General features: G+C 34.4%; 8 protein-coding genes, 1 long non-coding RNA gene and 1 other non-coding gene across 11 annotated transcripts; 3 read left to right on the plus strand and 7 right to left on the minus strand.

The window, feature by feature from the left end:
- Positions 1–1312: 1312 nt before the first annotated feature.
- On the minus strand, positions 1313–1385 carry TRNAF-GAA (transfer RNA phenylalanine (anticodon GAA)). The gene has a single exon. It is a non-coding gene; the product is annotated as a tRNA-Phe (tRNA).
- A 2421-nt stretch (positions 1386–3806) lies between these two features.
- On the minus strand, positions 3807–4377 carry LOC130721865 (uncharacterized). The gene is made up of 2 exons (XR_009013673.1): positions 4258–4377; positions 3807–4102 (listed from the first exon to the last, which is right to left on the minus strand). It is a non-coding gene; the product is annotated as an uncharacterized LOC130721865 (long non-coding RNA).
- A 15353-nt stretch (positions 4378–19730) lies between these two features.
- On the minus strand, positions 19731–22080 carry LOC130723115 (60S ribosomal protein L18a-2). The gene is made up of 4 exons (XM_057574068.1): positions 21930–22080; positions 21725–21840; positions 21506–21569; positions 19731–20284 (listed from the first exon to the last, which is right to left on the minus strand). The coding sequence occupies exons 1-4, from the start codon at positions 21942–21944 to the stop codon at positions 19943–19945; spliced, it is 537 nt and encodes a 178-aa protein (XP_057430051.1). The 5' UTR covers positions 21945–22080; the 3' UTR covers positions 19731–19942.
- A 1077-nt stretch (positions 22081–23157) lies between these two features.
- On the minus strand, positions 23158–27411 carry LOC130723117 (60S ribosomal protein L18a-like protein). Its single transcript, XM_057574069.1, has 4 exons — positions 27144–27411; positions 26957–27032; positions 25250–25364; positions 23158–23508 (listed from the first exon to the last, which is right to left on the minus strand). Exons 1-4 carry the CDS (start codon positions 27343–27345, stop codon positions 23443–23445), a joined length of 459 nt encoding a protein of 152 aa, XP_057430052.1. The 5' UTR covers positions 27346–27411; the 3' UTR covers positions 23158–23442.
- A 1002-nt stretch (positions 27412–28413) lies between these two features.
- LOC130726138 (40S ribosomal protein S14) lies at positions 28414–30526 on the plus strand. Its single transcript, XM_057577368.1, has 6 exons — positions 28414–28571; positions 28757–28876; positions 28968–29013; positions 29471–29556; positions 29809–29938; positions 30255–30526. Exons 1-6 carry the CDS (start codon positions 28569–28571, stop codon positions 30320–30322), a joined length of 453 nt encoding a protein of 150 aa, XP_057433351.1. The 5' UTR covers positions 28414–28568; the 3' UTR covers positions 30323–30526.
- Positions 30527–31690: 1164 nt separating this feature from the next.
- Positions 31691–33821, plus strand: LOC130725851 (cytochrome P450 710A1-like). The gene has a single exon (XM_057577042.1). It carries the CDS (start codon positions 31905–31907, stop codon positions 33660–33662), a length of 1758 nt encoding a protein of 585 aa, XP_057433025.1. The 5' UTR covers positions 31691–31904; the 3' UTR covers positions 33663–33821.
- A 3483-nt stretch (positions 33822–37304) lies between these two features.
- LOC130724467 (cytochrome P450 710A1-like) lies at positions 37305–39579 on the plus strand. The gene has a single exon (XM_057575695.1). It carries the CDS (start codon positions 37725–37727, stop codon positions 39309–39311), a length of 1587 nt encoding a protein of 528 aa, XP_057431678.1. The 5' UTR covers positions 37305–37724; the 3' UTR covers positions 39312–39579.
- Positions 39580–43199: 3620 nt separating this feature from the next.
- Positions 43200–48734, minus strand: LOC130722057 (phospho-N-acetylmuramoyl-pentapeptide-transferase homolog). Its single transcript, XM_057572650.1, has 8 exons — positions 48089–48734; positions 47926–47991; positions 47065–47282; positions 46191–46641; positions 45737–45801; positions 45150–45337; positions 44424–44632; positions 43200–43469 (listed from the first exon to the last, which is right to left on the minus strand). The coding sequence occupies exons 1-8, from the start codon at positions 48221–48223 to the stop codon at positions 43287–43289; spliced, it is 1515 nt and encodes a 504-aa protein (XP_057428633.1). The 5' UTR covers positions 48224–48734; the 3' UTR covers positions 43200–43286.
- Positions 48735–49107: 373 nt separating this feature from the next.
- Positions 49108–54009, minus strand: LOC130722058 (la-related protein 6A). 2 transcript variants are annotated; one of them, XM_057572651.1, is made up of 11 exons: positions 53622–54008; positions 53213–53294; positions 52156–52250; positions 51990–52061; positions 51833–51912; positions 51640–51724; positions 50289–50336; positions 50132–50197; positions 49923–50060; positions 49648–49741; positions 49108–49546 (listed from the first exon to the last, which is right to left on the minus strand). In XM_057572651.1, exons 1-11 carry the CDS (start codon positions 53919–53921, stop codon positions 49419–49421), a joined length of 1188 nt encoding a protein of 395 aa, XP_057428634.1. In that variant the 5' UTR covers positions 53922–54008; the 3' UTR covers positions 49108–49418. The 2 variants fall into 2 exon arrangements, with proteins under 2 accessions (XP_057428634.1, XP_057428635.1); XM_057572652.1 differs by lacking the exon at positions 50132–50197 and having other exon boundaries at positions 53622–54009.
- Positions 54010–58766: 4757 nt separating this feature from the next.
- Positions 58767–63540, minus strand: LOC130723095 (protein DUF642 L-GALACTONO-1,4-LACTONE-RESPONSIVE GENE 2). Its single transcript, XM_057574028.1, has 3 exons — positions 63381–63540; positions 59961–60461; positions 58767–59516 (listed from the first exon to the last, which is right to left on the minus strand). The coding sequence occupies exons 1-3, from the start codon at positions 63472–63474 to the stop codon at positions 58924–58926; spliced, it is 1188 nt and encodes a 395-aa protein (XP_057430011.1). The 5' UTR covers positions 63475–63540; the 3' UTR covers positions 58767–58923.
- Positions 63541–71087: the final 7547 nt, after the last annotated feature.

Here is a 71087-nt window from a genome sequence, read left to right on the forward strand (position 1 = left end):
ATGAAGGAGTGTGTACTTTGTGGTTTATTAATCTCTCCTTTTATAGAACTGAGTTTAGGAGTTCCATGTATGAGTGCATGAGGTTGGGTTGCATGTCATATCAGGCTGAGGTACAAAAATTGAGAGGGTATGTTCGATTTTCTAACACTTTGAGTGCAGTGTCACAGATTGAAAGGAGGACAAGGGCTTACATGTTGTGTCAACTTCTTGAGTGTCAAGTCACGACCACTTCTCGAGCAAAGAATTGTTGGCTTCAAGGATTTCTTCATTAATGAGTTGCATAGTAAAAAGAGAAAAAAAAACTCTATTAAAGAAAGATATTGTTGTTAGAAAAATAACTAATACACCATAAAATTCTAGTTAATTTATATAAAAAGGAACAAAATTTCACCCCTCATTTGGTTATTATATAAAGAAAGGAATGGGGTAATTTAAAACATAACTAAACAGAAAATCTAATCATCACATTCTTGCTCATGTCTTTCATATTGTACTCTGTCCGAGGTGCTGCCACCGACACACCATAGCTCAAGGGACACAATTATCTTGGTTGAGACTTGTCAGTCTTGCTGATGCATATAGGATATGTTTTCCATTTGGATTTTAGTCCCTAGTATTTTTTAATTTGCTGATAAATCCTACCGTCCACCACCGTGACTTGACTGCCTTTACCATCCTCTGTGTCACACTGTTAATTGTACTTTTCTTCCACCTTCCCTGTTGGCAATAGTATGGAATTCAAGTAATTAAGGCATCATTTGAGAGACACCGTTTTGAAATTATGAGACTGAAAATCATGAGACATTGAGACCGTTGTAGCCGTTGTTATTTGCTAGACATCCATAATGTAAGATGCTTTCTGAGGATCACGTTTATGTCCATTGAATTGGGTGCAAATCTTCCACTTTTGCCAGACATCTAATTGTTTGTGTTTGTTCTAATTGTGTTTACATAATTATTGAAAGCTTTGTTGTCTAAGATTGAGTAAGGTGTTTCATTGTCGACAGAGGAAGGGAAGTCAACTCAAAACTGCAAAAAACCTGGTACATACAAAAACCTTTATAGTAATTTCATGGAAACTTGAAGACATCGACCTCTTTGACTGCGAATCAGGAACATTATGAGTTGTCCAGCACAAAGATACAGTACATGCGAGCTTGTCCCCTATACTAAGGACAAGTTTGTTTTTCTTCACAGAGATTTCAGATTGGTTTTTTGTAACTTGTTTAAACATGGTTTGTTTGACTAATAATTATTACAGATACGACTACACAATAGAGATAGCTTAGAATTATTAAAATGCAAAAAGAAATGCGGTGAGCGTGGATCGAACACGCGACCTTCAGATCTTCAGTCTGACGCTCTCCCAACTGAGCTATCCCCGCAACACGTTAACTCTTTGCACATACGACATCAAAACAAAGGTAACACCGATGATCAAACTTAGCTCTTTCATATTTTATTTTGTTTACAACAGGAAGCTTAACAGCAAAACAGAAAATTAGCTAACAACATTAATGTATAACAACGCCGAAACAAAAGGTGGAGGGTCCTTCCAAATACGTTGTCGAGTTTAAGAGTTAGTGTTATTTGTGCCCTTGATTGTTTACTTGAAATGAATGCAATACATCATAATGAAGATGTCAATACACATTGGGAAAGGGACACAAACACGATTAATCGAATACGACAGCTTATTCCAAGATTCTCGAGTGTGCAGTTCACTTACGTCTCTCATGAGAAGAATAACATTTCGGATAGCTTTTTCTTACTAATGCAGTTTATGTGCTTGCTTTTCATGAAATCACACCCCACTTATATATATTTCAGGAACTTAAAAATAAAGTTAAAGTGATTCGATCCCGCTACTATACTACAAATTTATACAGGAATTCAAAGGAAACTCTAGATTAAGATGTTAAGAGGGTCCATATTAGCCAAAATTCCAAGTGCATTTATTTCTCTTTCCACAAGCAATGTACGTAGTGGCAACAACTCTTCTTACTGATTTTGACATTGTGGAATATCTTGATCACATAGGGTAGGACACATTTGAACTCAAGAAGTTCAATAAATAAATTGAAAAGATGGGGCAAGTTCTATCTCTCTTTCAAACGTGAAGGAGGGTGGTTGACATTGCTATTCCACGACCTAGACATGTTGGATTGACAAACACAGGTCAAAATCTTAATTTTGTACTAAGAAATATTTAAAAAAGGGTAATATATGTTGCTAATGTCGGTAAAAATATTCATATTTAATCTCACATCAGGATTTTTAAAATGTCTTATTTTCAGGTAGTACATTTGTCCAAAGAGAAATACTTAAGAGTATGAAACGAAACATCTGAAATGCATATGCTTTTCTTTAATTAAGCACAACCGTTATGAATAGTCATGGGTCTCTCTTATTTAACATCAGTTCGCGTGTTTTGATTCGATCAATTTAGCAAAGCTTTTGCCCAAAATACACAAGAAAGTGAAACTACTTTTTTTTTCCATAAAAAACTGGATTTCATTAAGAATTAAAAGTTAAAAAGACTAAGTGAAATATGTTGTAATTCATTTATACGGGAATGATTGTTTAAAATAGGACCGACTAATCATATTACACTTCATTTCATAAATTTTTAAATCCAAAATAAACATATCTAATTATGCTAGTTTTTAATTAAATAATTTAGATTTTTGTTCAGACTCTAATTCTAGCTTGGTATTTGCAATTTAAAAATATTATGGTTGAATTTACAATTTTAAAAATATTTTAATAGATATGCATTTTCGGTGTAAAATAGTTTTACATTAACAACCAATCACAACATGTCATATAAGAGAAATAATAACTTTCATTTTAAATTTTAATTAAAACCATAATATATTTTCTGATGTGGTGAAATTTAATTAAATTATTGTGTAAACAATGTTTACTTTAACACTGCACACCCCTTTAATTCTTTTAAAAATATAATCCTCTTGCAAGAGTGGGTGTAATAATCCAAAGGCCTTTGTACTATCTCAATAGTCTATTAGAGCCTAATAAACTCGTGGGGTTGTCCCCACCTTTTTTAATTAAATTTCAATAATATATACATTATTTGCTCTAAAAAAAATATAAAATGATTCATACAAAACAATTTGGCTATGTAATAAATAAAAAATTACTGTGAACTTGATGCTTTTTAGCAACTATTATGACTCTTTAAAAATAAGATAATACTAAATATTAAGTAAATTTCTAAATTAAAATTATACAAAAAATTTTCCTAAATAAATATTATTTTTCTGTTGGTTGTTGGGCTTTTTTTAAGTTGGGCTAGATTTTATTTTATTGTTTCATTCTAGAAGAAGATTTTAACAAATCTTACTTAATGATAATGATTTTATTACTATTGTTAATGAAGCGTATATTTATCCTTTTAATAGGTAAAGCTATAAATTAAAGCAAAAAAAGCATGCAAAATAAAATCTCAAATCTTAAGACATGGAAGTATTTGAGGAAGATATATTTGATATATGACTCTTTGAAAATAAGATGATACTAAACATTAAGTAAATTTGTAAATTAAAATTATATAAAATCTTTTGCTAAATATATATTATTTTTTGTTGGTTGTTGTGATTTTTTTAAGTAGGGCTATATTTTATTTTATTGTTTCATTCTAGAAGAAGCTTTTAACAAATCTTACCTAATGATAATGTTTTTATTACTATCATTAATGAAGCCTATATTTATCCTTTTAGTAGGTAAAGCTATAAATTAAAGCAAAAAAAGCAAAACAAAATCTCAAATCTTAAGACATGGAAGTATTTGAGGAAGTTATATTTGATATACTTAATTATCTCAACACTTCAACCTCTTATTACAATAAATAGTTTTAGAGACATTAAATTATTGTTTTGAACCATAAAATGAGCCTCATCATAACTTTATTCTGCTTAATATTTCTGTTATCAAATATGTTCTTTCTGCGGTGGAACACAAACGCATTCGCATACTCCTTGAACGCATTTTGTCGCATGACATTCAGAGGGGCACATCAAATGCCAACAATCCTTAGGGATTTTGCAGGCCATGTTCTGTGCACTGACCTGAGCCTTAAAACCTGCAAAAAGCCATTCACATTATGAAAACCTTAATATTCACTGCACATGATTTTACATAGCATGAAACCAAGCTAATTAATGTACACATACTACTTAATTTTTTAGCCAAGATGATTATTTATTTGTACAAGAAACAAGAAAGATAGAGAAATACCATGTTCGGATGTGATGAGAAATAAAATTGTGAAGCAAAGAAAGAAATATGAAACTTTAACTGTCATTTTGCGCCTGAGAATGAAGAATTTTTTTGAGAATCAATGTGTTTTGCAAGAATGCAGAACTGAGTTATACATGGTTATATTTATAATGAAAAGAAGACCCTGTTTTGTGGTCTGAATATGATAAGAGTACGATATGACAGAGAGTTTGATAGGATAAGATTAGGATAAGATCTTATCTTATCTTGTGTTTGAGGTGGATATGAGGTGGACATGAGGTGGACAAAATAATTATATGATATGATATAAACAATGAAAGTTTATATTTTTTTTCCAAATAACGACATCATTTTATTATTAAGAAAAAACTTAAGTTGAGCACATACTATTCTTTATAAATTTTTTTTCTAAATTAATAATTTTAAAAAATAATTATGATAGTATTATTTTATTAAAAAAATAGGTTACAAAAGGAAATTTTTTATTTTTATAAATGAGTCTAAATATGTATCAACTAAAAAAAAATTATTTTTCATTGAATAGTCCCTTTAATTTCATAACATATAAGTAACAATTGATTCTAAATTTGAAGTAGACAGTTATAAATATTAGGATTATTAAAAGTTCAAAATAATTATTAATATTATTTATTTTCAACTTATTTAGTATTTAAATGGTAAATTATCATGCAAGTAAAATATTTTTAAGTTGTTTTTTTTTAAACAAAAGAATATTAGTAGTATTAATTGGAATCAAAGCATGATGACAAGCCTCTCAAATAAGAAAAAACTAGTCATATTTCATATTAATAAGTCAATGTTTATATTGTTATTTAGTAATCATTTTAAAATTTTAACATCATAATATAAGTTAAAGAATTAATACTAACATATTAGTAGCAAGTGATAAGAAAAAAAAAATTATTTTTATGCGAGTAAGACCAATACCTTACATACCCATTTGTATTTGTTCATTTTTTATTCAATTTATACGAGTAACTAAGTAATTTTAGATTTATAGTACAACTATACTTGATAATCAATAAAATTAATATATTATTAAAATTAACATTTTTACATTAATAAATTAAAAATTATGAAAATATAAATATTCAAATAATATTATTTGTGGTTAGGGTACTGAAAAAGAATAGAAAATAGTTATCATATCATGTCAAGATAAGTTCGAACCTACCTCCCTCCTCATGATAAAATTTGCACATGATAGAAAAGATAGGATAAGGGACAAGATTGCATTATCATATCCAGTTAGTGCAGCAAACATCAGATTACAGCAAAATAAGATTACATTATCCTATCTTATCTCTTTCATGACCACCAAACACATCCTAACATTTAATAATATTTTTATACTGATATAAATTTGTACAATACTAGTAGCCTATGTAATAAATAAAAAATTACATTGAATTTGAAACTTTTTACCAACTACAGTATTATGTATCTTTGAAAATAAGATAATAATAAAAATTCAGAAAATTTGGATTAAATTACATAAAACAGATTCCTAAATGAATATCATTTCTTGTTGGTTTTTGGTGTTTCTTTAGTTGAGTTTGATTTTTTTTTTTCATTCTAGAAGAAGCTTTTATCATATATGAGTGAGTTGTTCTCATACCTTTATTTAGATTAATATATCTTACTTTTAAAAACCAAATGCAATGAATAATATATAGAAATAGTCTTTGAACATAATCGATTGATTTGCTTCTGTGTCATATGCATAGTAAAATTTATCATAGTAGAAAATAAATTGAGTTATTGGAGATAGATTTGATAATAATATATTTTATTTCTTATATATAATTTTTTTTAATTTATGAAACATAATTTTATCATTTATTTATTGATCTTCATTTTTTGAGTTAACGCTTTAACTTTTTGAATTTTTTCATTTCAATTTTTTTAATTAAGGAAAATGTTGGATTGTAAGAAATGAAATGCAAGAATTAAAAATATCATGAGTCGCTTGTTTTCCCCAAAATGGTATCATAATAATGGTTTGACTTTTAATTAAACTCTAGTGAATTTTAGGTACTTGTTTTTTTTTTTGGTTACAAATGAAGGGCACGACCCCAAAAGAAACAGAAACTAACGATGTGCAATCACGGGCGATTGCGACGTAGAGGAACACTTGGCCCTCTCTAGCAACCTAATGCAATCTCCAAAGGGAGCCTCAAACCAGTGAGTCCCAAACGAAAGTTCCAAGCCTACTTTCGCCAAGTAGTCTGCAACTGAATTTCCCTCCCTCGGCGTGTACTGGACAAGAAGAGAACCATGATCATCCCTCTTACGCTAAATATCGCGAGCTATGTACTCGAAGTGGTGCTCACAGACATCTCGCTGCTCAAGCAGCTCAACAACCTCCAAGGAGTCACTCTCTATGATCACTTGATGATAATCAAGGCTGATCATCACATCAATAGCAGTGGCTATGGCCAATAGCTCGGCTACAAACGCATTCTGGGTACTAAAGTTACCCAAATTTCTGCTAAACCCTCTCAGCCAGTTTCCCTCTGAGTTTCTGATTACTCCTCCACAACTTGCCATGCACTCGCTGCTCCATCACCATTAGTTAAGGAAGCACGGACACTTCAAAACAGAGGCGTGTCCGCGTGTCCGACACGCGGACGACACGGACACGCCACCGACACGTGACCGACACGTGTCGGACACGTCTGGGGCGTGTCTGAATAAAAAAATTATTATTTCTTGGCTCGGACACGGCATGGACACGGCTTGTATATTGAGCCGACACACCTTTGTGGCTAGACACACATAGGGAACACTTGTACTATTTTTTTATTATTATTTTCTGACTTAAAAAAAAGTTAAATTAAAATTAAAACAATCTTATCTAATTAAACATCAAACAAACGTAATCAAAACAGATTTAGTTCAAATTCTCCCGAATCTATACTGACTAAACAAACAAACCTGTACTAATGGTTGAATGATGTTTTAGTTCAAATTCTCCTAATCTTTGGTAAAATGTTGCCTGATATTGATAAATAGTACAATTTTCAAGCTTCTTTTGCTTCTATTAAGCTGCATTGTTACTGACTTAATTGTATATTGTATTGAATTGATACAATGTTCTCTTAATTTTGTGAACATATTATCACGTTGCTTTTTTTTAATACATACATACATACATATATATATATATATATATATATATATATATAAAAGCCGTGTTCTCGTATCCTATTTTTTGGAGTTTAGCCGTGTCGGCGTTCCCGCCCGTGTCCGTGTCCGAGTCTGTGCTTCATAGACTTTAACCCAGCCTGTATCCGGCGCGATCCAATCCTTGACCCTCTGCTGAGACCTCCGGTTGCTGAAAGTGTCACGGGGCTCTCCTTGTCAATTCTTAAGTTTCGTAACTTCTACTTTCGTACTAAACAACAGAGCTGGTGATGATGGAAAGCAAATGTGTGATGATGGTCTCCCTAGCTCTGTTTAATAGATCTGGATTACAGGCACGGATTCCTCTTTTTACTGCTTTTGGGATTGCTTTACATGTTTACTAATCTGGTATACTGGTGCAGTACATGGCATGGTTTCTGGTTTTGCCAACAGGGGCTTTTGGAGGGGGACTTAATGTATGCTTTTCCTTCATTAAGGTTGTATGGGTTGTTAGGGGATGCTGGTTTCACTGGTTTTTAGAAGAGTGGGGATTTACTAAGTTAAAAATTGGTGGGTTCCATTGGTGTCTTGTAGCGGGTTTCATGTGACAGGGGATGGGCGTCCTTTTATTTTTGATGATGTTGTGCAGGATTTGATTATGGCATGCGTGGAGATATAGCAAGATGGAACTATGGAAGTGAAGATTTATGGTGGCAAGGACAAGTTTGTTGATATATGGTTGCTGTGTCACGCATGTTTCATGGAATTGCAGTTCAAGTTTAGAATTGGGTTTTGTACTAGCGTTTTTACCCTGTGCGTTGCACGATGAATATTGATCTCATTATTTAGACACGTATTAAAAAATTAAGATATAATAAAAAATAAGCATTCAATCAAACAAAATCAATCACAATGGTATCACACAACTTGCAAAATTTGATAATTTTTTTTATATATTTAATCTAAATATTTTTAAATTATGAAAAATATACTTAAATTAGATGAAAAATTGTTTCCGAGAGTTAGCAAAAGTGGTAAAAGCTATGAGACATAAGGGTTGGAGGGGAATGAAGAGTTAGGAAAAATTATTAGTTTTTACCTGAATTATTCTTAATGTAAAATGTTTTTCCCCGTGAAAGTCTTTTACCATGTGATTTAAACATAAATATATAGTACTCATTTAAGAAAAATGTTTTAAAATCTGACCGAAAATTTGACCCCAATTACTATTATTTCGTACTCATTTTAAATTTCAAACTCAGTTTTTTTTACAATTTTTTAAAAAGGAAATGCATTAACTTAAATTGAATATTAACTCCTTAATCTATGAGGTGATTATATAAATTATATTTATTTATTTAACAATAAAAGAAACCCAATTAATTTTTGTGAGCATTTCTTACCCGTGCGTTGCACAACAAATTTTGTTATTTTTATTTAAGTATGTATGTTCATATCAAAATTGATATACTGAAATTAATATTGCCAAGATTTACATTAGGCTTAAAAAGGTGGAGGATATTGAGGCCAAAAAACGTGGATCACACCCCAAAATAAGTCTCTGCATTTAATTACTTATCTTCCAATACTTTTCAGAAAAATGTGATTAGTTTTTCCAATATGTCCGTTTGCGAAATTGAAGGCATATGTTGTAAATGCCTTGACCAATTCCCACTCTGAACAATTTTTTTGTTTCTTTTGCAATTATGACCCTTTTAATTGTTTCATCGTTGTGGGCTTTTGGTTGATCCATAGCTCCTTTATAATGGGATGTGCATGAATTCTATTTTGAAGAGACTCATGGCTCCTTTATAATGTTTTCATTTAATAGGGGACAAAGAATCAAAATTATAGGGAAATCGATTTGTATAATTAATTTGTGAAAGTCTCTATGGCTGTGACATTTGTCAGCCAGAAAGAGGGGTGTGAGAAAAATCATTATGGCAATGCCATGTGTTAATTTTTTGTGGATAAGGATTTTCTTTTAATAAGTATATAGATGTGGCTTTGCATGTGGATGAACATTTTCCACTTTGTACTAATGGTTTATTTTGACCCCTTGAGACTAGGGCACTCTTTTTCTTTACTAGGTTTTTTTTCACTGAGTTTTCCTAGTAAGATTTTAACGAGGCCCTGCTTAAAGGTCTTGGTCAATTTAGGAGAGGGTTATGTCTACATTTGAGGATGACGGACAAATGGATTGTGGGAATTGATAGGTTTTTTGGTCCTCTTAATAATATGAATTTCAGTTGTAAAAAAAAAACAGGGCTGTTAAATTAATTAATTTTTGTTACTTTCTTATATTCACTCGTAATAAAAATAATAAGCATTGTTATATTGATTTTGGTTCCTCTTAAGCAATGGTAACTTTAAATGGCCAACTAGATGAGGGATAAAATACATGCAACTAGACGTGGCTTGGATTGATTTGATGGTTGGCCATATAATAGTTTCATATATGTGGTTTGGTTTTAATATCTGCCAAAATTGATAATTAGTAATTAAATAATTTTTTATAAAAGTTAATTTACAGTATACAATAACTTAAAAAGCTTCTTGAATTTTGTTATGAAGCAATCAAAACAAACTAAATGAATTAAAAGAAACTATATTCGGTAATGAGAACGAAGACCTGAACCATATGTTCAGTTGGGGACATGCCCCCAGGCCCGAGCCTTGTGGAGACAGTTTGAAGCTATCTTACCTTGCATTGATGGAGGGCAATCGTTTTAACAGTGGCTCGCTGGGACTCTGATGCAGCGTGAAGGGATGCTGGTTGTCGCGGTAATGTGGTGGAATTGGAGATGGGGTAACTAGCAGGTGTTCGAAGAGGAGGTTTGGCATATGACCCAAATCCGGAGGAACGTGTTGTTGGACGTGGGAGCTGGAAAGGGGACGCGACTTATCTTGTGTAGATGGAAAACGTATCAAGAAGTAGCAGTGTAGGTGCGAGGTTGGCAGGTCCTTATCTCACTGTGGATGGGAGTCGGTATCCAAGTCCAACTATGAGGAGGATGGGTGGTGTTGTCGTGCTCCATGAAGCAGGTGGCTCTTGGAAATCTGCAATTTCAGAATACAGGGTGTATGGCTCAACGTTTCGAGCGGAGCTTTGGACGGTGGAATTAGGGCATGCTCATGCATGGTGCCTTGGCATTCGTTTAGTGGGTTTTGCATCTGATTGCTTAGAAGTGTTCATGTTCTTCAGGAGCCTGTGGAGATTAATTCTTATTGGGATAGAGAAGCAATCATGGGGTGAGGGAGCTGCTACGTACAGAAGGACTGGAGTTTTTCTTTCATTCATATACCTCATGAACGTAATAACGTTGCATAGTTTCTAGCTAGAAAAGCGGTGCGGGAGGGATCGTCGCATCGTGTGTGGGGGCAACCTCCATCCGTTGCTTATGCTTCCTTGTACTTAGACGCGTGTGCGTAGTTTGCTTTTGTTTATTTTCCTATTGTAACACAAAAAAATGAATTGAAATAAAGATTAAAAAATCAATACAAGTCAATTAAAAAGATTATATACTTTTTTATTCATTATTTAACTTGTCATTAATTATCCTTAAAAGACTAAATCTTCAAAATTATGATGTTTGATCTATATCCAATGTCTTCAAAATTTTCAATTCATCTACTAGAATTATACTATTTAACAGTACATTCTTGTTCCTTTCTCTCACTTCTCCCTTTCATTTCTCATAATGATGATTTTTTTCTGAAGCGTATATTTATCATTTTAGTATACAAAGCCATAAATTAAGACACCAAAAAGCAAAACAAAATCCCAATGTATTTGAGGAAGGTATATTTGTTATACATAATTATCTCAACATTTTAACCTCTTATTACAATAAATAGTTTTAGAGGCATTGAATTATTGTATTGAACCATAAAATGAGCCTCATCATAACTTTTATCAAACATGTTCTTTTTGCGGATGAGGACAATGGCAACCGCATACTCCTTGAACGCATGTCGCTAAACAATTACCGGGGCATTCCATAGGAAAACAGTCCTTATTAGTTAGGCAGTCTGGGTGGTATGCACTGACCTGGGCCTTAAAACCTGCAAAAATCCATTCACATTGTCAAAACCTTAATATTCATTGCACACGATTTTACATAGCATGAAACCAAGCTAATTAATGTACTACTTATTTTTTTTAGCGTAGATGATTGTTTATTTGTACAAAAAAACAAGAAACATAGAGAAATACCGGGTTCAAATGTGATGAGAAATAAAACTGTGAAGCAAAGAAACAAATATGAAACTTTAACTGCCATTGTGCGCCTGAGAATGAAGTATTTTTTTAGAATCAATGTTTTTTTGCAAGACTGCAGAACTGAGTTCTACAGGGCTATATTTATAATGAAAAGAAGGCTTCATTTACTAATCATCTGGTCTGATTTGTCTCCTTTTAAGCTTGGTTTTTTCAAAGCTATGATTAATACATTATTTTGCTTTTTTTTTAAAGAATCAACAATGAAAGTACATAATTTTTTTCCAAATAACGACATCGATATAATATATTCATATATATGTTTGGTTTTAATGCCAAAATTGATAATTAGTTATTAAGATTTTTTTAAAGTTAAGTTACTTTCTAATTTTTTATAATAACATAATAAGCTTCTTGATTTTTTGTAATCAAAAGTAATCAAATCAAATCAACTGAATTGAGAAAAAGATAAAAAGAAAATCAAATCAAATCAAATCAATTAAACAAATTATATAGTTTCTCATTCAGCATTTAACATTATTAATCATCCTTAAGAGAATAAATCCTCAAAATTATGAAGTTGAATCTAATATCCAATGTCTTTACAATTTTTAATTCAACTACTAGAATTATATTATTGAAGATTATCTTGCTTGTTTTTCCCACTACTCCCTTTCATCTTTCACAATGATGATTTTATTATTATTAATGATGCGTATATTTATCCTTTTAGTAGACAAAGTCATATTTTTTTTTGGTAGATAAAATATATATATATATATGTATATATATATATATATATGACTTTAGTCATATATTAAAAAACACAAAAAGCAAAACAAAACAAAAAACTCAAATATTAAGACATTAATGTTTTTGAGGTAGATATAGTTGATATACTTAATTATCTCAACATTTCAACCTCTTATTACAATAATTAATTTAAGAGGCATGAATTATTGTTTTGCACCATAAAATTAGTCTCATCATAACTTTTTTTCCTAACATTTTTTTTTCACCAAATGTGTTTATTGCGTGGAAGACAAGGGCAAACGCATGCTCCTCGAATGCACCTCGGAGAGCAGAGACCACATAGTAAAGAAATACAATCCTTATCAGTTGCGCAGTTGGTGTATGCACGAACTTGGACCTTAAAACCTGCAAAATTTATTCAAATTGTCAAAACCTTAACATAGAATGCAACCAAGGTAATTAATGTAAACATACTACCTAATTTTGAAGTGTAGATAATTGTACAAGAAACAACAAACGAAAAGAAATATCGGGCTCAGATGCTATGAGAAATAAAACACTAAAGCAAATAAACAAAAACGAAGTTTTAACTGCCATCATGCCCTTAAGAATAAAGTAAGTTTGAGAATCAATTTGTTTTTTTGCAAGAATGCAAAGTTGAATTGAACAGGGATATATTTATAATGAAAAGTACATTAAAGGCTCGTTTGTTGGTCAATTAAGGTAAGAGTAAGACATGATAAGAGCATGATAAGTTCTTATCTTATCCTGTGTTTATGATGGATAAGATAATGATATGATATAAACAATAAAAGTATATATTTTTTTTCAAATAACGACATCATTCGATTTGTAAGAAAAAACTTGAGTTGAGTACATAATATTTTTTAAAATTTAAATTTTCTAAATTAATAATTTTTAAGAGTTATAGTATTTTTTATGATTGAGTCTATATATGTTTTGTAATTAACTAAAACTCAATTATGTTTACTAAATATTCTATTTAAATTTAAAATATATAAGTAACCTACTAAATATAATTTTATAGTAGCAAGTTTTTTTTTTGAAAACAGAAAATATTATTGATAGATAATTGTACTTGAGAACAACCCTCTCATCTATATACTTTATAAAACAATAGCACTATGAGAGAGACTCTGCTGATGTGTCACTACCACATTCAATCTTCTAACGTGTCACTCAAAGATCCAGGCTCAGGAAATGCTAACGTGTCGAGCTCTCATGCATTTGAGCTTCATGGGCTCCACTTGCCTACTTCTTCTCCAATAAGCTTTTCCTTTCTCCACTACTGCATATTAATAATTAACTAGCGGAACTACCCGTGCCCTGCACGGGGCACGAGTGACTTTTGTTATTTACAATTTAAATTTCGTACAATATTATGTTTTGCATCTTTTTAGTAAATATATTTTAACAATTGTTTCAATTATATGTTCTTAATAGTCATAATTGTGTAGTAATCTAGTCATAATTAAAGATAGATTCCTAAATTAAATCCTAATATAATTAATCCTAACAATACTCCCCCCCTAAAATCAACCTTGTCCTCAAGGTTGGAAGTAGCATAGTAGATCCAATCTTCCCCTCCCGGGTCCCATTGTAGGGGGAAAACCAAGTGAAGCGCCAGAACAACAAGTGTCCAAGTGTTCATATCTGGCGGCATTGGAGGAGGTCGCTTGGACAACACATTGAGGACCCATGGTTGCATCTGCATTGAGGGTTCATCCCTCTGCATCGAGTCACTAACTTCATCCACAAAGCCCATTATTAATTGTGTACTGAATTGGTTGGAAGCCCCTACTTTAAAAAACTTTTCATTCTGAAGCGCGTTCACATTCATTGATATCGGAGCATCTTCTATAGAGTTTGTGCTTTCAAAAGACTTAATACCAGAGATGTGGGGCATAATGGCAGCACAGTTTGTGAGACCTTCCATTGGCAAAGAAGTGTCTTGCTTGGACTCATTATCAATTTCAGAAGTAAGCGCAACATGTTGATTGCTTGAGTTCTCCTTCCGTTCGCCATCGCTTGAGTCCTCCTTCACTAGGTCTTCGCTTGAGTCCTCCTTGAGTACGTCTTCTGCTGCCACCGAAATACTAACATCGATTTCTCCTTTGGTGTGAGAAGGAGGAGGACAAGAAACGACATCAGTCGGTGGTTGTCCCTAAGCAAGTTGGAATTCGACATCTCGTGCAAGCTCTATGGCGTGCGATAGATTGGTAGGGCGTAAAGAACACACCCGCCAACGAATCTGTGGCTTGAGGCCATGTAGAAAATAACCCAACAACAACTGAAGTTCCGACAAATTTGGGATTCTGGTCATCAAAGCCTCAAATTCCAGCACATAAGCGTCAACACTACCTCCTTGTCTAAGAGATTGCAGCCTCATGGAAATAGTATTAAAACGATCGTCACCAAAACGCCAAAGCAAGAGTAAGATGAATACATTCCAGGTAAGCTTGAGATTACGAAAACAGTAACTAGAAAACCAATGAGTGGCAGCTTCCTCGTCTATGCTAAGGGATGCCAATTGCAACTTATCTAGATCCCGCAAACGGTGTACCTCAAATATTTTTTGGGCTCGAGCGATCCAGGAAACCGGATCCACCCCGTCAAACTTAGGAAACTCCAGGACAATAGTCTGCCATTCCTCCATTGAAAGGACCATGATGGCAAGAACTTCTGGAAATAAAATAAAATTATCGCCCAGAACAGCAAATCAAAGCGTGAATGGACATGTGCGTGTCAGCAAAACCCAAATCGGCAGATGAATAGTGACGTGAACAATGCGCAGATGAACAGTGTCGGTGAACAGTTGTTTTTTTTTCTTTTATTTGTAGCGAAGTGACAATTGGAAGTGGCGCGTGCGGTAGAGTCAAAGAGGAATGGTAATGGTGCGTGCGGTGGCTGGTGGAATTTCGATCCGGCAGGTCGGACCAATTGTTAGGACCCGAAAATCCTAACGTGGGGAAACGATAGAGAAAATCGGACAAAAGGGAATATTTTTGGTATTTTATTATAAGAGACTGGAAAATAAAGATAGATAAGAACTAAGAGGCAACACTCATCTCCAATCTCCAATGTATCGGATAAACATAGAATCTACAATAAGTCTTTTTTATAAGGGACAAAGTTGAATTAGATTATGATAGCAAAACTACTATTCAAAGTTAATCATAAAGTTAAAAAAGCATTAGAAGAAGACCAATAACACACCTTGCATAGTTGGGAGCAATGGCATCTAAATACACAAAGTGAATCCATCTAGGAGAAGTGCGGTGAAACGCCACATTCCAAAACTGTACATGCTTAATCATGAATTTATACTAATCCTCCATGTCGTTCAATGGCCACCATGTGTACTCCTTCCAAACATCTTTCACAAATATCTGAAAATTCAAAAGCTCCCCTAATCAGCACACAAAAAAACCCATCAAGAAAAAAAAACACATTTTTGAAGAAAATAATCTAATTACTCAACAACATTTATGTCGAACACTTACACAATTATCAACTTACACAATTATCAGCACCATATAAAGCAAGTTGCATACTCGAGTGATCTTCCTCATTTTTCCTCCATGTCAATCGGTTCACAGTAGAGGCATATAGGGGAGGAGATGACTGATGCAGTATTAGTATGGAGTAATCTAGGTAAATCTTAGATAATTAAGGTAAATCTTTTAAAATTTTAATATTTTATGAAAACGTTACCCAGACTTAAAATTACCTTTAAAAAATCAGTTTCAAGATTTGTTATGGAAATAAATTTTAGGTGAAGAAAAAGTTTATTTTTAGAGTATTAATTAAATTTTTAACACAATAAAAACTCATAAAATCCTGAATTAATTAAAAATCCGAAAATTCAATAAAAATACCATAAAAATTAATTAAAACTCTAAAAATAAATCAAAAATAAATTAAGATAAAATCAAGAAATAAACAACCTAAATCCTAATCAAATCTAAAATTAAAAAAAATTATGAGAATTAACCTGAGAATGACACGTGGAATTTTTTTTATGAGAATTAACGTGAGAACGACACGTCACCAAATCAGCCTGATAGAAGTTCTTCTTTTGTAATATATATTGATTGATATTGATATTGATATTGATTGATATTGATTGATATTGATATTGATATTGATATTGATGATTGATGATTGATATTGATTTTCATGTTAAAAATAATTTTTTGGATGATTTAAGGATTTCTTTTATAATTTGAAAAAATTTAAGAGTAAATATAAGTAACAATATGATAAATTGAAATTGAGAAGAGAAAAAGTTTGATGCACCGACGGTGTAAAGTTTTTTTACACCGTCAACCAATCAGATTTTAAGGATGTGAGAAAATCTCTGTTTTTATTTAATTTCATTAATTGACATGACACATCCTTGAAATCTGATTGGTTGACGGTGTCAAAATTAAACTCAATTGAGAATATGATTTCAGTGAATATAATTGAAAAAGTTCCAACGGAAGGAATATTTTCAATGAATATAATTTCATATCAAATCTAATTTAAAAATAAACTCTAATATAGTTTTAGAATTTTTTCAAAATTTTATATAGATAAGTAAGATAATTTGTTGATGAAAATAAGTCGTGCGGAGATTAGAAGACATTAATACTTATATAATTGATATTATTTATATTTAAATTATAAGGTTAAAGCTCACATGGGGAAAAACATTTTACATGAAAATACTTTCATATAAAAATAAATAAATAATAAATTTTAATAATATTTTATTGGTTTGAAATATATTTTCATGTTAAATTTGTACTATATAACAATATAATTCTCTTGCATTTTTTTTTCCAGAAGTAACAAGGGTAAAAACTCCCACGAAAAGGAACATTTAAAAAAATTAAAGTATATTTTCATAATTTTTGAAATAATTTAAGGATTAAATTATATAAAAGTTTTGTGAAATTTTACAAGTTGTGTAATTGTAGTTTGTTTGGTTCAATGCTCATCTATGTTTTTAGTATCTTAATTCTATCAGATAAACAAATTAGCAAATAATAATTTCATTAATACGTACCTAAATAATTGAATCAAAATTCGCCGTGCAAAACACGGGTAAAAACACTAGCTTATATGTAAAATTGAAGATTTTGGTCAATTAATTCGTGTGTTTTTCGAAAAGTTTTATATTGATTAACCAGTGTATCGTACAAAACACTATAATTTATATTTTTTAAATATTTACATCTTTTTATTATGATTGTTATTTAAATCTTAATATTTTAAATTTTCTATAATTAAAATATTGATTGATGTATCAAATACAATAGTAAAGTTCATCACCATGCAACGCACGGGTAAAAACACTAGGAGGCAATTTTCAATTACTTTGTGCTTTGCAATGACTATCAATAAGAGTCAGGGTCAATCACTCTCACATGTTGGGTTATACCTTCCAATACCCGTGTTTAATCACAATCATCTTCATGTAGCATTGTCTAAAGTGAAATCTAGAAAAAAGTTTGAAATTCTAATCATAGATGAAGAAGGAAATGTTTCAAACAGAACCTGTAATGTTGTGTATAAAGAACTATTTGAAAATATTTGACAAGTGAGAGGCATGTAGTACAACAGCAGTTAATTTTCTTTTTTTAATATAACCCTAATCTGACTGTGATTGTGATCAGTTGTTGGCAGTTTGTTTCATGTCTCAGAGGTGGCTGTATTTTCCATTATCTAATTGTTTCCAAGATATATCAGTCTGTTTAAACTTGACATCAAATGAATTTATTGTTCTTTGCTGTTAAGCTGAACATAACTCATTGATCTGTTACTTTATTGCGGTGTATGAAACTAAGTTTCTGATCGCAAGTATGGAGATAGGATTTGTGGTGATCATTCTACATTGTTGGCTGTATTAGGTTGTGGGGTTGTTTTCTAAGTTTCAATTGTACTATGTACATGATATCACTTATTTTAATTAATTTGAAGTTATTTTATTAATTTAGTTCTTTTTATAAATTTAACTCGCAAGTAAATCAACTCGCCGTGCAACGCACGGGTAAAAGCACTAGTGAATAGATGAAAACAATTACCATCAAAGCTATGAATAAAGCACCCCCTCTGTGGTGAACAAACTATAAATATTTGAATTTTAAAAATATTATTTGTTCTCATGAAGTTTTACATTATTAATAAATTTTTCATCAGTTGTCAAATAAAATATTTTTAATATTATTTAATATTTAAATAATAATAATTATACAAGTAAAATAGTTTTAAGTAATCAATAGTAGATGATAAGAGAAAATTAATCTATATTTACCATTAATAAATCCATATTTATAGTGTTAGTAAATAAATAGTTTATATTTTTAACATCATAATGAAAGTAAAAAAAATAAATATTAGCAAAGTAGTAGTAAGTGATAAATGTTTACTATGAATATGATTACATTATCCTTTCATATCTCCTTACATGAAAATAACTAAATCAAACTCTAAACTATTAAATGTTAACTATGAAATACAAATAAAAATACAAAAATATGTTATGCTCCCTAGTCTTTAATTATAATGCCCTATTAAAATAATTAAGCTTGTAAACATGTAATGAAGTTAATAATGTATTAAATTTAATAAAGTTTGTATAATCTTTCACATTTACTCTTAATTGAGTAGTGTGAAAAAACATTGATTATTAGAAGTAATCAAAATTTTGAAATTACAAAAAGGTAAATAAAAAAGACAGTCTTTTGGAAAAGACGGTATACTTGAAAAAGGATAATGAATAATGTTGTGTAGACATCTTATTTTCACCTCCACCTTATGCAAATAGGAAAAGAAAAGAGAGAAATAAATCATATGGTTTGTGATTTGACCTAAAGAAATACGAAGAAAAATGCGTTGATATGAGATGAGAGTGACGTGTGAATGTATCATTACTCAAATGAATAATAGATATTTCTAAAATCTAGGTTAGATGTCTCGTATAGAATGCCATCAAAAAGGTCATCAAACATGTCTCTAACATATCATATCTAACCGTGATCTGTTTGTCCTCCATTGAGGAAGAGGATTCGAAATAGGTAGTTCAGGCGGGGAGAGTGGATGAGGCAGAATTGAGGACGGTTGGATTAAGAGTTGAGCTACTTTTTCAACAAGACCGGAGGCTTTAACTGAAGAAAAAGATTCATTTCTAGAACCTCGAGGTTTAGTCATGTCATCCATGGCTGCCAACCAGTCAGAATAATTGCCAGTCAATTTTGGGGGGCATAATAGGATGAATATGCAGTCATAAGTATGAATATAACTATAAGGCATGATGAATATAAGTACCAATTGGGCAAACAGATTGACAGTCATTATAAATTTGTCCCCCATTCTACTCAATTATCAAAAAGATTAACATAAATATCCAACAGAAACAAACACTGTAACCCAATAACGGTAGTCTAAAAATTCTCAAAACAAAATCTGGCAATAAAGAACCAACGGGAATGTTTCTACCCAAAAGGCCTGATAGAGACACATTACATCATTGTAGTAACTCAGCAACCAACCACATTACATGAACAAGTTGGGCTTCTTTGCCTTGTAGGTGGTCTTCAACTTCCTTGATGGTGGTCTGACCTTCCTGTAAACCAATGGGAACTTGATCTTTGAATTGTGGAATTGTTTGGTGCTTTCCCTTTTGCACAGTTTAGCAGGAACAGTTGCAGTCTTAATAATCTGAATGCAAGGGGATCGGACCCTGTGGCGAGAAGCCATCTCAGTGTACATTGCATCAACTGCACCATTTAGAGTGGTATCACGGTACTCCTTGTACATGTTGTGGTAGCCAGTCCTACTCTGATACCTCAACCATATCCCAAAGTTCTTAATCTTGGTTGGGTTCTTCTCAAAAATCTGCAACATAAGAAAATAAACAAGAGTGAATTTGCAAACTACTAGTACAAGCTCAACACAAAAAATACTCCACAGTTCACCAACAGAAAGCAAAACACTAGACATATTTCCAGTTCATTTTTTGTAAACATATTGCTAATTCATTTGAAATATCTGAATATCCAGAGATAACTTTGACAGATCCAGCAATGTCCATCAGTAACTATGACACAATTATAATAATGCAGACCTCAATCTTTTGTGTCCATCAACTCAGTCCACAATAATCACTGGTTGAAACTAACTTAGTAAGACTAAAACAAAGATGGAAGACTAATATGAAAGGTTAGAAATAAAGAACCATATTAGCCATTATGTTAAGTCTGAGGCTCAACTTGACGGCACTAGTAAAGGTCAGGAGAATTAAAGGATGCACATGCACTTCATTATCAATAGAACCATATCAATCATCTGTTCTAAACAATATGGATATATCATACATGCACGTGCAAAGAGAGAGTAGTGAACTAAACAGAAAGTACTTCAAAACAGTAGAACTACAAAACATATCTTCAAAGATAACTTGATATACTCAAAGGTTACCCAACTCAAAAGAGACAGTATATGTATAAGCTAAGCCCAAATGAAGAAGTCAATACTTTCTAGCTTAATAATGGTCTACTAATAATAACCCAATACATGAAATAACTAAACAGGGAGATAAAATTTTGAATAAACTTGTAGCAAAAAAATCTGCCATCAAAGGAATATATTAAACTTTAGCAGTACAAATAATTTCAGCAGCAAAATAATTTCAAAAGAAAACATTAAAAACAATGAACTTCAGTTTCTGACATTTAAATTTTCAATAATCAGTCCAAAGCAATATCATAATCTCAGAATATAAAAACAAATAAAATAAAAGTCAAATTTCAGATACTAAGTAATTCACACATAATTGACAAAGATTGATAATCATTTTATTCCAATATCATGGTAGCAACTGTCACTGGCTCGCTGCCTTATTCCCAGAGTTAAAGTTCTCTTAACCTAATTCTATCAGATTCAGCCCATGGTATTCATGCTAACAAAATGAATTGCATAAAACGATCCATACGATGCCATTGACCTATAGTAAGCAAACATTTCCCATGCAATCACAACATTCAATCATGGTTAAAAAATGAAACCCAGAGATTGAAAAAATACACAACGAAAACGGAAGACAACGAGAAATCGTACCTCATTGATAGCAAGGACTTGACCATTGCTCTTCTTAACCTTCTTCAATTTCCTCAGGAAATACCTAATCAAAAGCAACAAATCGAAAACACAAAACAAATAAGATCACTGAAACCCGAAACACAATCTAAATCGAACAAGCTACTTCATCAAAGATCTCAGGTTATCAAAAACGAATCAAACGAGCTTAAATTCAAGAGAGATCGAAGTTCTACATACCAGAACTTGGACTTGGCGCGAACCTCATTGGTGGCCCAGAGCTTCATGCGGTAAATCTTGGGGTGCTGGTCGGAATCAGTGGGGAGAGCCCTCCCGACAACCTGGTACTGATGGAACTGCAAACGGAAAACCAAACATCAACCCACGAGAAATCATTCAAGAAATGAAAACGAAATCGAAGAACAATGGTACGAGATAGACTTACCCTGAAGGTAACCATTTTCGCCGACGAACCCTCACTCTCTCTCGCTCTCTCTGTGTATCGGTGATGTGAGGAATCAGAAGATGGAGGAAGTAGGGTTTTGTTTATATATGAAGCGCTCGAAACCCTAATTTGGACAACGTGGGTAACTAGTCCAGAGTTATGTTTGGGCTTTGTCTATTTTATGGCCCAGGCTATATGTATCCAACAAAATGTCATTGGGCTCTTTTAATGTCGATTTTTCCTATAAATATTTTTTAAAATATATTTGATGTCAAAAAAATTTATTGACCAACAAAATATTAAAAAAAAATTGACAAAAGTTTTTGAAATAAAAGGAATTTATGCGTTCTACTTTTGTTATAAATGAAGTGACAAAATGAAGTACTTGGAATCCCCAACAAATTGCCAGTTCACTGACAGACATCACATTTGTTAGTCGAATTTTGGAGGCTGGTCGTGATTGTTGAAGGCTCACTATTGTGGAGTGTATTAAGATCAATACCAATGTTACTTTTATGGTTGGTGAGCCAGTAGGTATGGATATGGTGTCTCATAATTCGTTTATGAGAGGCCTCAGCTATCATGTTGTCATTAGAGCTTGGCTATCGCGATGTTGCTTTTGAGACTGATAGTGTTGTGTTAAATGGAGCTTGGTCTTGCTTGCATATTGATTTGTCAATCCGCGTATGTTATTCGGTATTATCTTTCCAATCCAAACCGCGAATCATAATTGTATTCACTTAGATGTTACATGGGAATATGAGTAAAAATGGAGTTATATTATTAAAACATATGTTGAATTGAAATTGTTCTCTCGTATTTGAAGGGATAATCATGGGATGGAACTATTTGATCATGTCAAAGAAAAGAATTATTTACATTTTGGGTGAGCCACAATATGCGCTTCATTCCCATGAGTGAAGATCGAGTCATCACCTAATGGTTAAGAGACTAAGTAAGCAAATCATTATGCCACACCTTGTGATTGTGAATCAAAATCGTTATTATCTTATTAACAATACTTGATTCACTCTTACAATATTATCTCTATAATTTTATCCAAACATATTTAAGATTATATGTTTTTAGTTCATTTGACGTAATTTGATACCAAACAAAATATTCCTACATTTTCACATCAGAACAATATTTTTTAAAACTATAAAACATATTTTTTGTTGCAAACAACCATAAATAACTTTTACTATTAAAAATATTAAAACAACACTTCATACAAACTTGTAATTGATTAATTTGTCAAACATACATAAAGAGGTGCGTATCATTTTTACAAACTTTGTCATCTTCTTCTGCAAGAAAATGCAGTCAGCTATAAAAGATTCTACAGTTCAATGTACAATAATATATAATGCCGGTTAGCATTTCAACTGAACTTAGCTCCTCTTTTCCTTTCACGTTCTCTGCACAGGAATTGGAGATTCAAAATTTCGAGGTGCCAAACCGCCCTAACGGATCTTGGAGTGGAAAATCAAACACACCATAGTTTGTATTTTCATGTCAACTTTGCCAGATGTGGATGTGCAACACCAAGAGTAACAGCTATCACAGCAACGAGGGACTGTAAATACAAAAGTACATAGTTGAAGTGAGCACAGACAAGATGAAAACTTCCAATCCAAGTCTAATATAATACTAATAAATAAATTAAGTAAAGCTCCTAAATCTTTCAAATCCAATGTATTATGATTTATCACGTTAATCTTCTGAATGTTTATGTACTAACAAACTATCCTACAGATCTAAAAACATCACAAAATTCGTTCTTTAGAAACTTTGTTTAGTGGCAACATAAAACTTAATTTGATGATTTTGTTAATTTCTTAGAGTGTTTACAGAATTAATGTGATTATACATCAGTTTCCATAAGACCATTTTTAAGAGCTTTCTCTTAAAAAAATGACGCGCACAAAGGATGTTTGTGAGAAAGTACCAGGATGAATTTAAAATATGATTAATGTTTGGTGTACATCACCATCAAGTACATCAGACTATGTAGAAAAGTATGAGAGAGCAAAATACAAGGTCCATTCAATTATAATTAGATGTTGAAAATTGTAATGATGCAAGATGATGTGTGTTGTTAGTACTTAGTAGTTAGTAGCATTATTCAAATGAAAAATCTCTATCTTGTTAAAGGCGTAGACAATTAACTTGACGTCCTAGCAACAAGGATCCTATTTTTATGCTCAATCATCAAATATAGTAAGAAGGCATACATGGTAAAACAATATTGAGCATTTTTTTCTCATATTAGTATAGGAGATGATATTTTTACGGATTTACATAGCAGCCTAAATCATATAGGATAATGATTATCAGACATCCAAAACTCGAGACATCTAGTCAACAGTTAGACGTCCGCAATTTGCGAAAAATAGCAAAAACCATAAGAAGCATTTCTGGCAGCTTGAGACATATGTGAGCACAAAGCTTGCGTACAGTCTCAGATCATCAAAAATGCATTTTAAGACTTTTTAACTCTCGCTATTTGTGGCTGTAACAAACCACCACAAACTGCGGGTGTTGATTGGATGTCCCAATTTTAGAATGTCCAAGTAGTGCGAACGAATGCATCTAACATAGTTTTGAATATGAAATATTTTCTTCGTCCTATATAATCATCAATCTACAATGATAACACAACAACTATAATCAAACTCTTTCATGGAGCAGATAAAATGGATCCAGTAATGTCATAATGCCCTGTACCTTAATAATGTTTAATAATATAACATTTAAATATAAATCTCTCTTATTAGTCTGATCTATAATTTTCCCTGATTTCCTCTATCCCTAACTATTGGACTATTCTCCATCTGGTCTACCCTCCTAATCAGTACTTCTATTGGTCTTCACACATGCTCAAATCACATACCAACCTTCTATCTAATGACTTCATGCCTATTATCTCAAACACTGTTTTCCACTCTAACCCAACTTCTCCTGATTGAATAACTCACTTCCAATTCTCAATACTAAAAATAACCTCACCATAAATGTGTTACTGAAGTCGCTTCTAGATCCTGCTTTTTAGGAACTAAGCTAGCTGTTGAACTTCAGTTTCCATTTAGAGGACTTTAGGAAGTTACAAGATTCTCATGACACCAGCAGATAAGAAAATGGGATTTTGTCATCCAATCATCAACAGCCAAAAAAATACATGAGATGGATACTTAAGAGAGTGCAACAACCAAAGCTATCTTCGGAAAATTTCTAGCCCCCTACTATGCCACAGCCTTAATACAATAAACACAACCCAACACAAGTGAAAAATGAAATAATATGCAACAAACACTTACACCAACTGCGCATGCAATTAATCCAGGCTTTTCTCGGTAATCCATCTGCACACATAGTAGCAAGAAAGCTCCAATGTACCAGGGACCGCCACCAAGAAAAAAACCAGTTATAAACCTTCAAATACAAATTAAATAGGGTCCATCAATATTATCAGAAAAAATTAACAATACTATCGAAAGTTGGAGAGGGAGATAGATGGTTTATTATTTAGACAATCAAACCTCTACCATCATCATCACACTAATCGTAAAGATGGGGGCCATTGGCCATTGAGCATAACAGCCATTGGCTCATTGCATCCAATCTTAATCTGACCTCTTATGATTTGTGCTCATCTTAACTAAAGCATTTACTTCTATTATTCTTGATTAAGTCAAAACATTGCGTGATGATCTGATAAATTCTTAATAGCACTTCAATTTGGTTTTGATACATATTAGTATATTACATTGTCCAATGGTTCATTATAATTTTTTTATTTTTCCACGTAAACAGGTAGTGGCTAAGTTTTCTTTTGTCCAGTACTCACCATGATCATGAGATGAAGATCCATTCAGCAACACAAAACAATTCTTTTCAAACGAAGAAGACAAAAAGATGAAAAATTAGGGTAAAAGAGAGAGAGATATAAAGCAAGAGGACAAGTCTTCTTGAACCTTACAAAAAAAAATCAGAAATTCAAAAGCAAAAATAAAAAGCACATGCTTCAATGACAAAAAGCTATACAATGTCATTACACATTGGAAAGCAGCATCCCTCTAACATAATTAGAGCCAACTTGGTTTACCATTGAGCACGGATCAAATATAAATTTAATGGAAGGAGCTCACACTTTTCTCTGGGAAAAGGTGGGTTTTTGTGCCTTCGAATGACAATACTTTTTTCAATCTTCTGTTAAAGGTCTACACTGATTAAAAGATACAGAGAGCTGCCTAACAGGGTAGTGTAGAAAAAATTGATTACTGATATGAGAGTAAGGAAAACACACAATGCAAATATTAGGGAAGTATTTTCTGTGTCTCTTTCAAACACGCATTTTATCATTAATTCTTTGGTTCTTCAAAAGAAGGAAGTCTTAGAGAGCACTGCCAGTGAGGATCATCAAGGAGAAATTTCTCCACATTTGGAGGGTAAGGGACTAGAAAAAGGATTGGCAAGGATAGGCGAGCGAAAAGTACATGGAAGGAGCAACACAATACAATCAATATAACACACTCAGTCATAAAAATACCCAAATTTTCAGACAATTTTTTTACTATAAGATACTTCCCAGTTGAAATGGCATTTTCATTAGAAATAGACCTGAGGCAACATATGAAATAACTCATAAGCCTTGACAAAAGTGGAACTACAATCATAACAAAGGGACCATGGCAGCCAACCTCCAACATTATGTTAACCTCATATTCATAATGACAAGCACTAGTACAATGAAGCAAGTAATTAATGAATAAAAACCAGATAAGAAAGTTTCAAGCTAATTACAGTTAAGTTAGCATTTCTGATTGGGAGACTTTACAAGCCAGTAATATGAACAGAGACAAAGACATTCCAGATAATTTCATGACACGGGCACACGGCAAAGCGGTTGAAATGCAAATTTGGTACTTATCATGAATTTTGTGTTGAGCCTTTGCAAGTTGCAATTTAAATCTTTAAACACTTTCACTTCAGAAAAAAAATAGAATCTGGCAAAGTAAACTCACAAGAACCAACCGAGACCAAGTCCACAGCAACAAAGACGACGTTCTCTTACAGGCCTTCCTTCCGCAACAGCATAAACTGGCATAACATTACAAAGATGATTGTGAATACATTATTATTTGTAACCTAACACCTCAAATTAATCAAAAATAGAAACTGAATCCAATAAAAATCAATGCTTGTTTGTACCTGGAAGAGCGTGGTACCCTTGTCCTTGTCCTTGGTAATAAGCGTAGGCGCCACCGTTGGAAGCGGGAGAGTTTGGATTTGGAGGAGGAGGAGAAGGGTAGTAATTAGCAACGCCTTGAAAGGTTCCATAGTAATGGTGATCGGTGGCTATTCCTCTGTTCGTACCTTCCTCCTCGCTCATAGGAGAAGAATTGACACCCATCTTGTTCTTCTTCAATTCTCATCGTACACTCACAAATCATGTTGTTTTTGTTTTCGTGATGTTTCTGCATTTTGTTTGGCGGGTAAGCTTTACCTAACTTTTCGCCCCAATAATAACAAACTATGCCGTTTAATTAATTGATTAATAATAAAGGCTTAAATATATTTTTATATTTTTTAGTTAGTCCCTAAAACTTTTTTATTAGTTTTTAACCTGAAAATATTTATTGTTATTTGTCCTCACATTGAGCATCCGCTCCCAAACATGCAAGGCAATCTGCTGCATCATTTACACTTCTAGGAACATGCATTAGATGAACTCGCCAATCGTCTTGCAAAATCTGTTGAACCTCACTAAGTAGACCACCTCACAAATGACATTCCTGATACACGCCTTCCACATAAGATAGAACGCACTCTATAAAGCCAAGAGTTATGCCATAAGGGGATCCCACCACCACGGCCGGTCATGAAGCCCAAAATCCAATCTCCAAGAGCTCCACGGAACATGCATCCTATGCCCATCCTCTGAAGCGCAGGGATGTAAGCTTCGTCTTGACTAGAGATTTGTCAGTATTGTAGTATTTTTTCTCGCCTTACCTTTCAAATGTATCAATTTTGTTTATTTATTTATTTGTGCGTCTTATAAAATAATGACTCACCTCTTTTACTTAGAGTTTTTATGTAATCTGTTATATCGAGACCTAGCCATCCACACCCTCGACTTCTATCGTGATATAGTCTGGCTCAACGTCATCGCTTCAGATCGTTCGTTACGAAACGTCCATTGATAACAACGTCCTAACTCTTCCTGTTTACATGAGAGGCATCACGATGTCAAATTAGATAAATAAAACTTTATGTAAAAATGATTACAAGTCGCATAAGTAAAACTTAACGATAAGTACTCAAAGCATATAATGATGGGATTCATATTTTTTTATTTCCGAAACCAAAATCATATATAAGCAATTAATTAATAATAAAATCTAAAAAGGCAGAGCTTTCTGGGCTTTCAGCGAGGCTTCAAAAAGCCCAACCCAAGTCCAACTAATTTGGGTCATCATGGTAATTTGGGTTCTTCACTCTGCAAAACCCTAATTCCACTCTGATATAAAACACGAAGCAAACGCAGCTCTCGCATTTCCTCGCAGTGCTAGGGTAACACATCACAAGCCGAAGGCGCATCCATTCTCCGATTCCCATCGCCGCCGCACTGCAACCATGGTACGCAGATCAAACACTCTTAGACTGTTCTTTTGCCAATGAATTATCATGAATTTAATTTATTCTGAAGTTTTGTGTGTGTAATTTACAGCGTTGAGTCCATTTTTAGGGTTTTAGTAATGTGTTTGAGATTGCAAGATCGATGATTTGATTGTAATGAAATGGTGTTGATTTGTTTTCTGTAGTCGAAGAGAAAGGTTAGGGAGCCTAAGGAAGACAACGTGACCCTGGGTCCAGCTGTTAGAGATGGTGAACATGTCTTTGGCGTTGCTCGCATCTTTGCTTCCTTCAATGATACTTTCATTGTCAGTTCATAAAGCTCTTGTTTTAGCTATTTATCTTAATTATCATTTTCTGAATTATTTTTGTAATTTTGGTTTTTTGTTGTGATTGCAGCATGTCACTGATTTGTCTGGCAGGGAAACCCTTGTACGCATCACTGGTATGATGAGTTTTTCCTTTTTATTTACATTATGTATGCTGCTAAATTTTGCTTCAGATTTATTTGCCATCATTTTTCCCTTGTGCAATTTCAGTTGATTTAATATTTTGAATGTAATTTTTTTTGTTGCCCTCTATCGATTATTCATAGCTTTTGTTGACATGGCCGTAAGAAATATCGCACGTTGTTAAATGATTTTGTTTTGCATTATGTTTATAGTTATGACTATGAGTTTCTCAACTGGCAATAATTTTACTTGGCCATTATTTGTGCATCACTAAATGATTTTGTTTTTATTATGTTTTTAGTTATGGTTTTGTCTACATGAAAAATGTTACTTGGTGTCCATTTGTTCAGCATCTAGATTACTCTCTCTGCTGTTTAAAGACTTTATTGTCTCTGTTGTTGGGTGGATGCCGTAGTGGAGTTCTCACGTCTCTGCTTTTTGTAATTTCAGGTGGAATGAAGGTGAAAGCTGACAGAGATGAGTCATCTCCTTATGCAGCTATGCTTGCAGCCCAGGATGTTGCTACCAGATGCAAGGTCATAAGACTTTTCTTAACATAGTTTTTCTACTAACCTGATTAGATTTCATGAACAGAACCTTATGAATTTGATAGAATATTACTGTATTTCTAGCCAGTATCTTGATGGTCATTTCTTCTTAGTTTTTATGATGACATTGTTCTGGTTATGGCCTATGTTGTAACTGTAGTCATTAGGATAGGATGTCACTTGATATGAAGCCATCAATGACTCATGATTAATGTACTGATTCAAATTATTTTGGCGCAGGAGTTGGGCATTACTGCTCTTCATATCAAGCTCCGTGCCACTGGTGGAAACAAGACAAAAACTCCTGGTCCTGGTGCTCAGGCTGCTCTCCGTGCCCTTGCTCGTTCAGGAATGAAAATTGGTCGCATAGGTATGGTGCCTTTTAATGAAAACCTCAGTGAACTTGATTTGCCACTTACACTAGTGTCTCATGACCTAGTCTAGCTTTTCTAAAAAGCTTTTTATGGATATCTAATACTACCCTTAGTGAACTTGTTTGCCACTTACACAAATGTCATCTGGCCTAGTCTAGCTAATTAGAGTATATGAAGCTATTGCTACCCTTATTTACTTTAAAGTGTTTTTTTCTTTCTATAACCATTGAGTCTCTCAGCTTTGATTTCTAATGGATTTTGCTAGTGTGGTGGTCTTTGTCAAATGTTAATTGATGTTTCTTGATTTTTCAGAGGATGTGACTCCTATTCCCTCTGATAGCACCCGCAGAAAGAGTGGTAGAAGGGGAAGAAGGCTTTAGATTCCTTATGTGGTATATGGCTCGAGTTGCTATCTTTTACTTTCTATGCCAGATGGATTGTGGCTGTTTGAAATTTTCCAAAAACATCTATTTGTATTTCTGAGGTATTGACAGTTTTAGTTAAGTTCATTTAGAGTTTATGTTAAAGAGAATATTGAAGGTTTTGAATGTTGATTCGTTGCTCGCAATGGCGTTTATCTCTTACTTGACAAATGTGCCCCTGGCATGGTTCTTTATTATTCGTATTCTTAAATCGCACCCAGTTTGATGAATAAGTAGGACCAGATAGAACTTTACTATGTCTGGGTACTGAGAGTGATGAGGTGGTGGAATAGTGGTCATAATTTAGTGTAGTAGGACCCCGTGAGATAAATGAGGAATAAGAGAGATCGGAAACTGATTGGAAATGAGTTGAAGGTAAGGATTGTGAATGAATCTTCTTACCGTAAAAATACAATATATGAATTATTGTTTCAACAGGTTTATAAACTCAAGAAACAACACCGTCTCCTAAATTTAGGCATTTTCTCACGGTTGTCTACTGTGGTTCCATCACCATGTTAGAGTCACAAACATACCTTTTGAATTATAAAGAATACTGTATTATCTTTCCATCTTTTATCCATATCTCCATATCGTAATCCAAATATTGCTCGTAATATGAACTTGCGAAATATTCATCGAAATAAAAGGGAGCTCAGTAAGGATTTTCTTTCTAGTATATCTCATGTGTTTTTTTGTCAAATCTATTGGCTTAAAAAGAAATTGATTGGCTCATTTTCAATTCTCTCGGGTCTTCAATAATTTTATTGATGATCTGTTAAGTGGCCAACTTTGACATTGTCTCTAACGTTATGTTTTAAATACTAATACTAATTTCCAGTGATTTTAATTATAAGTAGGGCGAATTGCTCCGACCACCATCTTTTTAATGGAAACATTGCACTGACGTCCCTTAACATTTGTTATTTGAACACTCATCATCCCTCTCCATTTTACAAACCGGAGAGGAGACTAGTGCAATAATTTTTTTTTGACGTTCAGTGCAATAATATTAAATTTTAGGGTGAGTGCATTTTTAAAGTAAAATACATTTTTAAATTCCTTTCTTTTTTGATTTATCAGCCTTTTATTATTCTATAAATCTACCATATATATGTTCAATGAATTATTATTCTCAAATTTCAAGAACCATTGATTTTTACATTAAATGAAAATTTAGTCAATAATTGACATTCAAATAGTCATTCGCCGAAAGAGAATAACGACAACTAACCCTAGACTCACACACCCTGTTACCTTACCTCAGCTTTGGGTGTCAACCGCACCAAAAAAGAGAAACAAAGGTGAACCCAACAGTAGCGTCCAACGTTAACAGAGGGATAATGTTTCATCCACACCTCTCTTTTGAGGTGGAGAGGTGGAATGGTGAGAGAGATAGGAAGAAAAAAAAAAGTAAGAGAGAGAAAATATGAGATATGATGGATGATAAGATGAGAGAGATAGAAATAAAAAGAGCTGGAGATGTGAAGTGTTTAAAAAATGAGGTGTGTATATATCATTACTCTTAACAGAGGGACCCATGTTCCATCACCCACGTTTCTCTTGTCGTCATGACTTAGCTGGATTTCATCTTCACCACCTCTTCTCTGGTTATTACCCTTGCCACCATTTCTGCTGCTTCTTCTTCACTCTCTCTACCTTGCAAGCTTCCTACACTCAACACTTTGACCTCAACACCATCTTCTGCATTCCAAATACCAAAACCATGATCATGACCAACCTCACTTCATTCACACCAACATCACTCTCACTCTCACTCACACAGCTAATCCCATACCTCATATGCTTCATCCTCCTCCTCCTCCTCATTGAACAGATCACATACCTCACCAAGAAACGCTTCATCCCAGGCCCAACCTTCGTCTTCCCCTTCATAGGCAACGCCATCCCTTTAGTGAGAGACGCAACAAAATTCTGGGACCTTCAATCTTCCCTTGCAAAGTCCACACCTATAGGCTTCTCCGTCAACTACATCGTCGGCAAATTCATTATCTACATCAGAGACACAGAGCTCTCCCACAAGGTCTTCTCCAATGTCAGGCCCGACGCCTTCCACCTCGTCGGCCACCCCTTCGGCAAGAAGATCTTCGCTGATCACAATATCATCTACATGATGGGCCAGGATCACCAGAATCTCCGCCGTCGAATCGCCCCCAATTTCACCCCCAAAGCCCTCTCCACCTACATCGCGCTCCAACAGATCATCATCCTCAAACACATCAAATCATGGACCGCCGGTGAGGCTCACCACCGCAACTCCGCCATCCCCCTCCGCTTCCTAGTCCGTGACATGAACCTCGAGACCTCCCAGACTGTGTTTGTTGGCCCTTACTTGGGCCCCGAGGCCCTCGAGAGGTTCGAGCGAGATTACTTCCTCTTCAACGTCGGCTTCATGAAGCTTCCAGTTGATCTCCCAGGAACTTCCTTCCGGAACGCCAGGCTCGCCGGTTATCGACTCGCCGAAACACTAGCCACCTGCGCCGGGATGAGCAAGGCCAGGATGGAGAAAGCGGAAGAGCCTTCTTGCCTAATCGATTACTGGATGCAGGACACGCTACGAGAAATCGAAGAAACTCGGCTTGCCGGAGAGCCAGCGCCGCCATACTCCAGCGACGCCGAGATTGGCGGTTACGTCTTCGACTTCATCTTCGCTGCGCAGGACGCGTCTGCCTCGTCGCTTTTGTGGGCGGTGGCGCTGCTGGATGATCACCCGGAGGTGCTTGCTAAGGTCAGGGAGGAAGTCGCCGGAATATGGTCGCCGGAGTCGGATGAACTGATAACGGCGGAGAATCTCAGGGAGATGAGGTACACGCAAGCGGTGGCGCGTGAGGTGGTGAGATACCGGCCGCCAGCGTCGATGATTCCTCACATCGCGGTAGAGACATTTCAGCTGACAGAGTCATACATGATTCCGAAGGGGGCGATTGTGTTCCCGTCGGCGTTTGAGTCGTCGTTTCAGGGGTTTACTGAATCGGACCAGATCGACCCGGACCGGTTCTCTGAGGAGAGAAAAGAGGACCAAATATTTAAAAGGAACTTTCTAGCGTTCGGGACTGGGCCCCACCAGTGTGTGGGCCAGAGGTACGCTTTGAATCACCTTGTTTTGTTCATCGCAATGTTCGTCTCGTTGATTGATTTCAAGAGGGACAGAACGAATGGTTGTGATGAGTTCATATATGTTCCCACTATTTCCCCGAAGGACGATTGCACAGTTTTTTTGTGTAAGCGATGCGTACGGTATCCTTCTTTCCCTTCCGTGGAGGAGCTCTTGAAATGACCACAATGCCCTTACTTATTATTTGTTTGTTTTTTTTTCCCAAATGTGTAACCTTCGCAAAACGAGGTCTTGATTTGTTTATATTTTCCTTGTGGTGGTTTAAAAAATTTGTCGGTATCTCTTACGTTTTACGCTTAAAAAGAAAAAGGCTTAATTCCACTTTTCTTCTCTAAGATCTATCACGATTTTGCGATTTGGGTCCCCTTATTTTAAAACGAGCAATTTGTGTCCTCTTTATTTGTGATGTCAATAGTTTTAGTCCTTCCGTCAAGATATGGATGGAGGTAGGTGACATGGTATTCATTAAATTAGATGCCATCCAAGATGTATTTCCACATAGGTAAATAATTTACAAATATTCTTTCTAGAAAAACAATTTGAAATACATCATGGCCCATGCACGTGACGATATGAATGTTGGGGTTGGTGGGGGAGTGTATTCGTGGGTTAATATGAGAGTGGTGATGATGGTGCGGTGGTTGAGTGGTGGTGGTGGGGTGGTGAGAAGAAGAAGAGAGTAGTGGTGGTGATGGGGTGGTTCATTTGTGGTGGTGAAAAGATGGTGGTTGAAGGGAAGAAGATGGTGGGTTTGGTTTTAATGTATTATTTGATAAGTAAAAATGATTTGGACAATAATGAGCAATGTGGATTTGTTTTTGGGTGTCATGGTAATCAATGAAGTCCACATCATCAAATCTGGACGGAAAATTAACGGTTGGACTAAAACTATTAAAGACATAAACAAGGTGATGAAAATTGCTCGTTTTAAAATAAGGGATTCAAATCGCACAATTGTGATAGATTAGGGACGAAAAGTAAAATTAAGCCAAAAGAAAATGATTGGCTCATTTTCAATTTTGTGAGGCCTTAAATATTTTTGATGATGATGTGCGAGTGTACAACTTTGACTTTGTCTATAACGCTATGTTTTAAATACTAATAAATTTAATTAAATAAACAATAATATGAAATAGAATTGATTATAATAAAATTATAATTTCATTAGTTAAATAATTTTATAACCCCTGACTGATTTTGTCTTATATTCTCTAATTAAGAATAATAAATAAGAAATAATTGGGTGAGAGAGATTTACCACCCGTAATATTCTTATCGGCTTTAATAAGATTGCCACAGTAGGTACACTTAAGGTTTAAACCAAAAATAAAAATAAAATATGAATTCTTTTTTCGTATTTAACATTTCATCAAATTATTTTTCTCTTCATCGGAAAATCATCAAATTATGTTCTATTGCAACCTGCTTAAAATAATACAAATTAAAGTACAAACAATAAAAGTTAATTTTATTTCTATAAATCCAAATTTAGAAGTAATAATCTTTTTTTTTCAACGTAGGGATGACGTCCTTGTTATATAGTCCAATATAGTCTATATTATGGACATATACATGTCCCATGCATAGTACACAGCCATCATTTTATCGCTCGAGTGAAATAAATTGCTATATTTTATGTGTGTGTCTAAGAAAGCTTTGCCAAGTTCTTCCTCACTTTTACATTTAAGAGCTTGTTTCTAAATCAATTGTTTTTTTAATAAATCAGTTGTTTGTATCGCATATGTCAACTTGAAAGTTACCAGGGCCGAGAGTAAAGCCACCAAAGCAACCGCTTTAGACCTCTAAATTTTTATCTTTTTTTATCAAGTAAATTAAAAAAGACCCCAATTCTTTTTTACTAAGTAAAAACAAAGTCTAAGACAAAAAGCTCCAAAAAAAAATATCTGACTTTAAAATTTGTTTTAGACCTCATTTAGTGTTGGGCCGGCTCTGAAAGTTACCCCCAAGAAACATTAGTTCCATAATAACCTCACAACTTTAATTACCCGGCTAATTAAAAAAGAAAGAGAAGCGCTAGCAACAAGTTAATCTTTTTTTTGAAAGTAACAAGTTAGTCAGATACAGAGGAAGGTATTTCTGTTATAATCGATGGCTCAACCTTGGAAGAACCTTCTGCATATTATATGATCACATCAACCATTACTTTTGCTAAAAGTGCTCTGCTTTCGGTTTACTAATCAGATAGCGACGAAGAAAATAAAATGGTAATCTAGCAAGAGGACCGGTCGTACACGATTTGGAATTTCAAGTCTAATCCAATTTGAAATATTTGTAATTTCAGGATAACATGACCACAGCACTTGAATCAAAGAATCAAATCAATATACACTCACCGGGAAAAAATGACAGGAATTTAGAATATTCAATGTTCAGATTAGCGTTCAAACTTTTTTGAAGAATGCTTGTTGTCGAAGAGAAACACAATCGTGTAACTTGGAAGAAGTAATACAATTATTTTTCTTTTGGAAGGTTGTAATATAGCTATATTACCCAGTTTAGAAGAGCTTATTTGAGCTTATCTGACAGCATAAGCTCTTATGCCAGTGTTTGGGAGAGCTTATGCAAACAGCTTATGGTCTGCCATAAGCTATTTTCAGCTTATTTTCATAAGCTACTCAGGATAGCTTATGAAAAACAGCTCATGCTTATACACAACTTATTTTTAATTTATTTCAATAAATTTTTAAAAATAGCTTATGAATAAGCAATTATGTCATAAGCGCTTATGACCATAAATGCTTAATTAAGCTGTTTATCCAAACGGGGTCTTAAAGCTCTAATAGAAAAAAAATGTTTTCGAATTAAGTCTCTCATTTGAGTAAAGTTGTATATGGGTCAGTAGAACTTTTAAAATTCATAATTTTAGTTCTCACTCGAGTTGAATAGGTCTATATGTTCGGTAAAGTTTTATATAGCACGATGCGCATCATTTAATGTGACATCCAAATATGTTTAAGTGGCCTAAGAGAGGTTCTAATGAAACTATATATGAGAGTACTTCGTAAAGAATACTCACATGTCTCCTCCTTTTATCTCTAAAGAAAATTAATTTTGTTACACTTTTACCTTTCATTGCACCATTTCAACGTCATTGTCCGATGATGAATGATTTGATATCAAGAAAAAAAAAAAGATAAAAAGAGAAAGTGATTGAAATTATAGAAAAAAGAAAATGAGATATGAATAAATTGAAACTATCATAAAAAAATTATGAGGGCTGCTAATAGTGATCACTTCAACAATATTTTTTTTAACACTACTGTTAAATTCACGTTGTTCCACTAAATTGAAAACGAATTTCATATGGCAGCTTCAACCCTCATCACTGTCGTATGGGTTGTGCTGCCTTTTTGTGAGATGGACCAGGATTGTGGCTCTCAGGTACTTGCACAAGTCATGGATGGGAACACTATCCTTGGTGAATTGCTGCTGGCAACATAGTTGGGGTTGAAACATGCTTAGGAGCTTGAACACCGGCAAATAAAATATGAAATTGTTAGTAGGACATTGTTTTTTTTTTGAGGCCTCTTATTAATATTTTGAGAAATGTTAACAAGACTTTTTTAACACTCTTTTTTTATTAATTAAAATTTATGTATATTCTAATAAATTATATCAACATCACTTTTAATTTGGTATGTCCTACATCAATAACATGTTAGAAAAAAAGTGGGAAAGAGAGTTGTTCTAACATTTTCAAAAAAAAGTTGGTGCATTGGTAAAATACGAACATATGTATGTTTCTCTTGTCGTGAAGGATGTTCCCAACGTCATGACTTAGCTGGATTTCATCTTCACCACCTCTTCTTCTCCCCAATCCCCGCCCTTTTACCACCTTTTGCCATCTTCCTCTTCCTCCCTTTGGTTATTACCCTGCCACCATTTCTGCTTCTTCTACACTTTACTCTCTCTACCTAGCTAGCTACACTCTGCCACCACCACCACCACCACCCACAACACACAAACCCAAACACTACACCATCTCTCTCAATTCTCAAATTCAAAACTCAACATTTTGACCTCAACACACCATTTTTGACCTCACTACTTTTTTTTTTTTTTTTTTTATAGTTTTCCCACCTATTATATTCTCCCTCACATACATTTCCTCTGTTCTCTCCATCAAATAAATTCATTCAACCATCCTCTGCATTTCAATATCAACCTTCTTCCTCCTCTTCTCCATTCCCAAAACCCAAAACCATGATCATGACCAATCTCACTTCTTCAACCACACCCACATCAACCTCCCTCTTCTCTTCTTTTTCTTCACTCTCCCTAACAGAGCTATTCCCATACCTCATATGCTTCATCCTCCTCCTCCTCCTCCTTGAACAACTCACATACCTCACCAAGAAACGCTTCATCCCAGGACCAAACCTCATCCTCCCCTTCATAGGCAACGCCATCCCATTAGTCAGAGACCCAACAAAATTCTGGGACCTTCAATCTTCCCTTGCAAAGTCCACACCCTTAGGCTTCTCTGCCAACTACATCATCGGCAACTTCATCATCTTCATCAGAGACACAGAGCTTTCCCACAAGGTCTTCTCCAATGTCAGACCCGGTGCCTTCCACCTCGTCGGCCACCCCTTCGGCAAGAAACTCTTCGGCGATCACAATCTCATCTACATGATGGGCCAGGATCACAAGAATCTCCGCCGTCGAATCGCTCCCAATTTCACCCCCAAAGCACTCTCCACCTACACCGCGCTGCAGCAAATCATCATCCTCAAACACCTCAAATCATGGGCCGCCGGAAAATCCAGCTCCGCCATCCCCCTCCGTGTCCTGGCCCGTGATATGAACCTTGAAACCTCGCAGACTGTGTTTGTGGGCCCTTACTTGGGCCCCAAGGCCCGAGAGAGGTTTGAGCATGATTACTACCTCTTCAACGTCGGCCTCATGAAGCTCCCCGTCGATCTCCCCGGAACCTCCTTCCGGAACGCCAGGCTCGCCGTCGACCGCCTCGCCGGAACACTAGCCACCTGCGCGAAGATGAGCAAGAGCAGGATGGAGAAAGGAGAAGAGCCTTCTTGCTTAATCGATTACTGGATGCAGGACACGCTAAGAGAAATCGAAGAAACTCGCCTCGCCGGAGAATCACCACCACCGTACTCCAGCGACGCTGAAATCGGTGGCTACCTCTTCGACTTCCTCTTTGCCGCACAGGATGCTTCCACCTCGTCGCTTTTATGGGCGGTGGCGCTGCTGGATGCTCACCCGGAGGTTCTCGCCAGGGTGAGAGAGGAGGTCGCCGGAATCTGGTCGCCGGAGTCGGATGAACTGATAACATCAGAGAATCTCAGGGAGATGAAGTACACGCAGGCGGTGGCGCGTGAGGTGGTGAGATACCGGCCTCCGGCGACGATGGTTCCTCACATCGCGGCCGAGAGTTTCCCACTGACGGAGTCGTACTCGGTTCCGAAGGGGGCAATTGTGTTCCCGTCGGCGTTTGAGTCGTCGTTTCAAGGGTTCACTAAACCAGACCGGTTCGACCCAGACCGGTTTTCCGATGAGAGAAAAGAGGACCAAATATTTAAAAGGAACTTTCTAGCATTTGGGGCTGGGCCCCACCAGTGTGTGGGTCAGAGGTACGCTTTGAATCATCTTGTTTTGTTCATCGCAATGTTCGTTTCGTTGATTGATTTCAAGAGGGATAGAACGGACTACTGTGATGAGATCATGTATGTGCCCACGATTTGCCCCAAAGACGATTGCACGGTTTTTATGTGTAAGCGGTGCGTACGGTACCCTTCTTTCCCTGCCGTGGAGGAGCTCGTGAAATGACCACAATGCCCCTTCCGTACTATTTGTTTGGTTGATGCAATTTTTTTAAAATGTGAAACTTGTCGCAAGAAGTGGTGTTGACTTGTTTATTTTTTCATTGGGTGGATTAAAAATGTTGGTATTTTTCTTATAAAAGTTTGTGTATGTGAATGTGAGAGGTCATTGGATATGGTGGATGATTGGGTGTTTTTTTGGCAATCAAATCAAATAAAATGATAAGTGAAAAAGACACCAACTTCATTGAGCTGGCTCTTTTTAACTTTTGGGATGCTGTTCTGTCTCTGTATTATATATATATGGATATATTGAGATGTTTAAAAATGTGCTTTTATCTCTTGAGAAGAACATGATTCTACTTGTTGAATTATGAGTCTGAATAAAGGAAAATGTTTCATAGGCTTATGAGGAACACCCGAGAGAAAGGAAGGGAATAAAGAGAAGGAATGTGATAAGAAATAAGGGATATGGAGAAAATATAAGTGTTTAAAAGATGTATGTAATTTTGGTTCATAAAAACATAACTCGTGAACAAAAGAAACATTTGGATGGAAATGTAAGAGTTTAATATATAAGTGAAAGACCTATATTAGCCTTAAGATTTTGTGGTAAATGTATGCCGATGATATCCAAATCACTTATGCTCTTAGTCTAATAGGGACAATGTGTACTCTTGATGGTGCAATGGCCCTATTAAGAGATCGATGGTGTGACCAAGTCTAATATATATATTTGTAAAAAAATTAACATAGTATTATTAGAAGTGATAACATTTTTACCAAAGGGGACACAAATGATGAATTTTTTTTACCAAATGAGTCATTAAAAGCCACATACTTTTACACTAAAGTGAGGGCATTTAGTAGTGTAGGAAACAAGTGACTGCAATTTTTATCATATGAGTCATCAAAAAACCACATACTTTTACTACTCAAATTTATTTCTAGTGATTTTTTCCAAAATCAAGTGAGGGCACCTGCCCTCACACCCTCTGTCTAAGCTTATATGTATCTTTTATGGAAGATAATTTTGTTTGAGTCAGAAACATTTTTATTATAATGGTGAGGCTAACTCTCCTAGTGGAATTATTTATCCACAAACTTGAACCCGAAACATTATTTAAGATTTAAGAGGAATCAAGTATTTACTATTTAAATTAACAATCTATCGGTAATTTTAGGTTACTTTAATAATAGATATTCCTTGTCTAGTTTAATAATATATTCCATGTCGGAAATTAAAGCGTACAAGTATAATACCAGCGATATTATTTCAACCAACAATGATATGTGGACACCACATCTTTTATATATTTATTTTCACTCATTTTTATTATTATCTCTATTCTCTTATTATTTATCATATCTTATACCTTCTCTTCATTATTTTTTATTTTTTTCATATTTTTCTCCTCTTCCCATCCAAAGCGGGTGAAAGCAACATTATTCTTATAATTTCATAGAAATACAGTTGCAAACGCAGATGCATGTTGAAAGTCAAAACCAGGCCTTGACGAGCTAATGGTTTTTCTAGAAACTGGATATATCTTCTTATATTTAAGACACGTTCTTATCACATTTAATGTGGACATTTGAAATATGTTTTCTTGAAGAAATTAATGTTGTTAAAAAATGACAATCTGAATTGATAGATTTTCAAGTCAAGTTTACGTTTGACCCTTTATCTTTTTTTTATCGTAAATTTGACCCTTTATCTTTTTTTATCGTAAATTAAAAAGGTGGATTACTTTTTTTTTTTATAAGCAAATAAAATATATTGAAGAGAAGTACAAGGGGTACTTCAACCCAATATAAATAGGGGGACACAAGAAAGAAAAAATTAAGAGCTATTACAAATACATTGCCATAGATCCACCCACTAAAAAAAGACCCACCACCCACCACCTCCAAGGAGAAATCTATATAAATCAAGCCTCATTGGGCGTTGATAAAAAAATAAATACAAGAGTTTTAATACGTAGGTACTATTAATCTAATACTTAACTCGGATGCCACATAACAGACATACATATTTAGCGACAGTTTTCTACCGCCGTTATATGCAAAGAGTAACAAGAAAAGGATTTAGTGTTAACCTCTGCCAATAAACACATTGACTTTGTGGTTGTTAATGCAACATTCTTAAACCATTAATAATTTTTAAAAATACTCTGCAGTGCAAATTGTGGTGTTTATAAACTGATAGAATGCACATATATCGATTAGTGTTGCAACTTCCAACCTAATTGTTTGCCACAGATGAGACAGCAAAGTGGAAGCTCAAGTGAGTGGTGTCACAACTCACAAGCACATGGTGCATTAAGTTGGGCTCTTGGAATTGGCATCATATGATCTTGGCATGGATGCCTATGTCCGAGTGTAATGTTATTGGAGTAAAATGTTGATTTCAAACAAATTTTTTACTGATATTTTATAATTTTATATTGTTTGCACAATTTAATAAGTTTTTTTTTTTTACTTAAAATGTAACTAAAGTTCTGTAAATGTCAAAGCGCCACAATCGTTTTTGAATAAACTTTAATTTGTTGGTAAAACAATAGTTGAGAATTAGATTTCCCACCCCTGTTTTAGAATTGCCACCCCATTTAAAAGTGGGGAAAAACCAAAATTGCCCCTCCGTGTTTTAGTCCAGAGGTTGAACATTCGGACTCCTCCAGAGGTTGAAAATTCGGACTCTGCTAATATTAGAACAGAACAATCAATTCAGATTCACTTTTAGAACAGAACAGAACATCAACACTCAGAGCTCTCAATACGTGTGACCCAGAAGCGATACTGAGGTACCCATATCCGACCAAGAATCGCGACCAAGACCCATGTCCCATATTATTGTCACTGCATTTTCATGTTTCTGTCTTTGTGACAGTATCTGGTTTGAGAGATCCGAATCTTGAAGTTTCATTTTAATCCAGTTTTTCAACTCTCGGACGTCTTAAAAAAGGGGTGGTAAATTTAATTATCAATCAGTCCGAACCTTATAGTCCTGGAGAGATCCGAAACTTATAGTCCTGAATTGATCCGAAACCTAAAGTCCTGGATCACTCTTACCAAATGCAGCAGAATGCAGTAAGTTAAGACCAAACCAAAGGCATATTCCTCAATTACAATCTCAACCACCATCACTGCCTATCACACAACCAACTCTGACCACCATTAATCTTCACCACCAACCCCACCACCAGCCCCATTACTCATTTATCCTACACCATAAAGCCCTTTACTTCCTATATTAGTCTCATGTGCACCAAAGACATCCTACACCATTACATTATTTATGTATTGTAATTTTGTTTAAATTGGATTATGTAACTTTTAAATTTTAAAGTTATGTTATTTTTGCTGTAATTGGACTAAAGTCATGTTATTTTAACTGTAATTAAAGAATCCGAACTTATAACTCTCGTACTAGTCCAAAACATCAACCTCTGGACTAGTATAGAGGTTTAAGTCCCGGAGGGTAGTCCCGGCATTTTTTTAAAAAGACTAGGGTGGCAATTCTAAAACAGGGGGTGGGAAATCTAATTCCCCAATAGCTAGGTCATTTGTGTTTTGGCTATAAGACGGTACTATCCTGGTCAGTGTGCCAGGTCAGATGTCGAACAAAATAGAAAAGGCAAAGCTGCACATCATGTGATGTGATACATAGTCTCATCATAGGAATTGCCTTTATAGATAAGGCTGTTTAAATGATTCTAGATAAAAGTTGAATGATACTTACTACTATTCTTATAGTTTGAACCAAAGTCATTTTATGTTTCTGTCAACTAGTATTCAACCACAAACGAGACCAAGTTAATTGATTGAAAAATCAAGGTGAAATAGAAGCTGGCTTGGCACAAAATAAAGATATGTTGCCTGTGCATAACGTGGATGGTGAAAAAATGAGGACATGCCATTATCTAGTTTTTTTTTTTTGGTCAACTGCCATTATCAAGTTAGAATGAGAAGTTTCAAGACTTTATGCTGAAACTAGACCCACATAGCCGCCAAGCAAAGCCAATACAGATGATATCAGATATGCACCTAATACAATATTGGGTTCCCTGAACCCACGTAGTTGGAGCCAATAATGAAAGGGCGGCATTCTAAAAAAGCGCCAACTTCCTCCCCGTAAGCCCTTAGTTATCTTCAAGTACAGTACCTGATGAACAGAAGAGAAAGCAATAAGCACTAGGACTTATTTCTACACATGAAAACGACAGACACCTCATACGATCTTTAAATTCCTAATTCTAGCGACCAAATCAAAGAGCACATAGTTTTCCTGAAACTCAGATAAGATGTTCATGGTCTAACAAATTGAATTATTGTTACTTGGATAATTAAGAAATACATAGACTTGGACTAGGCATATGACGTTGACATGCTGATAAAGATAAGGAGAAGTATATGTTTAAGCCTACTTGATGCATAAAAAAGAAAGGGTGTTGTCCTGCCGATGAAATACAATAACATTTTGTTTTTGGATTATACAAATACTGAAAATGCAGTGACAACATATAATCAAGTTTTAAGATAAAATTATCGTTAATTGGATTATTAAAACATAGACAAACTAACAAACTTGGACAAGGAAGATGACATTGATGTAATGACAGAGGAAGATCAGGAAGAAGGATATGGTATATGGTCTTGGCAAACAATATATGCAGAGAAAAATTAAGAAGAGATTAATTTCTATGCACTGACGGCATGTTAAAGATGAGCAACTCGATGGTAACCAACAAAATGAATAATCCAGTTTCTTATACATTCACAAACAACTCAAAATAGAGGTTTTTTGTGTGTGGAGAAAATAGACATTTCAAAACTTTCAGGGAGAGAGACCTCGAGTCTCGAGCCAAAATGTTGTCTACATAAAAAACTACTCTCAATTAGACAACCACAAATTAGAGGCATGACTTAAACTGAAGAATTTAGAGTCTTCACAGACTTAAACATGAAAAAGGAAACAGGAATCCAGACCCAAAACAAGGAGGGAATGATATATCTAGCGGTAGATCATGATGGTGTAATAGCCATACTTGAAAACACTAAAAAAATTCAGATGAAATAAATGTATGGAAGCATCACAATTCACAAGCATGGGACAGACCTGAGCGATAACTGATGATGACTCAAGTATGAATATTCCAGAAGAAATGAATAGTGGGAAGAACATTCCAGAACATGCAGCCATCGCAGTTAATGCACCACCAAGGGCCAATGATCCTGTATTTCCCATAAATACAGAAGCTTTGTATCTGTTGTGTAGAAGAAATCCAACACAAGATCCAGCCATTGAAGCTCCAAATATAGCAAGCTCTGGTTTGGCATATTTAAAATCAACAAATATATCAAAGGAGGCAATTTGCAAATAACGTGAAAGGACCATGTTAAAATCCATGCCATAATTAATAATTCACTGTTGTACTCCATAGTACTAAAATGGCCATTTTCAGTATCCTAGTTAAAAAACAAAGGAGGCAATGCAATATTGCTCGGTCTTAAATAGAACTGAGGTTTCTCTTCTGATCGGTGACAACAGGCATGCAGTAGCAGTATCATAACATGAAAAGTAACCAAAATGTCTTAAGATCCTTATAGTGATGGAGATAATGATGAAGGTGCATTGGAACAGGAGAGGGAAAGAAAGAGATCTTGAATAGCATGAACAAAGTTCTCAAAACAGACCTACTTCATCAAGTCATATATTCTATCTTATCGCATTAGCATAAAGTGCAAAGGCTGCAAGGCAACAGAATAATAGTAAAAAACTGTGAAGTAGAGGTGTATGAGTGTTTTCAAAGTCTATGTTTGAATTGAAAGACATGCCACTAACCAGAACATATTGGAAGCACAGCAATTGACATTCCAGTAAAAGCCAATGCAGCAGCACCCCCAGCGAGTCCATCAAGAGCATCTGCTAATTTAACGCCATGTCCCATGGAAACAAAACAAAATGAAGTCAAAAATTGGTAGTATCGTCCCAAGTGCACAAGGCCCAGAGGTAGCGGTACCAACATCTTCCTGCATACAGTGAGGGTGAGGAGAAGACATGAATGACTTGTTACCAGGTCAATCAAACAAATATCAAACAACTTAAAATGCAGCTTAGGTATAATGATTAGTGACTTAACAGCCAACTGCATTTTCAAGTTTATATATAAACAAAATATAAACAAAATTATTCTTACAGTAAAAATGAAATATACAGATATTAACTAAAACTAATTTGAAAGAGATATGCACAAGCACAGAAGGGGCAAAACGTCATGCCAGTAAAATCTTCACATTATTTTTTAAATCATTGGTTAAACTCAAGCACAGAAGGGGGAAAACGTCATGCCAGCAAAATCTTTTTATGAGAACAGATATGTGAGTTACCGTCAAAAAAATGTTGATCAGATTAGTGACAAGAAGGTATACATGCCATAGGGTGAAGATATACTGGTGATGTCCAACCAAAATGAAAACCACATTCCAACTGCTACCTGTGTGATATCAAAATGCAGATTTATAAAACGAAATAGATGTAAGCAGTGTTAATGAAAAAAAAAACTAAAGTAACGACCCTATTTTAGTCTTGGTTTTTTCACTTCCAATTTAGTCCCTCCAACACCAGCTCTTGCAATTTGGAATCTCACTTTTCAAAATTTGCATCAATTTTATATTTCCACGAGGCAAATTTTGACGCAGAAGAACTAAATTGAGGTGAATTTGGACTCATGAGATATTAGATTGCAAAAATTGACCAGTGAGGCAATAAATGGAATAAAAAATATCAGTGAGAGGCCCAAAAAGGAGTTTTTCAGTGTCAACAATCAATAGTTCAATTAGCCTGAACATTAATGCATTTAACAGAAAATAAAAAAGTGATCACCTCTGAAAGAACTTCTGCCATTGCAGGCAAACCTCTCCAATGATTCTTGGTGATGCTTAATATATCACTAAGTAAACCAACTGCTGCAAATGCAATTGTTACACCAGCTGCTCCACACACTTCTACGGATGAGGAACCAGCAAAAGCATGAGCAACAATTATACCAATAGGTACAAAGAACAAACCACCCAATGTGGGTGTCCTCTTTTTCAAGCGATGTCTAAAAGGCCCTTGCTGCTTGACTACATGGATAACTTCAAAATAACGAAAAATTGGGACACAAACATAGCCAGCAAAAGAAGCCAAAATGGCTGATATGAGAAATGGGCAGGTCAAGAAAAATGGTGACAAGGGCAGTCTAACAATTCTCCAAGAACACCAATCTACATATATAAGCAGTACTGTCAAGAAAATTATAAGTCCCATTGTGATGAAAATGCCAAGCTTGATCCTGCAAATATATTAAAACCTGAACTGGGTTAATGTAGCATCACACAGAAATAACTGATAGAAAAGGCTATCAAGCATGAAGTTACTGACAATAATAAAATGCAGTTCCAGTGAAATCTTACAGTTCATTTAGATCACATACACAATTGATGTCTATCAATGTTCAAATCTTCATCTTTATTTTGCTTTTTTGTAAATTTTCAGTGCCAAATACATAAATGTATAATCCAAGTAGTAGAGCTCACATTATGTTTTCACTTTTCACAATTTCATTTAGTGCAAAAGTAAAGTAAAATCATACTAAATTTCTAGAAACCATACTATACTAGAGAATACTAGTTTCAAATGTTCAACATGTTGATATTTGCTTTGAAAAATAAGGGTACCCAAAACCAAACCATTTGCTTAAGTTCTACATACTTGCCTATGATTCCTGCTTCCCCTCCCAATGGTTGCAAGCCGATGAGCAGCAATCGTTAGAGCGTCTTTATTTGATGAAGAAACAGAAGGCAACTCAACATCATTGACTGGGGTAAGAAAGACGTCACCATCACTGTCTTCACCGTCGCTGGACGAGAACACATATGCAGGAGAATTATCATCAGTATTCCAATCATCAAGTATCGGCATGTCAAATGAATCCTGTAACACATAATAAATGCCAAGATAAAGAATCAACACACAGATACATCATAATGAAAATGTATGTACCTGGAAATCTGCATATTGTCACAACAGTTCTACAAATGTCACTAGTTTAAGAATCAAAAGCACCTATTACCAAAATGCCTGCATTCTAAATTATTCTCGACGGAATCAAAACAATGTATGTTAACATTTATCATCCAATTGTTTCTCAAAACTCAAAGAGACATCACATCAAAACATGGTTCCGGATCAGAACAACAAGCACCTCCAGTGAGTTTTATTAAGAGTTTTAACAGTATATACATGTGCACACATAGATACATACATAAATGTGTGTGTACATACACACATGTATAACATAGTTACACATTTTAATAACTTTTGTACAATTTACAGATTTCATCCATTCAACTGTGGATCGAAAAACGATACATCAACTTTCAAAATTTCACACTAAAGAAAAACTATCTATTGTAATGCATAATATGATGTTTAGAAAGTACAAGTAATCATTATCATCTACTGTTATATTACACAACTAACAATGTGTGAATTATCTAAAATTTGACGAGCATCGTTGTAGATTACATCATTCAAATATCGAATTGATTTATTCAGATTGTGATAGAAGCTGTACCTCATCGAAGGCTTTGGTAGAAACAGCATTACGCGGAGCAGAGCATCTATATTGTTGAACAATCAACTGCAGAATGTTGAACAAGAGATCGAATTGAATGATAAACAGCATCACATGATTCACACGAGATAAAACTGATGAAAAATGAACAGAAGAAGAGTACCTGGAGAGTGGCGCGATCGAAGTGGAGAGGCGGAGAGTGGAGGAGGGAAATGGAAGGAGGGAGGAGAGAGAGGCGTTTGCGAGAAGGACGAAGAGGGAGAGGGAGATGGTTGAGGACACGAGAATGACAAGGCATCGATGCGAGAGAGAACGAGATGAAGTGAAAGTAGATCTGAAGCGAGCGTGAAGAAGAAGAAGAAGAAGAAGAATGAAACGTTCGTGAAATACAATGGAATGGAGAAGAGTATATTCCATCGTTGGAAGAGAGAGGAGGTTTTAATTTTAATATATAAGAAGGGAGGGAAATTGTCAAATAGTGGTCGTTAACTGCAATTTTCTTGTGTTGCGTTGCAACTCATACGATTTCTTCGCGTTTGCTGGAGTAGGTTAGCGTAGTGACCATTTGATTCGCCACGTGGTTCGTCACCAAACGTGATTACGATGCAACCCAACCCAAGCATCAATTCAACTGTCTTTCTCAAACAAGTTTGTATCCGCCATCTGCCATTGATCGATTCATTACTGTATCAACATGTGTGAATGTGATACACGTTCTCAATTTTTTGATCTAGTTCTTCTGATTTTGTTCCGTCAGCTGCTTTGGCTGTGTGTGGCTCAACTGGCTAGTAGAGACTGGCAGAACTCTTGCATCTCAGTTCCTGGAAATCTCAATGGTCCCTTTCTCAGTTCCAATATTTCTACATACAAATTGGGCACTTTACACGATCACCATAAAATGGACCTCACTAAATGGCATAGAAGGCTAAGTGGTACTCAATACTCATCAAGTGACGTCTGAAAATGGAACGGTAAATCTTCTTGGTAGTCTTAGTATTCCCCTACTTACTAAACCAATATAAATACACGTTAATTCTAATGTATTAACCTGTGTTCAAGAGGATGAAAGGGGTTTTTATTTATTTGCCTTTTTCGTTATGGGTAGAATTCAACTTTAGAGATGATTAATAAGCGACAGGGGTGGCCATTAAAGTTTATCAACCTAGAAAGTTCAATCCATCAGACACATAACTTACATCGCCATTAACAGATATAACATTCAGATTTTTTTTTTACTTTACAGAGTCCTCGTATGGTGAGGATTACCCACAACAAAAATAGTTTCTTTCCCAGCCTGATAATCTGAAAATGGCTGTGCCCTTGTGCTCCACCACCAACCCTTGCTTTCACACGTGAATGAAACATAAAAACAGACCAGCAAACCCTTGAAAGTTGACTCAAAACAGACACATGTTGGGTAGGGACCCAAGTTTACATCACTAAAACAACTTCAAATATTGTTGAATACAATCTGTTGTGTGCTTTAAGTCTTGCTAATTTGAAGCGGGGACAGGAGGCCGACCTCGTCCCATTGCAAAGCCCCGTGTTCCATCTGGCATTTTGGGTCCTGGGGGCGGCTTCGATGCTTCGGCAGCATGAGTAGATGATGCACATCCATGGCCTGGATCAATGCAACAGGTTATTGAAGAGGGCGGATTCAAAATAAAAACAATAATAATAATATAATCAATTGGAGTAGCCAACTATATAGATAAAATATACCCATTCCATTTACGGCACGATATTTATGTTTTCTTGATCTTCCTTGATTTCTATACCGCTGCCCACCTTTATCCTTTGACAAATGATCCCCATCCTGTAATGAAAGGTAAGCAACAAAGACATATGTAACTAGATTAATACTGAATCACTTTGTCGCACAAAAGACAGTGTTCTGCATTAATGAAAGAGAAGGACAGCAGCCATGGGGATATGATTTAAGGCATTTCAAATACACATAGTATACTGCAAGGGTGAAAAACAAATGCAACACACACCTCTTCCTCAGGAGTATCTTCATGATGCTCATTTGAGCCATGATTCTCCTCATCTCCAGTTTGTTCAGATACATGGCCTGAGCTATTCTTCTCAGAATTAGATCCCTTCCAAACTTGTTTTTTGTGTCCATATTTACCCTAAATCATAAAAACATCATCAACACCTTTAACTGTCAGTTAGTCCAACAAAGAAGAGACTTTCAACTAACCATTTGCTTGAGAAGTTTAACATGCATGCCATTTCTCCAGTCTTGTTCATCATTGAACATAACCACCTAACCCAGCATTGGAACGGTAGAGACTAAGTTTCTGATCTAGGCAATAAAGGCTCAATGATAATAAGAAAATGTATTGACTGAAACTCACAGCTTTCTCAGCAGCCTCAATAGTCTCATATTCCACAAGAGCATGTAACTGCACAAGTAAAATAGACCGACAGCATAAGTAAAAACAACATTTAAATAAGAAAATAAAAGCACCAAAGGCAGAGAAGAATATAGCAGGAATAATCTAACACCCAAAGGCTGATATACCATCTTATGGGTAGTTCAAGAAAGAGCAGAAGATGGTTATCCTATATCTATCTAAGGCAATTTTAAATGAGATTCACAAAAGCGGAAAAAGTAACCCAAGAATAGTAGTTCTTGAATGTTTTAAGCAACTAATGACAAAGTGAAAGTTTCATCAGTATGTATTCCCGCTCATGTGCCAGTACCATTGATCTTACTTACAAACTTACGATAGGAAGTGAAAAACAAAACTTTATATAACTAAATCAAGAAGGAAGATAAACGACAATCTGGAAATAAAGCTCAAGCTGCAGCAACGTCTTCTTTTATTTACATCCAATCTCAAAACAGGCAAAAGCGAGTACATGAATGAGTTGTGACAAGGCAGACATTTACTTGGTTAGGATTGTATAAGAAATTGGGTTAGGCCTAAGTATACCCCAAAAGCTAACTTAGAAGTGGGATTGTTCTACACTTTATAAACACTTATTTGGCCATATCTCTAATAAATGTGAGACTTCTCAAGACACACCCCTTACGCCCAGGGCTAGGCAGCTGGAGCGTATAATTCACAGAAATTAACATTTGTGGGTGGTTCATATAAGGGTGGTATCCAGTAAACAGAACTAGGATAGGCTCTGATACCATCTTAGAATCAGGGTTACACCTAACTCTATCCTAAAAGCTATATTAGAGGTGAGGATTGTTCTACCCTTTATAAACACTTATTTCTAGTCAATGTGGGACTTCTCAACACTGGAATTATAAATTTATGAACTTTGTTTGATTCTGCCCCAAAAAATCAAATCAAGCCTACAGAAAGTTTTCAAAGTAACCAACAAAGTGAGACTGATGATTTATAACATTGACAAGTACAGCAATTGAGTAAATTTCAAAGGCGGGGGTAGGGCCTGAGAGATGCAGCAATCATTGCAGCCTAATATGCATCATGTGAGAATGCATTTTTTACTTCGTACCTTAGCTGGACCTCGAAATCAACTAAACATGTAGCAATATACATATTAAGGAATAAGGAGAAACAAGAGTTTAAAAAAGAAAAAGATATATAAAAATGCATCCATGATCCAATGCATTGCTTCAACAACTCAAATCTTCAAAATGGAAGTTCTAATACAAGCAACAATGCAATGAAAAAATAACAATGGTCCATGTTTAAGGTTAGATGTGAACATAAGATGGTTCTATACCTTACTACTAATAAACTGTTCTCGCTTGATATGTTTTGCAGACTCTGCAGTAGAATGCGGGTCATGAATGGTTATCCTTTTTATACTGCATATTAGAAGACATTTTAACATAATCAGAATTTGGGAAGACAAATGCATTATAAAATCTTCATGAGACTGGAAACAAAAGACTAAGTTAAGAAAGAGATCATACTTTCCAGCTTCACGGAATATTTGCTGAATGTTCTCCTTTGAACGGTTCTCGGGCAAATTCTCTACCAAAACAGTATATAACTAGAATCCAAAAATAAGACACAGAATAACACAGAGCGGAACTTAAAAGGAAATAGCATGCTCCTTGAAGTAAATACCTTATGATCTCTAGTTTCGTTGAAACGAAGTGGATTGAGCCGCTTAACCCTTCTGCCATCACCACTAACAACCTGCAGGCCCGAGGAGAGAAATGATGCATTAGAATTGAAGTAGAGGATTGCAATACAGCACATGTTGACAAAAACAAGGAAGGAAGAATCATACAAGCAGTGAAGACTCCTTCAGCGCAGCAACAATAATTGAATGGTCTCGAGTGAGCCTCTTCATTTTTCTAAAAGAAGCAATTACTGATGTAGGAACTGCATGGACAGGGTAGATAGGAATTAAATGTAGGATACATACATACATTATGGAGCTAGAATTAGCTAACTTATAATAATTAAAATTTTAAATAAAGACAGACAGCAGAGGATTCTGTTTTTTCTCCATTTGCTAATGTTTATCAAAATGATATCTGTAAAAGTGGATGATAGAAAAGGAGATTGATGAATTGAGTTAAAAGGCGCACCAATCGTCGCAGTAGACTATCTGTAGATATACTAAACCAGATGTAATGTAAACAATGATGATATACTTAAAATAAAATAATATTAATCATGTAGTGCTTTCTGTAGAATAATCTTTGATCCATTACTTCATTACTTGAAGACCTTAATGAAATTTTCGCGAATGAGAATTGTAACTTCTTTAATTTAAATCATTTTCTAAGCAATGAGCGTACTTTGTAGTTCTGCATGCATTTTATGTTTTTAATTTTTATCTTATTCAGATAAGCATGCAGTGTAAGAAGTGGATGTTTCTGTTTCTTGCTCACTTTTGGACTGAAGAGTCTATTGCAGAAATAAGCCCAATAGCGGAGACAAATGTGCTTTTTTTTTCTCATGTATAGAAAGAGGACAAATATGGTCATACTCATAACTTTATCCCCCAGAGGTATAATTGAAGAACTCATACGTCAAATAGTAGTTAGACGTAATCTGTCACTAACATGCAAGCAATTCAACTTTGTTCTCAGTACTAAGCAGATTCAAAGTCAGAGCACTCTAGAAAGAACAAGATCCAACACTTACTTTCCATATTTTCATACTACCATATTCTTATTAGCAAATAGCAACTAACAAATTACATTTCGACCTTGAAAAACTCCAAAATGGATTGACTAAGACAGTAACAGCACAATGGACAATACATGTAAACAATTCAGGCAACAAATAACTTAAAATTAAACTAAACCAAGATCCTAAAAGTATATATCACTTACCAAACCCTTCCCTATTCTTCTTGAGAAAACCCAACAGATACTTATCATTGGGTAGGTTTTCATCACTGAAATAATACTCCACCTGCAAATTCAACATATACAATTCACTAAGGTATGTCCAGAAATGAAATCAACCAATTACTTAGATGTCAATAAATCAGCAAACAAATCGAAGCAAAACTAGTAGAAGCAGAGAAAAATACCTAAACAGCAAACCCTAGCTAACAAATTATACACAAGTTCTAGGGTTTTAGGTGAAACATGTCAAATTACAGTTTCTATTTCCTAAAAGCAACAAGTGATAATCATAAAACCATTTTCACTCAATTTCTATGACTCTTTTGAACCCTGCAACTCCATAAGACAGTATCACCGAACGCCAATTGTTGATAGGAAGAAGAGGACTTGCCTGTCTAATGATCTTGAGCTTGAGATCATCCAAGGAAAGACCGGTCTCAGCCGCGTGATCACGGTCATGGTCTTCCTCATGGTGGTCAACCTCTTGATCGTGATCGTGATCGGGAGATTCGTGATCATCGTCTGAAATCAGGACATGAATTTCCGGTTCATCAACATCGTCCAGGGCAGTAGCAGGATCGGGACCAGTAACGGGATCACCGAGCGGAGGAGACGAGGCGGTGGGGTCACCGGCGGAGGCAGTGGGGTCCACGGCGGTGGCGGAAGGTGGACCCTGTTCGGCGCCTTCCATTGAGAAGAGAGGAAAGTCTCTCTCTCTCGAAGAAATTTCCCCCGCACTCTTTTCTGCTATTTCTCTCTCCGCGGTCTTCTGATTTCTCAGATCACTTCCTTTTATATAATTCACAATTAATTAGTAGTAATTTTGTATTTTAGAGTTATAATTATATCTTAGCTTTTTTGCACTTTTGGTCCCCCAACTCTGACCATTCGGCGAAAACCGTCCCCAGCTAAAGAATTAGCAAAAAACATCCTGAAGTTTACACCGAGTTGCACTTTTGATTTTCCGTCAGTTTTCCATCCAAAATTTAACATTTTGATGATGTGGCCTTCTTTAATAATATTCTATTTAAAGATAATAATTTTTGTGTTAAATAAAAAATTAATAATTGCACTTTGGTTGGGGGAGGAAAATAATAAATGAAGAGTTATGGGTTGGAAAAAAAATTATTGAGGGGTTAGAAAATAAATATAAGTTAACTTTTAATTAAAATATTATTTTTTTAAATTACAAGTTTTTTTTCTTATTTTTTAATTAAATTTTAACGGAATATTGCGTTAATTTTTGGACGGAATTGGACGGTATACCACTTTTGCAACTGGGTGTAAATTTCAGGGATGTTTTTTGCTAATTCTTTAGTTGGGGGACAGTTTTCGCAAAATGACCATAGTTGGGGGACCAAAAATGCAAAAAAGCCTTGTATCTTAATTCTCTCACTTTTCTTCTTATATTTCTCTTGGTGTAGATTAAAATGGAGCGTGAAAAAAACATGATTGTATAGGTTATTAAGGTACAAATATAGATCATCTCATGTGTTCATCTCCCATGACCATGTCATGCAAGATCCTTCATTGTTTTTTCATGAAAGTCTTCCTTTCATGTTGTCCCCTGTCAAAGATCATAACAGTACTTGGCATCACCCTCCCACGAACACCTTTCGACCGCCGCTCCACCTCTGCCTCTATCACTAGCAAGCTTCCCCTGCTAAGACCATGAACGCCCTCTGACCTCTGCCTCCGTCACCGGCAAGTCTCCCTCCGCGAACGATGTCGCAACACATGCACCTTTCTACAACCATGAACGTGCGTCATCTCCACCTTTGCGAACGCAAGTCCATCGAGTTGGCAACTCTTTTATTTTTTAGAAAGGGAAAATTCATGTGGGAAATAATATGAATCGTCAGATTTCATTAAAAGTAATGAAGGGTCATAACTCACTCACATGATATGGTAATTGATATAAATAAAAATATAAACTTAGTCATGTGGCTCTTGTCCAAAAGCTTCAACTTTTTGGATAATTGATTGTTTGACATGGTATCAAAGTCTCTGTAATTAAGTGGTCTATAGATCGATCATTGTCACCCGTAATTCTTCTAATAAGAAGTGAAAATTTCAACACATGGTAGGTGCATACGTGCATTGTCAACGCTTCAAGGCCCAAATATGTTCTTGCATGAGGGGACATGTTAGAAATAATGATATAAATCGTTAATGTAATACTTACCCAAATAATTGGTTAATGTCATTTTGTGCAACAAATGAATCAGATGTTTAGAGTGTCGTTTTTGAAATTCATTGCCTAAATCGCCACTGCAGGATTGTTTTAGTTTGTCTTTAGTGTTTGGTAGTTCATGTGAGACGCTAGTTTAATGTTGTTGTTGACTCTCTTGAACGAAAGACATAAGTTTTGGGTTGCCAAATTTCCGCTTGTTTTGTTCCCTTTTCTGAGTGTTGATGTATTGTCCTTTGATAATCATTAATGAAGTGTTAAATTAACCGGGAATACATCAAAATAGTTATTTAATTGAAAACTAATATAATTATATTGGACTTTTTGGATTCAAAAAATTATGAAATGGAGTTCTATTTTTATGTGAAAAGGTCTCCAATAATTATTATAAGATTTAATATATAACGATCATTAATAAAAAATTAATTAATAATTTTATCCTATTGAATAATTTTCAAGTGATTTTTACCTATATATAAAAATATACATTACTGTAGCATATTTGATTATATTTTTTACAATATTTATATATTAGTATATTAAATATTCAAGTCAATTTTACTTACATATATTTACTATTTTATGCTATTTCTTTAGAATATTTATATGTCAGTATATTAAATACCACATTTAATACATATTTAAGTGAATTCTACTTATATTATATATTTATATTTCTTTAAAATATTTATATATTATAACATTAAATAGTAGTTAATTCTTGTTCATGTCAAATTTATCTATATAATTTTTACTTTTATAAATATCTTATTATATTTCTTTACAATATTTATGTATTAGTATATTAAGTGTAGTCTTTAATACTTTTTCAAGTCAAAATATATATGTATATATATATATATATTAGATTATGTAAAGATTATTAAAAATATTTAAGGGGTTAAGAAATTTTGAAGATAGAGAACAAGTATTATGAAAACAGTATTACAAAATTTAAAAGTAAAATTATTTTTTATAGAAAATATATAATTTTTATATTTTCCTAAAAAAATAGGATAAATTATTATCTTCAATATATCATATTAATAATTGATATTATTTTATATAACTAATTAAGTTAATATATTTTTGTTATTTCATTATTTTATGATAATTCTTGTCCAATTTATTGTTATGATTAAGTTCAAAGTCAAAAAAATTAATATTAAGATTTTAATAAGTAAAGTACTTAATAATATTAATTTTTATTTATTTCTTTCCAATGTGATCTAAGAATTTCTTTCTCAAAAATATTAATTTTTATTTTTTAGTCCATGTAACCATTAATGGATTTTTTTCTAAAATGTTTTTTATTAAATATGTTATATTTTTATTAAATTATTTTTTATAATTTAAATTTTAATAATTGAAACATTATTTAGTAATATCAAATATATATTAGGTTATTATTAAATGAATTTTTTTAAAAAATTTATTAATTATATCTGGATAAATATAGGTTTAAATGTTTAATTTTAGTAAATGCATAAGACGTTACTTGCTTGAGTGCATATAAAAGTGACGGGGCTCCTTGCAATATCACTTGCAAAAGGTGAACATTGTTCTCAAAATATAAGACACAATGAAAATTCTTTTTTATTTTTCAATCTTGGTTTTGGTTCTCTCCATTGATATGGGTATGCATTCCTTTTCACGTCTCTCTCTCTCTCTCTCTCCCCTCCTTCTCCTCCTCCCCCTCACTCTCATTTTTCTAATGCTTCACTGTCATATCATTTGTAACACTTCTATTAATAAAAAATTCATTTCCCAAATTGAAGATATTTTGTTGCATGATGAATTTTCATTAATTTTTGTTCTTTGATTCATGAAGTATGTAATTGACTGAATATATTAATTATTATGGGTAGGAAATCAAGTGCGGATGATTGAAGCAGGGGACTGTACGGTTAGAGCACCTCAATTTCAGTGTGTGCAACAAAGTGCATGTGACTCAGCTTGCAAGCATGAGATTGGATCTGCTGCATACGGAAAATGTGAAGGCACTGATTGCATTTGTCACTACCCATGTTAAAATATTGTTGTCTCTATTGCTCGCAACGATCACATTTAAAATTTGTAAAGAGCAATTAATAAATTAAATTTAATAAATAAAAGTTATTATATCGTCAGAAAATTTTTCTCCCTTTGCCCCCGATGCTTTTTTATTTATTGGACCGATCATTATATCATTTTAATATTCAATATTATTTCATAAAAATAAAAATAAAAATATTTTATTCATTATTTATGTTCTGTTATGAAAATATATAATTGGGCTGTTATTTTTTCTCTACTTGTGAGGCTTGCTTTTGGAGGAGTTTAGTGTTTTTTCCAGTTTTGATTTCTTGTTTCTGTGTTGTTTCTTACTCTTGTATATTGGGACCCTTTAATATAATTACTTTGCCTATGAAAAAAAAACAGATTAGTTGAATTTCTAAGAGAAAAGGGCAGATTTTTTGTTGATTATTCTGAGCTCAACATTATTCGATAAGTTAGTGGAACCACCAAAGAGGAGAGAGTGCAGAAAGGGTAGTGTAGTCAATTCATTCTTCCAATCTCAACCGTCCAATATTTTATTATTATATCAATGGTGGGAAAGCTATCATGCACCAATACATGACATTATGGCTATTGTACCGTAGCCTGTGCCTAGTTAATATTCATAATTAATGTCAAAGTAATTTTAATATTTAAGTTTAAATTATTAATATATTTTTTAATGCACTTAATACTACTAAGTGTTGATGAAGAAAAAAAAAATACTACTAAATGTTGATTTCTATAGCCAAAAAATTACAATTAAGTGTAAAATTTTATTTTATTACTGTTGTTCGTATTTCACACTTTAGATTTCCTTTTCTCTTCTTGGTGGGTGTTTGCCTTGGTTGCTTGTTTTGTGGAGGCTGCCATCTTTTTTGTTGGGTCTTGCCTTGCGACTTTGTTTTGAGTCTTATCTATTATTACATCAATATAGTAAGACATGGTAGAGATCTCGTTCCACCGATAACGACATTTGTGATTCACATCAACCAACATTCCATGTATTATATCATACATCACACCTAAGGTTAAATTCATTTAGAAGTTTGAATGGACCATTTCAATCTTAAAAGTGCGTATACTTTAGATTCTTTTAGTGTGTGCTTAAATACTAATTAAATTGACGTAAAATAATATTCATCCCAATTTATAACAAGAGTTATGTTTATCACTTTCCTCTAAGCGATGGCTAACATGTGTGCCAAGAGAGATCCAAACATACCCATACTTTTAGTCTCATTGTGTGCCACAAACTAGGAAATAAGAAAAGAGTGTACTCTTTACCGGGAAGAATGACACAGCCAAGACAAAACATTCTCATTTTTCATAGCATAAACTATAAACTTAATGCCAGTTCACATACAACAGATTTGGAGAATGTGACTTCACCTACACCCCCAATTCACAAGAACCTATTAAGCACAGAAACATTAAAATAAAGCAAAACTAATAAATAAACCATTTAAAGAAGAAGCCAAACTAAACCCAAAACCCCAAGCCCAAGCCTTACAAAGCCCAACCCACCAAGCCTGTTGGACATAGAAAACCAGACCCTCACATCATCTACCACAGGCCCACACAAAGAGCTCATATCATCACTTCTGGTGTTGTAGTACACACTGTAGAAAGCAATTCTAGTTCTGTCAGCCTTGGCAGTGAAATTGAGGTTAGCAGTTTGGAAGGTAGAATTGGAGTTTGGAGTATAGTGAATGTTTTGAGCTTGGTCACCAGCAAAGGCCATGACAGCAAGAGGCTCCTTGCACTTGTCATCAGCATGGCCTAATGAAAAGGTCAAGCTGTATAGCTTGTCTGGTGAAGTTTCAACCATTTGGGAGATGATGCCTTCTTTTCCTGAGAGCAACTCAATTGCTCTCTTTCCTTGTGGAACAGCATAATGATCGGAATCAATGTAGCGGATGGCTCGGTTGGATTCGACTATCCAACCGGGCATCGAGGAAGTTTCCTCGTCCAAGTTTGTGGGAAGCAAAACACCCATTGAAGTATTCTTGAACATCCATGGACCTTCTTCAAAATCACCATTGATTACTGCATTGTCTGCAAATCTCAACACAAAAAAGATTAAGAGCATGTTTAAAATATCCTTTTACATATTTGATTCTAAAGTCAAAAGCAATTCCGATGAGAAGTGAGCATGTGTCTGGTTCTTCATTGAGGAACTCATAATCAAATCAATAATCGATTATGATAGAATATAATCAATTTTTTGATGACAATACAAATGTTTTTAACTTTGTCGACCAAGGTATCTCACAATAAGCAGCTCATCACTAATTTCCTCGAGGTTCTCAGATAGATCTCTTTCAACAAATATTTCTCCAGTACACTACTTATGATCGAACTTGAACCTTCAACTAAATGACTAAATGATCAACTAGCCAAACTATCTACAATATGTACATGGTCACATAGTATAAAATTGTGCAAGTTGTATGAAAAATAAAATATAAATGCAGCATGGGTAAGTAAAGTTGTTACTACCTTTGGGTTTATCAGGAGTGAAAAGCTTCTTGATAGCAATGTTGTCAAGAATGGGGCCACAAGTGGGGTCATCCTCCATACCAGGGTTCTTAAAAACCAACCTAACATTGTCCTCATCTGCATTGAAAGCGACAGCATAAGGGTTCCACCCTTGCACGTTATACAGTGTCTGCAGGTCTATGGTCTGCGATGCAGGTGGCACGGACACGTTGATGGATTCCAACTGAGCGCACGTGCGAGCCGCACAAAACGTGATTGAGTAGATTGAGCCCTTCTCCACCGTTATTTCCTGGCTGATCTCAGCGTCGTTGCCTAGCCTTATTGCGTGTCTACCTTGTGGTACGATGAGGATCATACCACCTTGCTTTTGCCCTGACTCTACTAGCTCAACGGTGCCGTTTGATTTCCAGCTTGGTACTTCACTGGGACCCTCTATTATTGTTGCCTCACTTGGAAACCCGTTTGATGGGGATGCCTCAAAGTCTCCATTTGGTACTAGCCCTGTAAAAGCATTTCATCATATCAATCACTTTTTCTTAGTTTAGATAATACATAGGCTTAATGGCAATTTTACTCTTCTAATTTTGATTATGGTTAATCTTAGTCCTCTCATAAACTTCTGAGCAATTTTACTCCCTCAATTTTTTAATCTGCAAATCAAGTGCCTCTATCATAATTATACTACTTAAAACTCTCAAATTCCCATTTTAAAGAAAAATCTTCAGAAATTGCATTTATTTTTTTTGGTATGAACCATCCAGGGTCACAATTCGGGTGCTGACTATTTTAAATTTAGGATTCAGTCACAGTTATATTTCCATCAAAATCCGCCAATAAAAATATAAAATTTTAGTTAAAAATTATATATTCCAATTTCCACACTCTTAAATCCTAATCTCATCTTTTAAAATCCTTCAAAATTACAAAATTTCACTACTTTTTTTAGCTTCTATAATTATATAACACATCAAATTATTCATAAACCCTAAAATATTTGAAAAAGTTGAAGATTTAATAATTTCATGCACATGAAAGTTTAGAGAGGACCAAATTTGCTTCATTTTAAATGTAAAGGAACTTGATTAACTTGATCAAAATTGGGAGATCATTTAAGGGATACAAAAATGCAATTACTCCATAGCAACTACTACCAATTCATGCCAGTAACATCATTCAACATAAAAGCCTCAAGCATAAAATGAATAGCATTAATTTTATGATGATGATAATAAAGCCATTGTGATGAGTTGCGTGGCCACATTTTGCTTTCAAGGTATTTCAACATTTAAGAGGGCCAGCAAAATCTAAGGGCTCGGTCCACCCTAACCCATACGCAATTTGAACCAAACATCATGGCAATCAACATTTATGTGGAGCTAGAACGTAGCAAATATCTGCATTGTCTTATACAAAGTGAATGCACCCACCTTCACCATTCTCTCCAATGTTATCCAAATTAATTTGGATTATCTTATCCAAAAATGGGCCTCAAGAATGAGAAAGCCCACGTTGGAACAAACAACAATATATCCAACATGTGCCAACTTGTGAAGCAACACAGCAACAGTGACAGAAGCACTAGTAACCAAAAGAATTGCAACAAAATAATGTGCTATGCTATCACAAGAAGCCAATGCAAGCAGGATGGGAATGATGATTTGAAGGAAGAATTTCCAATGACCAAAACGACAAAACATGATGGTGATAGGAAACAAATTGAGGTCTATGGTCCATTACCCTATGACTCAGAAGCCGCGTGGAGCGCGTGGGTCCTATCATTTCACTTTGACTAAAGTTGAACTAGCTAGGAAAAAATTACTAGTACTTTTTTTTTTACTCTGCTTTTTTTTAATTATCAAATGGAGGATAGTGACCTAAACGACAATAATGGGAAAAGCGTTAAGACGGTGCTTGCGTCCTTTACGGAAAGGTCCTTACACTTTTGTTCTAGATTAGAGGGAAAACAAGAAAAAGCTTGTGTTGAGTGGCGGGAACACTGTGTCAATAAGGTCATTTAGCATCCCTAGAAAAACAAAAATTGCAAAGGTCTTATACATGGGACCCATGTGCTTACTCACTTCCCTAGCCTTCTTTCATCTATCTCTAGGTTGGTTATGATTTTCTTCTCCAACCATGATCATCCTATGAAGAAAAATCAAGACTATTTTGATCTACATTTTATAGGGTATAGTTATTGGTACTTACCTTTTATTTACAATATTGTTGCTTTCTAGTCTTAAATGCTAGAAGATGTGCACAATGTGGTCACTTTGGGGCAGGTTTTCCCTAGAGATGGTTAGCTATTATATGTGGAGGAAATGCATGGTTAGTATATACTTTGGATTGTCTTTGTCTTGTGGTTGTGGGTTTGAGAACCCATTGCTTTCAATCTTTAATAAATTGATTTTGCCCATAAAAAATTTGCAGGATGGAGATGTTTTGCGGGGCATTCATTTACAGGCTTGTACCCAAAAAAAGATCTGATTCAACCAGGACAGGGAGGGAATTTGGTCATACACAGTCAATTATTGTAATTCAAAGAAGGTTGGTTGCCTGATTCTATTTCAAGACCAAATAATCAGTGCATTTAAGTATTCTCACTAAACTAGTGTAACCAATTTTATAAAGCCACATTCTATTGCTAACTATACATAAATTAGGATCACAACTTTAAGGATCATATGAAAAACTAAAATGCCCAAATCAGAAACCATTTAAAGAGTAGGACACTAGGACTAAAAAGTAGCTCACTAAAGTTTTATATTTGAATATTTCTTTCCTCAACTTGATGCATTCACTTCCAGAAACTAGAATTAAAAAACATCAAACAAATTCATCTAGAGGAAGGTGGGTTTCTTGTGATTAAAAATTGCTCATAGCAAGAGGAAGGTGGGTTTCTTCACTTTCTTGTGTTGAAAATAATCTAGAAGTAGAAAACATCAAACAAATTCAATTTTTTTAACTATACTTACTCTAAACAAGGTAAAACAGAACCACTATAACCATGTTCAAGCCTCACAGAATCAAGAAAGGACCATATCAAATAGTTAGAACCAAACAAAATCACTCTCTTCTTTCTCTAATTGGATTATATACTTTAAGTTCAGCTCCAGCATTTAAAAACAGTAGCAGAGTAATCCAGTTAAAACAAAACCCAAAACTGCTCCCAACTCGCACCCAGAAAACCATTACCAATTAATGGCATTTTCATCTAAATCATAGAACAGTACACAAAATGATGCACATACATCAAGTAACAAATGCAAAACCAGCAATAGCGATGTCAGATCTCAACAAGCAAAACAAGAGGAAAGCTAGAGATTAAAACAGTACTAAACATCCTCAGTGTAATTAATTAAGCAAATAAAGCAGAAGAAAGAGCATAGATTGATTGAAGAAGAAGAAGAAGAGGGACATTACCATCTTCTTCTGGAGCTGCAAGGACCAAATGGAGAAGGATTAGAGGCACGAACATGGATACCACCCATTTCATTCTTGTGGAGCTCCGAGCCATCAGAAATATTCTCTCTTACTACACACTCTGCTTTTTTTGAAGACAGAGGGAGTAAGCGAGTGAGAGTGTCCTTTTATCTAAGATTCTTAGCAATACTGTACTATCCTCTTTTTGCTGTTTAGTTTAGGTTAAAATCACTTTATTAAATTAAAGTTTGATACAACATATTGATTCAAATAATACATGTTTAATTTAACTTAAATAGTATTTTAGGTTAGAGTTTTATGGAAGAAAAAAATGTTTGCTGAGAGAGTTAACTTCAACATGATGAGAATATTTCTAATTTGATAAAAATTGTCTCGTGTGGATGATACATGTAAGAAAAATAAAGTTTGGTGTGCAAATTTTAATTGATATTTCACAAAAGTAACTAGTTTCTTCCGATCTGCAGTGTGGACAGAGGATTTTTTTAGTTGTTGAAAAGAGTGTTGTTCAATGTTTTTTTTTTTTTTTTGTATATAGGAAGATAAGTTCGATGTTATTTAATTATTATATTATATGCTCACAATAATAATAATTTATTTGATATAGTATAAATAAGTACAGGCTTTTTTTGGGTTCTGAGACAGCGGGCCCGCTCCCAGTGCCGTATTACGGTACTTGACAGTGTTCATATTATACGACATATCCCGTGAATCAATCTGTATTTTATATTTTATGTTTATTATATAAGGAAAATAAAATACTCTTACCTAATACCTACACCTAAAAAGAAATATTAACATAATAGGACATAAATAAAAAAACATTATTATGAAATTGAAGGCAAGGGCCTCATTTGGGCCGCATCGATACTAACCCTAGCCTGCCAAAAAGGTCCAACCTGACATACTTTATTATGTTGGCTCAACCTGAAATAATGGATCATCTAGATGAAATAAAAAAATAGAAATGGATCTTTGTTCAAGAATTAAAGTTATTATGGATAAATTTAAAAGTAGAGAAAAAAAAGAACTAGATTTCTGAGTAGCTAGTGATAGTTTTTGTAGCTACTTTTTGGTGGCAAGGTGAGGAAAGAGTGAAAGACCTACCAAACTTTCTTGTATGGATATTGACTATTGAGTGTCCATCCTCTTTTTGTTTTTGGTCGAAGACCTTTTTTGTTTGGATATTACTTCTGATCTTGGGTGGCTTATTTGATGGCCCAAACTCCTTGTTCCCAATTCCCAAATGGATATATTTCTGAAACCCAAATGGTCTAAGTCCTTTTCATTTGTAATGTCCGCAAAATAAGAGCATCTCCAATGCATGGTTGCTAGTTGAGTTGCTTAAACACTATTCTGGTAGGTCCAGACTGCCACATAGGATTTAAGCAACTCATAAGCAACCCATGCACAATTCGCTCAAGTGGCAGTTGCTTATTTTACTTTTAGTTGGGCTCCACTATACCTCATATATTTATACTAGTGTTTTTTACCAGCGCGTTGCACGGGGAATTTGTCTATTGTATTTGAAACATCGATCAATATTTTAAATTATAAAAAATTTAAGATACTAAGAATGCAAGAACAATCATAATAAAGATGTAGATATTTAAAGAATATAAATTCAGACGCTCAATTCTAGTGCTTTGTATAAGCATATAACTATCATTAAGACTTGTTTTGGCTTTCAGATGTTGCATAGAAATTTTATCAAGACTTATTTCTCTATGCTCGTTCCCCTCGTATGAACTTTTAATTCTTTAAACATAAATAAATAAAAATTATATATGTACTAATGTTTTCTAATCTCCACACACAAAAAAATATCATCAAATTGAGAGTTGCCCAAAAATAAAAACATGATATTATGTGTTGTATAATATAGAAATTATATCAAAACTTATTTCTCTATTAAATTTTTCATGCTCGTTCCCCTCGTATGAACTTTTAATTCTTTAAACATAATGATGAAATAGAGAAAAGAGAAAAGATTTTGTACATGTGAAATGAAGCATAATTATCTCATAATAATGAAGAAAAATCTTATACACAAATGAAAAGAAAAACTGATAAGAAAATAAGCATAAACAATGACATGTAAGTTCAACCTGTCAATGAAACTGAAATCTACTGAAGAAAGGATTTGGCGTTCTCATCTTATCTCGGCTAGCAAATTAACTCGAAAGAAACATCAATACTTAGCTGAATCTAGTGTGTAAAGTGTACTGTAAAAATGAAAGAGCGAGAGAGGCGTACTTGGAGTAAATAAATGTTACTTCTTTAGATCATATTTCCAAGCAATACAAACATTGTTAGGGTGAGCACACCAGCCTCCAATTGTCTCAAATCTACTCTCATTTCTTGGATCTTCTCCTTCAACAACACTTGTGCTCTGCCCAGTGTTTCTCTCTTGTTCGCATCATAACCAACTTGAGAAGAAATATAATGAATGATTAAACATAAAAGAGATCTTTGATACCAAATATCTTAGTTGAAGCCATAGGGAAAATCAGCAAGCAGCTCAGAGCACCTGTAACTTGGGGTCTCCACAATCTAGCATTAATCTCACCCATGAAGTAATCACAATCTAGAGGGTGAAAAGCTTATAAAAAATTCTCACATCGAACCTGAATCAGAAACTCACCACTCACACGAACTTATATTCTTCTTTCTTCTATTGTCAATTATTGGGTTCCTCTAGTTTCTTCTCGTTAGGGTTCTCTTCCTTCTACTCAGGAAAGAACAAAGAAATAAAATGAAAACAGAAAATCAGAACCCAAGTCAATAATGATAATCCAAAGCAAGAAGAGAAAGAGTAGAGAACTGAATACCTTGAAACGCGAGATGGAGATTTGACTCATACAGGGAGACACCGCAAGCTCCTTCTTTTCGAAAAAAAACCCAAGGCAGAAGATGAATTAGTTTCAATTGCAAAATTCAGATAAGGGACATTGGAACAAATTAAATATATCAAAAGAGGATGAGGAAATTAATCTAATTACTCAACAACATTTATGTCAAAAACTTACACAATTATCAACTTACACAATTATCAGCACCACATGAAGCAAGTTACATACTCGAGTGATCTTCCTCATTTTTCCTCCATGCCAACGGTTCACAGTAGAGACATATAGGGGAGGAGATGGCTGCTGCAATATTAGTAAGGAGTAATCTAAGTAAATCTTAAATAATTAAGGCAAATCTTTTAAAATTTTAATATTTTATGAAAAAAGTTTATCAGATTTAAAATTACCTTTAAGAAATCGGTTTCAAGATTTGTTATGGAAATAAATTTTAGGTGAAGAAAAAGTTTATTTTTAGAGTATTAATTAAACTTTATGTTATTTTTATTGAATTTTCGGACTTTTATTTAATTAAGGATTTTATGAGTTTTTATTGTGATTTGGTAGTTTTTATTAATTAATTTTTATCGTTTTTTTATTAAATTTTTATTTTTTTTATTTAATCTAGGTAAATCTTAGATAATTAGGGAAAATCTTTTAAAATTTTAATATTTTATGAAGAAGTTTCTTAGATTTAAAAATCTAGCAAATCACAATAAAAGCTTATAAAATCTTGAATTAATTAAAAATCCGAAAATTCAATAAAAATACCATACAAATAAATTAAAAATAAATTAAGATAAAATCAAGAAATAAACAACCTAAATCCTAATCAAATCTACAATTTTAAAATGTATTTTTTTTTATGAGAATGATACGTGGAATTTTTTTATGAGAATTAACGTGAGAATGACACATCACTAAGAATTAACGTGAGAATTATTGAATTTTCGGACTTTTATTTAATTAAGGATTTTATGAGTTTTTATTGTGATTTGGTAGTTTTTATTAATTAATTTTTATCGTTTTTTTATTAAATTTTTTTTTATTTAATCTAGGTAAATCTTAGATAATTAGGGAAAATCTTTTAAAATTTTAATATTTTATGAAGAAGTTTCTCAGATTTAAAAATCTAGCAAATCACAATAAAAGCTTATAAAATCTTGAATTAATTAAAAATCCGAAAATTCAATAAAAATACCATACAAATAAATTAAAAATAAATTAAGATAAAATCAAGAAATAAACAACCTAAATCCTAATCAAATCTACAATTTTAAAATGTATTTTTTTTATGAGAATGACACGTGGAATTTTTTTATGAGAATTAACGTGAGAATGACACGTCACTAAGAATTAACGTGAGAATGACACGTTACTAAATCAGCCTGATGAGAGTTCTTCTTTTCTAATATATATTGATTGATTTTATGCATGATTTAAATTTAAATATTAATGAAAAAAATCAGATAGAAACAATAATAAAAATGATTGGTGATTGATCTTGTAATTTTTTGAGACCAAAGTGATGCTTAAATGGACGGATTGATTTTTTGATAGGCCATTGGCATTGATTTTGTGATCAAAGTTTTTTTTTTAAATGTGATCAAAGTTAAAAAAACTGATATATGGGCAATATGGCCAAACGACCCAAAATGTGTCAAAACGACACAACCCCAATTTCTTTTCCCCACCCTAGCCTCTCTTTTTTATTCATTCTCCCAAATCAATTTCCTATCCCTAGCAGAACTCACCGACCATCCAAGCATCTCTTTCTCTCTTCAACCTCACACCTTCGTCTCTTTTCACCATCGTTCACGTCCCTCGTCTGTCTCATGTCCCTCATCTTTCTCTGAGATTCAAATCAACGCTTCCAGCAACAGATCAGAGCTTCCCACACCCATATCGGAGGTTCAATCTCGAGATTGTGGCTTTAAAGAACATACCGGAGACATGCAATAGGCCATCGCCGTTGCCGGAGTCGATGTTACACCATGGCCGTCAATGCTCATATCCACATCTTCGTCCTTGCTGTTCCCCCTTCTCTATTGTAATAAATTTCTAATTTTTTTTGTTTTTTCCCTCTGTTTGGGGTTTTCAACAATTTGTATTTTAATTTAATTAATTTTGTGCTCATCTCCCTTCTCGTCCGTAATAAATTCTGATTTTTTGACTTCTGTTTGTGAATTTTCCGGATTTTCTCTGTTTCTTGCTTCTGCATCTTCACTGATATTTCTTTCCCTCTTATTTTAACTGGAATCCTGTTGCTGAATGAGTGAGAAAACAATTTTTTAAATCAGGCTGCAAGTTAAGGAGCTTAAGCACTTAGCTTTGAGCTGTTAGCAACGCCACCTCAGCAAGCTCCAATGGAAGCAAAAAATAAGGAACGCATCTTATTTTAAGCAATCAGGTTAAGCAACCCCCATTGGAGTTGCTCTAAGAATCCTATAGTATGAATTAGAAAAAAGCTTATATGGAAACTGAACTTTTAGTCCACCTTTTGCATTTTATTTTATGCTCCATAAACTTAGGTCTCTTTACGACTTTACCAAAACGTATGAGAAAAGCAAAACATATGAAAATCATATAGAGGATGAAGAAGAAAGTGAGGAGAACTCATTTTGCGAACACTTATTTAAAAGTTTGGGACAATTGTTGGTAAGGTGGTAAAAAACAAAAAAAAAAACTTAAATTACCAACAACTTCATTATCTTATGATAACCATTGAGATGTTAGCGATCGTCAACACCATCACTAATTTGAAGTTACTAAGATATTAACGATTGACGGTCAGCAACTAATTAATAGCCTAATAATTTTTATATATTATTGTTGAGAATTCAAGTGCGGAGTTGGAGTCTCACATTGGTTAAGTTTGAGTGAGGAGAAGACTTTATAAGAGATGTGACCCATAAATCTAATACCTTAAGGTTTTGGATTAAGATGTGGCGTCGAAATCACTCCTCGGTCCATGGGCTCTCCTGTCTCCCCAAGCAATTATTAACACTTTACCAACCACCTAGTGATTAAACTCAAATCAGTCTAATCATTATCACTGAAGTTTTCTAAAAAGGGTATCAGATGCAGATGCTTTTTTATTGGACACTTATTATTGATCACAATCTCGCTGTAACAATCAACAATCTTGTTTAAGGAAGTAGCTCCGTTTAATTGGTGGGGAGCAAAAAAAGAGACTGATATACAAACAAGACGTAAAGTTCCTATCATACGTACGATCATTGCATGTAAACCATCCACTGAAGTTGTTGCATCGATCGGTATTCAAAATTTCAATTGATAGCTAGACACACCAATAACCAAAGTTAAAAACAGGACTAGTAAATATGCATTATATATACCCCATTTGCACCAGCATGTGATTCTGGAATCCATTTTCCATGCTTTTTTTCTTCACCTCTAGGTAATTTATTCACGAAACGCAAACTTCATATTTAGTTGTTTTGTACTACCATGAATATATATGTGTGGTGGGGTTATCACAAAGCACGCATGCTTGACAAGAATTTATCTCAAACGTACTGATCACATGGTAATAGCCACTAGCAAGTTACCACCAAAGAACCAAGTGGGTTTGGCTGCAATGCAAGTGCATGCGTTCTCACTGCACCAAATTGCAGTGGAAAACTTGGTTTTCAATTCTTGCATCATGAGATTCGATTGGAGTTACCAGAACAAGTCTTTTCTTTCCTTTCGATTGGTATTCTGGTACGAGAAAATATATTTATCAGTCATCATGATCATAAGAATAAGTATATTGAGCAACATGCCGTAAAATTTGTTTGTTGGCCATCATGTCACCTGGATAGAAGGCCATCGAGATGTGTTCTTCCACAAAATGAGTAGGAAGCGCCTCTTGTCAAATGTAGGGGTGCCGGTGATGAAAGGTGTTGAGAGCACGATGGAGAATAGAAAATTCACAGTGAGGATGTACATGCAAAAACATTTCGACACTCAAGTTATCTTTATCATCCCGACGCAAAAACATCCCATTACGGTCATGTCAACACAAATACTCATGGTCGACCATCTATGGTCGACCACATCATTAGAGAGTTTTTAAGGGAGGGAGAGGAAGAGACTTCAAGGAAAAGGAAAGGGCAAGGGAAGAGAGGGTACATTTTCCGCTTGTTTGGAAAGTCAAAATTCACCAAAGCTTTCAATTTGGAGGAACTCCACAAAATAACTAGAGGATGACCTTCTTAGAGTTAGAATATAATATAAAACCATTAATGTGACTCTTACCCAATAGCTTCAGCTTTTGGGTTAATTACTTGCTTGACTTAGTATCAGAGTCTCTATGACTTAACAGTCTAGAGTTCATGCTGGTGAATAATAGAATTAAGACTCCCATCCATGAGATGATGCTGAAAGGAATGTTGCAAAGTGTTCAAAGGGGCTCCACCTTATAGTGAATGAAGTAGTACGCTTCCTTACGTACATTTGTATATGGAGAAAGCGTCGATTCTTGCTCCTCTCAATTTCTAATTAAAAAAGTGGAATTTAAGCACATGGTAGGTGAGCATGTGTATTTATTCACGCTTCAATTCTAAAAGGATCTTGCGCAAGATGACGTGTTATAATATACCATAAAGTCATTGATGTGACCCTTATAACCCAATAACTTAAGCTTTTGGATTAATTAATAAGAGGGTTTAAGAGATTTCAAAAATTCCCCAAAACCCCCCAAAAAAAACTGTTAAACAATGAGAGTATTTCTCATAAGCTAGCATCTTTCCCTTCTCTCACCTCCAAAATCAAACTTGCAAACAAAATGTTAGGAGTGCAGTATAGTATATACTTCTTCACAACTTGTATGTTCTTA

Source organism: Lotus japonicus, chromosome 6 (genome assembly GCF_012489685.1).
Source record: "Lotus japonicus ecotype B-129 chromosome 6, LjGifu_v1.2".
Taxonomy (NCBI): domain Eukaryota; kingdom Viridiplantae; phylum Streptophyta; class Magnoliopsida; order Fabales; family Fabaceae; genus Lotus; species Lotus japonicus.

Bases quoted from the DNA above. Each gene is read 5' to 3' on its own strand.
- LOC130722058 (XM_057572651.1), bottom strand. From the start codon at position 53,921: ATGGAAGGCGCCGAACAGGGTCCACCTTCCGCCACCGCCGTGGACCCC. The intron at 52,062-52,155 runs GTATGATTCTTC...TCGGGCCTGCAG, and splicing joins TGAAGGAGTCTTCACTGCTT to GTTGTTAGTGGTGATGGCAG. The intron at 51,725-51,832 runs GTATGATCTCTT...TCTAATATGCAG, and splicing joins ATATTCCGTGAAGCTGGAAA to TATAAAAAGGATAACCATTC.
- LOC130724467 (XM_057575695.1), top strand. From the start codon at position 37,725: ATGATCATGACCAATCTCACTTCTTCAACCACACCCACATCAACCTCC.
- LOC130726138 (XM_057577368.1), top strand. The intron at 28,877-28,967 runs GTCAGTTCATAA...TTGTGATTGCAG, and splicing joins CCTTCAATGATACTTTCATT to CATGTCACTGATTTGTCTGG. The intron at 29,939-30,254 runs GTATGGTGCCTT...TTGATTTTTCAG, and splicing joins AATGAAAATTGGTCGCATAG to AGGATGTGACTCCTATTCCC.
- LOC130723115 (XM_057574068.1), bottom strand. The intron at 21,570-21,724 runs GTATGTAGAACT...GCTTTTGATTAG, and splicing joins CGCGCCAAGTCCAAGTTCTG to GTATTTCCTGAGGAAATTGA. The intron at 20,285-21,505 runs GTACGATTTCTC...CTTATGTTGCAG, and splicing joins AAGTCCTTGCTATCAATGAG to ATTTTTGAGAAGAACCCAAC.
- LOC130725851 (XM_057577042.1), top strand. From the start codon at position 31,905: ATGTTCCATCACCCACGTTTCTCTTGTCGTCATGACTTAGCTGGATTT.
- LOC130723117 (XM_057574069.1), bottom strand. From the start codon at position 27,345: ATGGGTGTCAATTCTTCTCCTATGAGCGAGGAGGAAGGTACGAACAGA. The intron at 27,033-27,143 runs GTACAAACAAGC...ATGTTATGCCAG, and splicing joins AGGGTACCACGCTCTTCCAG to TTTATGCTGTTGCGGAAGGA. The intron at 23,509-25,249 runs GTAAGTGTTTGT...TTGTATTTACAG, and splicing joins TAATTGCATGCGCAGTTGGT to TCCCTCGTTGCTGTGATAGC.
- LOC130723095 (XM_057574028.1), bottom strand. From the start codon at position 63,474: ATGGCTCGGAGCTCCACAAGAATGAAATGGGTGGTATCCATGTTCGTG. The intron at 60,462-63,380 runs GTAATGTCCCTC...ATGCTTTTACAG, and splicing joins TGCAGCTCCAGAAGAAGATG to GGCTAGTACCAAATGGAGAC. The intron at 59,517-59,960 runs GTAGTAACAACT...TGAGATTTGCAG, and splicing joins CACTCCTGATAAACCCAAAG to ACAATGCAGTAATCAATGGT.
- LOC130722057 (XM_057572650.1), bottom strand. From the start codon at position 48,223: ATGCCTTGTCATTCTCGTGTCCTCAACCATCTCCCTCTCCCTCTTCGT. The intron at 47,283-47,925 runs GTACAGCTTCTA...TATGTGTTACAG, and splicing joins CTACCAAAGCCTTCGATGAG to GATTCATTTGACATGCCGAT. The intron at 46,642-47,064 runs GCAAGTATGTAG...ATATATTTGCAG, and splicing joins AGGGGAAGCAGGAATCATAG to GATCAAGCTTGGCATTTTCA.